Source organism: Apium graveolens, chromosome 9, assembly GCF_009905375.1.
Source record: "Apium graveolens cultivar Ventura chromosome 9, ASM990537v1, whole genome shotgun sequence".
Lineage (NCBI taxonomy): Eukaryota > Viridiplantae > Streptophyta > Magnoliopsida > Apiales > Apiaceae > Apium > Apium graveolens.
The window spans coordinates 277,917,702-277,989,790 of record NC_133655.1 but is presented as its reverse complement, the minus strand read 5'-3'; the positions used below and the strand labels follow the sequence as shown (position 1 = coordinate 277,989,790).

At 35.5% G+C, this 72,089-nt stretch overlaps 2 protein-coding genes across 2 annotated transcripts; one reads left to right on the top strand and one right to left on the bottom strand.

Moving 5' to 3' along the window:
• The first annotated feature begins 19,458 nt into the window (after positions 1-19,458).
• On the top strand, positions 19,459-22,942 carry LOC141687427 (putative ubiquitin-like-specific protease 1B). Its single transcript, XM_074492703.1, has 11 exons — positions 19,459-19,737; positions 19,834-19,896; positions 19,976-20,023; positions 20,118-20,186; positions 20,281-20,349; positions 20,438-20,506; positions 20,600-20,668; positions 20,762-20,824; positions 21,622-22,011; positions 22,113-22,361; positions 22,562-22,942. Exons 9-11 carry the CDS (start codon positions 21,688-21,690, stop codon positions 22,835-22,837), a joined length of 849 nt encoding a protein of 282 aa, XP_074348804.1. The 5' UTR covers positions 19,459-19,737; positions 19,834-19,896; positions 19,976-20,023; positions 20,118-20,186; positions 20,281-20,349; positions 20,438-20,506; positions 20,600-20,668; positions 20,762-20,824; positions 21,622-21,687; the 3' UTR covers positions 22,838-22,942.
• A 1,956-nt stretch (positions 22,943-24,898) lies between these two features.
• On the bottom strand, positions 24,899-67,678 carry LOC141686410 (putative disease resistance RPP13-like protein 3). The gene is made up of 3 exons (XM_074491448.1): positions 65,020-67,678; positions 25,958-26,205; positions 24,899-25,536 (listed from the first exon to the last, which is right to left on the bottom strand). Exons 1-3 carry the CDS (start codon positions 67,530-67,532, stop codon positions 24,899-24,901), a joined length of 3,399 nt encoding a protein of 1,132 aa, XP_074347549.1. The 5' UTR covers positions 67,533-67,678.
• Positions 67,679-72,089: the final 4,411 nt, after the last annotated feature.

The window sequence follows — 72,089 nt, the reverse complement described above, 5'->3', positions numbered from 1 at the left end:
CATAGATTCCTTCTTTTTCCCTGCACACAACAAAATCAAATCAAGTTGATTTTGGTACCCAAGTTTCCTTAGGTACAGCCTTGTTAGTCTTTTTCCTAGACTTCATACCTCCTGCATCTTTTGACTTAGGTAACTTTGGGTCAACCTTGGTCTCAGATGTAGTTAGTTGAAGTGTAGAGTTAGTCACAGAATCATTTAGCACATTTGGTTGAATTTGATAAGGCATAGATTGTGCAAACATATTATTCCACATAGGCATGTTGTATGGCATTTGAGGCATACTGAATGCAGCAAAATAAGGATTATTAACATATGGCATGTTTGCAAAATGTGCATGAGGATTCTGTTGAGACATAACAGGCATAGCATGCAGAGGTGACATAGACATGTTAGGCATGGAAGGAGTTAAAGGCATGAGAGCATTCTTAACAGACTTGCAGTTAACCTATAGATGATTAACACTTTTACAATGCACACAATTTTTTCTAGGAGCATACTTATCAGGTGTGTAATTGTTGTATTTGTTAATCCCTACCTTCCCATTTCTATTAGATTTCCTTTTAGTTTCCTTTTTATTCTCAACCATCTTAAGCCTATTTTTCAACTGATCTAAAGTTATGTGTCCTATATTCACCTTACTGGCATCTTTGGATGTGCTAGCTTCTTCTTTGACAAAGTTCTTGGAAGTTGAACCAAACTTCTTATTGAGATTTTTCAAATTGTTCTTTTTAGAATCACTTGCCTGTTTTAATTGATGAGCCTTCAATGGATGCTCCTTTTCTTCCTTCAATGGATAACTTTCATCATCCGTTGATTCCACATCCGTTGATAATCCATCAATTAATTCTATTTCCTTTTTGTTTTTCTTCCAGGCATTCTCATAGAGTGATTCAATTCTCTGAACCTTGACAATCTGAGCACTAACATCCCTAGATATTTTCCAAGCCTTGATTACATCTTGTTCACATTCTAATTGTTTAGAAAGAATTTCTACTTTCTTAACAGATTCTTCTAGTTCACTCTCAACAGATAAGCATTCGATTTTAATCTTTTCAAGCTCAATTACCTTACCCTCTAACACAACATTCCTATCACTTAAAAACAAATTATTCTCTTTAATTCTTGTGTTTTTTAGCTAGTGATTTGAGGGAAACACGCAAATGATATAATTCATTGGACATATCATTTATAGCTTCATTGCATTCAATCTTAGAAAGCTGAGAGATGTCAGTAGTAATTACCTGGTTGCTTGATGAACTAGTTTCATTTTCATCAGAATTAGCCATCAGGACTAGGTTGACATATTCCATATCATCATCTTCATTGGCTCCATCCGCTGCCCAATCATCCTGAGTCAGAAAAGCTCTTTCCTTTTGTTTGAGCAAATCGAAATATTTCTTTTTGTAATCCACTTGCTCAAATTTCTTCTTATCAGAGGTTGGCTTTCTGCACTCATTTGCAAAGTGTCCACTTATGCCACAGTTATAACATTTGAACTTAGATTTGTCCACCATGTTCTTGTTTGACTTAGTGAGTTTAGCATTTTTCTTGAATTTCATCTTTGCAAACCTTCTGGACAAAAAAGCCAGATGTTCATCAACATCATCAGAGTCATCTTGACTGGAACTATCTTCAACCTCAGCTACTTGCTCCTTTCCCTTGCTTGATTCTGATTTGCTTGTGCCAATTTTGAGACTTGGCATTGTCTTTTCTTCATTCTTGGCTTCAGTCTTCTCATTGTCAGCTACAAGTGCAACTGATCCACCTTTTCTCTTTCCCTTTTCCAATAACTCATCTTGCTCCATCTCAAGTTCATAGGTCTTCAAAATTCCATATAATCTTTCAAGTGTGAAGTCCTTATAATCTTGAGAATTCCTTATTGAAGCAGTCATAGGCTTCCATTCCTTTGGTAGAGACCTCAGAAATTTTAAGTTGAAATCCTTGACTTGGTACACTCTGCCATACAGCTTCAATCCATTCAACAGTTTCTGAAATCTAGTGAAGGTATCATTCAATATTTCTCCTTCTTCAAAATTAAAGTATTCATACTGTTGAATGAGAAGCTGCATTTCGTTTTCTCTGACTTGTTTAGTACCTTCACAGATAAGTTGCACAGTATCCCAAATTTCCTTAGCAGTTTGGCTGTTAATGACATTATCAAACATATCTTGATCTAGGCCATTAAACAGAATGTTTATGGCTTTCTTGTCCTTGTGAACCTCTTCAATATCTTCATCAGTCCATTCTGCTTTTGGCTTGGGAATAGACTGTCCAATAGCAACTGTGGCAGTTGCAGCTGTGGCCACCTTGTGAGGGATGTGAGGACCATTTTCAATGCAGTTGATGTAGCTCTCATCTTGAGAGAGAAGATGTAGATGCATCTTCACTTTCCAGTGATGATAATTATCTCTTTCCAGGATTGGAATCTTTACACCAATATCCTTCTTACTCATGATATTAGTAGAATAGATCTTTAAACTCTTTGTAAGTTAAGAGCTTGCTCTGATACCAATTGTTATTCCCAAGGAACTAACAATGAGATTTACAGAAGGGGGTTGAATGTAAATCTCAAAACTTTTTTAAGTTTTGAGCAGTTTCAAAGGCTAAGTGTTTTGATGAACAGTTGTGTGTGAATTGCTTTGAGCAGGTGCAGACAGATATATATTCAAGACACAAATGTAAAGAATACAAAGGCTTCAAAAACTTTTCTGGTGGATTTGTTGTTCCACCAGAGGTGTGTATTTCAGAAAATCTGTGATTCAAAGAATTGATCACAGCTGCGTCCTAGTACAAACTAGATGATTTTCTCTCTGGATTTTTCTAAACAGCTCTGGAAAAATTCACACTCTAATTACTAGCTGCAACTTGGTTTATATATCACCAAGTTTACAAGTGAAGACAAAAGTACAAATACAATTAAAAAGATTCTTCACATGTTTCTTATTCATTTCTCTATCCAATGCAATCTAGGATAATCTGTGTACTTTGAATACTTCCTTGTTTGCACCAGAATGGAAATGCTGCATTTTCTTGATTCCTCCAAGAGGCTACCACATTCCAATTATCTCTGTCAACCCATGTGCCTCTGTCAACTTATGAATTGTCACTGTCAACTGCTATTGAACTGAGCATCCATTAAACTTTCATCCGTTGATGGCTTTATCCGTTGATGCATTAGCAGTTGAAGCTTTATCCGTTGATGCACTCATCCGTTGATGGATGTTATCCGTTGAAGCTTTGTTTCTCATCCGTTGAAGGCCTTTAATTTATCAGTTGATACTACTTCACTTATACAAAATTACAAGGCATGAAATATTTATAATTAGCCCTCCTATTTGCATATCCACTAGTAGTCAACATGACTTATAATTTCCCACAATCATCTAAGAATTATAACTTAAATATAGAAACTGAAATGTGCTACAATACTAAACTTATTTCTAAGTAAAGCTACTCCATCAACGGATAGCCAGAATGGTCTTATCCGTTGAGGCTACAAACACTAGATTTCTACTTAAGTGTTTTGTTTAACTTATCTCATCAAACTAATACACATATTCCTAACATATGTATACAACTTTTCGAATTTTAGGTTCGGGTTTTGGATATGAATATCCAAACAGAAAAATTCGGGTTTTGGATATACCCGAATCCGATCCGAAATTCAATGGATCGGGTTCGGGTTTTCATTTTCGAGTATTTTTCGGGTTTAGGTTTGGATACAAATTTCGGGTTTGGATATGAATTATGTCATACCCGACCCGATTCAACTCGAATGTCATCCCTACTCTCACTTTCCTTTTTTTTAAATTCGGGAATAAAGGGTAAGAGTATATCCAACGGGGATAGGTAAATTGATTAGTTAAAATAATATAAATAATAGTTATCTAAAATTTAGCTAACTTTCTTCTCATCTCTTTTCTTCACCTTCTTCTCCTTCACTATTCCGTCCACGAACTCCGACACCGCCGCCGCCGCCATCGTCGAATCTTTCTGACGATCTTTCTTGTTGTTCTCTCCATGCTTCCGGCGTTTCCATGAATGGTCCGTTGAGAGAGAACGGTGGTGGCGAGAGCGAGACTGATCGTGAGCGCAAGACCGACTCCGACGACGGTCCCACGAAGGAGTTCTCGACCGGGCATGCCGTGATCTAGATCGGTCCGGCGTGTGCAACCGTTTGCTCCAGTCACGGTCACGATCGCGGTCTCTATCTAGGTCTCATTTTCTTGTGTCTCGGTCCCTATCGCGGTCTTGGTCTCTGTCGCGATAGGTGCCGCGGAGTTAGTCGCGGTTGCCTATTGAAGGCTAAAGAGTGAGAGTAGAGAGAGTTTTGAAGGCGGAAGATGTAAAGATTTATTGGGGGAGTCAATTATATAAACGCGAAATTAAATTTATTTAATTAATTTTTCAGTGAATATTTTTTTAAAAAATTATGAAAAATATTTTAATGCTTCAATCACTGGCACCCAGTCTCGTAACAAACTGTTCCAGAGCCGTTGGATCGCGCTCAGTCTCGCAACAAACTATTCAAGAGTACATGCCGCGGTCACAATTTGGGTCATATTATCTTATTCCTAGAAAATTTCTCTATTGTCCCATATTTCTCAACCACACAAATTACTTCTGAATACCTCTACTTGGAAGTTAGTTTTCAAATCCAATCAACAATTGTAAGACGATCTTGAGTGTTGAAGGTAATTTCCTTTCGTTTTATTATTCCTTCTGACTAATAAAATATTTGCTCATTTTTAAGTAAAAAAATAATGATAAACAAAAAGAAAAGGTAGATCATGAATTGCATGTTAATGATTTTAAATACGAATGAAGTGTTAGATGAAGTTAGTGATGAACCTAACACCCCCAATTGCTTGTATGATGATGAATTCATGGATAATTTTGAAGAACGTAACAAGTATGTTGATATTGATGAAAATATTAGATGAAGCGAACAAATTTTTTAGAGCATACGCTTTTAAAAATGGATTCGCCACTAAAGTTCAAAAACTCCAATCAACAATTGTAAGTTAGTTTTCAAACTCCAATCAACAATTGTAAGGCGATCTTGAGTGTTAAAGGTAATTTCCTTTCGTTTTATTATTCCTTATGACTAATAAAATATTTGCTCATTTTTAAGTAAAAAAATAATGATAAATAAAAAGAAAAGGTAGATCATGAATTGCATGTTAATGATTTTAAATACGAATGATGTATTAGATGAAGTTAGTGATGAACCTAACACCCCCAATTGCTTGTATGATGATGAATTCATGGATAATTTTGAAGAACGTAACAAGTATGTTGATATTGATGAAAACATTAGATGAAGCGAACAAATTTTTCAGAGCATACGCTTTTAAAAATGGATTCGCCACTAAAGTTCAAAAACTCATTGGTGTCCTAATAGTAAAAAGGTTTATGCTCATTTGTATGTTTATAAAGTAGTAAACATAAACGACGTAGAGAAATCCTTTTGAAATGTAATTGCAAAGTAAGGATGTATGTGGATTATAAGAAGAGTGTAGGTCTCTGAAAGATTACTAGTCTTGAATTGAACCACAATCACGAAAATGTAACTCATAGCAAGATGAATTCATACAACGAGAAAGGCGTATGAATATAGCTACCCGCAATTTGATAAAAACTTTTTATGGTTTGGGGATTCACAATTGTCAAGTAATGAATGTTCTCAGTAACATTCATGTGATGGTAATGATAAAGTCGGGTTTTGATACTCAACATATGAGAAATGTCATAAGAGATGAGGGGGAAAAAAGTTTGAAGTAAGTGATTCCCAAGCCACGTTAAACTTGTTATATAGGTTGAATGAAGAAAGTGGTTCAACAATTTTCAATAGAATCCAAGTTGATGAAGATCAATATTTGAAAAATCTTATATGGATTGATCCTGGATGTTTAACGGCATACCAAAAATTTGGTGGTGTTGTTACATTTGACATGACATATCGTACAAATAGATATTCCATGTCATTCGTCCCATTTACCGGGCCAATCATCATTATTAATCAGTGATATTTGGTTTTGCACTAATGCGGGAAGAGTCAACCTTTCATCGGTTTTGAGTACTTGGCTAGAAGCGGTTGGGAATAAAGATTCATCAACTTTTATTACCTCTGTATAACATCTGTATAAAGCATCTTCAACATCTATATCTGAAAAAGGCTCTAACCACTTTTGACCAAAGTGCTCGGTCTGATTTTCTATTAGGCCACACCTCAAAGCAAAATATGTTTCAAGATCAAATATGTTTCCAGAGATTTTTAATTTTTAATATTCCTTTTCGATTTTGATTATGTTAAAAAAATTGAAATGTATATCTAAATATTCAATTTTTTTTCTATTCTGAATATATAATACGATTTGAACAAATATTTTAGAAGAAAAATAAGATAGTGATTTGATATTCAATTAATTGAATGTTTTAAAAATATAAAGTAATTAAGATAATGATTTAATATACGATTTAAGTCTAAAATATAAGGTAATTAGGTATATGATTTGATATACGATGAGTTTAAAAGTCAATCAGAATGATACTCCACACCCTAATTTTACATGTCCATTTTGATTTTTTAAAAGTTAAATTGATCAATTTTTGATTGAAATACGATAAACCAAACACTACTCCACAAATACATTCACACCATAAACCAAACACTGAAACCTGACTACTTGAGTATACAGAATCTCATGTATTCTATAATACTTTTTAACATCAAAGAACTAATCTTTCTATAACCATTAAACCATTGTTCATCTATTACCTGATTCTTTTGCAGACTTGAAACAATTCTCCATACATACCTTGGTATACCTTTACGGTACTCATGAATTACATTATACTTTGAGACAAATGACTTATCAATATTGTTTATAATTTTGTTTTATTGAATTACATTACTTATCATATTGAATTGTTATAGAATTGGATAGTCTTCTAAATGTGGACCAGATTCATGGTCAGACCAGATTGGTGGTCATATTAGGCCAATGTGTGCCTTGAATCCAGTATATAGAGCATAGCTATGTGCCTCGCTCGGGGTTAGGGCGTGAGTGATCAGCAGCATAACCTTGGTTTTTAAAACTAAAAGTGAATATCCAATTCTAAATATTTCTTAACAAGAAACTTGATTCCTCTGAATCATTTCAATTGATCATTTTTTAACCTCCGTGATTGTTATTATGACTTGCTGAGCTAGTTAGCTCACTCTTGTGAATCTGTTTATGATCTTTTCCAGTTAAGAAGAAAATTGTTGGTAGCGAGGATCCCCAATCAAGTGTCCAAACTAGGATTTCCGGTTGAGTTGGATCGAGCTGGCAGGAGCGTTATGTTGTAGTTTGAGTTTTGCAAGTTTGTAAGAATATTTTAATTATCAGTTGTAAGTTAAACTAGTTAGGATTTGGTACGATGTAATATAAGTTAATGGGCTTATTTTCATACTTTAACCTGTTACGATCCGTGGTTGTGTAAAGTAGGGTCATTGCATATAATATTTCATATACAGGTTTAAAGTGTGTATGTGTGTTATGAACCCAAACTTCTAACCCGGGTTTGGAGAGCGTCACACTCTCTCTGTCCCCTTTAATTGTATACGCATTTTTTTCAATGCTCGACACATATTTTACGGTGAATATAAAGTATACTTCCATATTGTCTTTTTGATATTTTATATTTTTATATTAAAAGTTAAATCACTACACCATATATGGCCTCTATCAACACCATGAAAAAAGTGTAAAAATGGCCAAAAAGTGTTACCTAAAGCAAAAAATTGGGCTATGGTTACACTTTTTGAAAAATTAGCGGTGTTGGATTTGCTCGTGCTACAATAGGGGTCTATGGTAACACTTTTAGAACCTTTGTAACATGGATAAAAGTGTAACCATAGACATCCTATGGGTACACTTTCAGTATCTATGGTAACACTACACAGGTGTAACCACAATTCTATTACAACACACCTAAACCTTTGGTAACACCGAAATAAATGTTGCAATAAACTCTTTTGAAACATCATGTTTGCTGTTGTAACACTTTTTTATAAACACTCTTGTCTCTGCTTTAATATTCTTTTATTTATTGTAATACTTTTTACTATTTTTACCAACATAAAAATATCAGTTGGTTATATTTTGCAACAGTAAAATATTAAATACATATTTAACTTGAGAGCTGTTAATCAAAGTTGAAATTCAACAAATACAAAGTCCCAACTCAACCAAAATAAATTAAATTCTAAATTCATCCAAAACTCACAGCTCTTTTATCATGGTTCTAATTAAAACAATGCTATTCTTTTATCTTTGGTTTTCCAGTTTAGTACTAAAAAAAAATTCAATTCGGACCATTTGCAGGCTCTAATTTGGATGCATATTCTTCTTGAGATGTGGATATTGGGGATTTACTCCTATTTGTAACTTCCGCGAGGAAGTTGAAAGGTTTCCAAAGATCAGCTTTACCCTCCCTTGTGCTAGCACCATCATTTGTTCCTTTATAATACATATAATGTTGAAAAAAATATCAAGAGAGAAGCATATGCTAACACTTTTAGAGCTCGCTACAGTAGAAGTCTAAGAGTATAAGAACCAGGAAAAGAAGTCTGACCTCTAACCTGCCTAATGGTCTGATAAATTTGGTTAATTAAGATATATGAGTGGTAGATTTTTCTCTGAAGCTGACTTTAAATACTAAAACAGAACCCGTCTTAGACTTCCAAAGATCACCACATTCTTCGAACCCTTTCTTCAATCTACAAAAATTATATTTACATTACCTTTTCTAGGAAAGCAGAAGTATGGATAAGTATAGCTAGTTTAAAAGGGAAATCTTTTATGACTATTATGTTCCTGTATCCCCAAAATTTTATCAAGCCAAGTGCAATGTATTGCAGGCTTACAAATTTTTAACCAAGAATAAAGAAATTGATCAGTCTGGAAAAGATATTTAAGCAAAATCCCAATCATCAGGATAACTATAGTAAACTAAATCAATCACGAAAAGTCTAAAATTTCTTTAACCAAGTTATCACCCTCACTCCAGGAATAAACTTTGGCAATGGTTCAAGGACTATTTTGATAAAATTATATAATGTACTAGTTAATCAATTAGTTAATGATGTGAAAAATTCAAATTCACACATCAATCATCATGCTAGCTTCTACGAGGAATTCACATACTAACTTCCCTTTTATTAATTCTCTCATTCTATGGTAAAAAAATGGAAGTCAAATACGTTAGATAGATAAAAAACATTCATATCAAGACCGAAGAGGTATTTTTAGAATTTAAAGTTTTTATTACTTACCCCAACTATAGGTTCGTGAAGGAGGACATCGTCTTCTAAGTAGCCAATTTCTTGCAGAAATAATGGAAATGGTTCCTTCGAGAAATGCTTACAGTCTATAAGCTCTTTAAAATTTATGTCTGGTCCTTGCTGGTTTAAACTTTTTTTATGGAGACAGCGATGTATCTACCCACTGTTATGATATGTGTTAGTCGAACCACAAAACTAGCAACTCTAAAGAACCACGGAACGGATTAATTCCATAATATTTATTTTCTGAATATGAATACACAGATATGCTGAATTGGCTAAGACAAAAAATATTGATTAACAAGTAATCATGTATTTTTCCCAGATTCTACTCTGCTTAGCTGTCAAGCATAGTTTTTTCTTCACACATATATTGCTAATAAATATTCCAAATAGTAAATGATTTCATAGGACATACTGGTGCTGCAAAGTGTGATCTTATTCCCAGAATAGAGTTTTGAATAATATTTGCATTTATGCAATGTCCACTAACATTATAAACCGCCTGAAGAAAGATATGAAGATCATTAAACAATCAATGTACTATATGTAGCTAGATAAGGTCAGAAATGATTCAGCACCTTCAGAATTGAGGCACTTTTTTCACATGGTTTGATGTTCCATAGGCTAAATGTGTCTGTAACACAAGGATCCAAAATATTGTGATAGAAGTTTAATATAGCTAGTGTAATTTAAGAGCTGCGTAAAACAAGAGTAAAGTTAACACTAGCAGATGAACTGAACTGCAGTTCTGATACAAGCTTAGAGACTTGAGGTTAACAAAATATAAAAGAAAAAGGACCAGACATACATGCATAACCAAAGCATTGTGAATATTAATCCAAAATACAAGCTTCTCTTCATTTGTCAACTTTATTGGGTCAGCCTTTTCAAGATTGTTGATCAGTAGCCTACACAAAAAAATAAAATAGAGAAGGATGTCTCAGATCTTCTTTATGAACCAGTGTTTAAGATTCCCGGGGTTGTACGGTTCCAGAATGTCAGGTGACCTTACTGTTTTTTTTTATTTTGAGTAAAGATAGGTATTTATACCCAAGTTCAGTTACACTTCCACATATAATATTTTCATAAAATTCGTCTAAGAGCTTACAGTCTATAGGCTTCAGCTCCCAGCACAATACAATTGTTGAAGTCGGGACTAGCTATGAGTATGTATAACTGGAATAAGTAACCTAATTTTAAAGACAACACATTAGTAAATTTAAAATTATTATTAGGCTTCTAAATTATTATACTTTAAGTTACTAGACTTTAAAAGAGTACATTCCAAAGTCTATAAAATAAAAGTTGCAGGATTATAAATCTTTAAATATAGTATTACTAAAAGAAATTTATACATGCACATAGAAAAAGGGATCAGCCTATGCCTTGTGCAAAATAAAGAGAAATATCGCATTTAGTTGTGTCAATATTGAATTAAGAGAAGTCGTGCCAACATGTTAAGAAAGATACTTTATTGAATTCTAACTAAGTACAACCGCTAATCACATTTAACAAAAGATTATTATAAAGTTGAAAGAATAGCCGATGCAGATTTTGTTAGCTGTTAACAGTTCTTGGATTTAGAACTAATTATTCAAACCTTGGATATATCATCTTCCAGCTTCTGTATTAATAATTGTTGTTCACTAAGTTTTGTGGTAGCATCTGTGATTTTCCCTTTAGCTGTCTCCAAATAAAACTTGGTTTCAGATAGCTTGACCTCAGATAGATGGGAAGTAGGAGTTACTATCTAATAAAAATTATTTAATACATAGCTATTGATATACAGTGGCCAAAGATCACATCTTAAATGCGATAGATTGTTAAAAGTTTTTATCCTTAGGGGAGTGTACCTACAGACAGATGTATTGCACTAGTAAATTGTACTCTCCGTAACAAGATAATACAAAAATTAGATAACAGAGTATCACAATAAGTGATTTTTGCAATCTTAGAAGCTTCAAAAAATAGCAGAAAATATGTACAACATATTTGTACTAGTAAATTGTACTCCTTGCAACAAGTATCACAATCCTTATTTCCGTCTACTTTTGCTTGGCATGGTGTATCAATGACAGAAAATATGACAACATAAATACATCTTAATAACAAGCTGGCTAAGCCAAATAATGCAATTCGTGAATAAAATAACATATACGACATAACTTAAATGTAGCCCAGAGTTTTCCTTGAAAATATATCTTTTTAGACAGACAAGTATATGTTAAACATACAATTTCTACGCATTTGACAAACATTAAGCTCTGGAGCAAGCTAATGCATAATTTCTTAAAGCACCTACCTCTATGAAATTAATCACTAGAATTTATCAAGTTATGTAAAATTTAGAGAATATTTTGCAAGATCAGAAGTTTACATGTAACACAGTAAATAGATGCTGATTGTGTAGCTTCTTCTGTGAAGTACTTGTGGGCTGCTTATGTCGAAGACTATAAAGATTACCGCTACTGCAGAACTCCATGAACAAATAATATAATTTATCACTCTCGAAGTAAGCGTATAAAGTAGGAAAAAAATAGATGGTCCAGAAGACTAAGAATTTCCCTTTCCGTTTGAGTTTAGATTAGCTTATTTTTGTAAACTTAATGTTAAAACATAAAAGAAACATATGTCAATGCTCTATCTAAATCGAAATACATAGGCCAATATTATCATAAACAACAAATCAGTAAAACTATTCAATGCAGCATTTGATTTTATCCAAGATTATAACAAATAAGTGACTGGCCGAACGGTGTTGCAAGTATTTGCTATACATTCTAATACTACAAAATCATTAACAAGAAATAAAAACACACAAATCAAACCAACTACAAGAAAATAACAGTATACCCGACTAAATATTGAACCCAACAAGAAGAAAACCCCAAATTACAAGCTCGATTAAGAAGAAACCCCTGGTTATAAGCCCTAATCCATGTTGAGGAAAAAAACCCAATTTTTTGAACCCAAATTCACTTCAAGCCTCTAAATACTGGAACCCTAATTTCTTCCAAGCTTATAGTTACCCAAACCCGACTGAGAAGACTAAAAACACTGAACCCTGAAACTCAATCTTTTCGATTAACTCTTGTTGTGTATGTTTTGTGTGTTTATTTTGACGAGAGAATGAGTTTTGATATATTAGAAAGTTTTGTTAGTGTGTCAGATTTAGTTTTTAGACAAATAATTGAGCGGGCTTTAATTTAGTTTTTGGTCGCCCAAATAATTGGTCCAAAATTGACCACCACAATCAACCGCCTAGATTTTGACCTCTACAGTAACACATATTTCAGTGTCAATCCTAACACTTATTTTTATGTTACAGTAGTAATTTTCTCATGTCTATAGTAACATCGTCTAATCTCTACTGTAACGCTAAAAAATGTGTTAACTCAGATCAAATTTTAGTGATTTAAGGTAACATTTTTGCTTGTAACACCAAAAAAAGTGTTGGTAGAAGCCATATATGGTGTAGTGAATATCAAATTTTTATTAAGAAAAAAAAATTTAAAAACTATTTACGGAACTATATTTTAGAAAATCATTAAAATGCGCGCTGAGAATCCGTCCCCAATGTATACTATGTAGGGGGATAGAGGGAGTAGCATATAGGGATGATCGTGGTTCGGTTTGGTTCGGTTTATATGTTAAACGTGAACCAAACCGTATAATTGCGGTTTTGAAAAAATTCAAACCAACCCCAAGCTCGTAGCCCGATAAAATCAAACCACTTGGTTCAATTTTATTTAGTTCAGTTTAGCGGATTTTAGTGGTTTACGACGCTTATTATTAGTGAACTCGGGAAATAAAGAAATATTTATTCTTTCTTTTTTTCTCTAAGCAACATTTCTTGTATTTAAACTTTCCTTCTTACAAGTATTCTTTCATAATAAAATATACCACTCGTATTAATTTCAAATGACTAACGTCTAATAAAATGTTGATCAATTAGTTGCAATAATAAATGTTCAATGTCAAAGAAATAAAAAAACTTTAACTATATTTTTAAAGGAAAACAATACACAATCTATTGAAATGTATGATAACTTCATGTTTATTTGATGAAATTTAACACGAATTTTGTTATTGATTATAGGATATAATTGTTTTACGTTATATAATCATAAATGTATATATATATATATATAGGCAAGTGCTCAATTACAAACCAATATTAGAAAACAAACTACAAACCAATAAGAGCCACATGTTTAATCCCTTTCTCTCTCTTTCATGTGCATTATGTATTATTTTCCCCTTCGTTTTTTATTTGACTTTTCCCGTTAATCAGTTAATTTTTTTTAAAAAATAATTTTATCATATTTTTCTTCATCTCCCACTCATCGATTTGCATAGTATATTTGTTATATTTTGACGAGAAATCAGTATTTAAGTTTAACTGAATCACTAAGCTGAAATCAATACTATTTCAGGGTCCAGTAAATTTTAGTGATTCTCGTAGGCATAATTACTAATTTATCGCCGAAATATATCAAATATGGTATTCATGCTGATTGTTGGAGGATGTAGGAAAATACAGTGAAGTTAGATTTTAAAAAGAATTCACCAATTAACGGGAAAAATTCAATTAAAAATAGAGGAAATAAGGTGGAGTTGTGTGTGGGATGGTGTAGTTTATAGTTTGTATTTTAATTTAGTTTGTATTGGAGTAAGACTCTCTCTCTCTATATATATATATATATGGGGCCCTATGCACAGCCGTAGTTGGATAGGGACCCCTCACAACCAACAAATCAGGACCGTTAAAGCGGTAAACGAAAGGCTGGGATCCGCTACTGCTGCTATGTTTCATTGCGGCGACCGTAATGAAACATTGCGGCAATGGCCCACATACCCAATTTCCCTTTTTGCCCTTTTTCTATATTAATTCATTTATCAATGCTTTTTTATCTACATAAATATTAATTTAATAAGATATTATTCTTAATATTTCTGATTAAAGATTGTATATTATAAAATAGTATTTTGAAAATACTATAAAATATTTTTATAATATTATTAAATATTATATTTAATATTTAATATTTTAAAAGTATTGAAACATTAAACTGAAATTAATATATTCAAATATTTAATAATAAATATTAAAATAATAAATGAAAATATTTTGATATTTAAATATTTTAATTATTCAATATTTTTAATAATAAATGAAAATATTTGAATATTTGAAAATATTAATAATGTTAAATATTATATCAAATATCAAATAAACATGAATATACCACCGCAATGTTTCATTACGGAGGCCGCAATGCTTCATTGTGGTAGTCGTTTTACACACATACACGCAGAAACTAACCTAAAACTCAAAACATAACAGAGGCGATCATTCTTTAACCGTACAAAATTACTTTAAGAAACTGCTCAGATTTTAAAGAAACACCTTTTAATTGTCACCCACAGAAGATCTGCAGATTTTTCAGGTACTGTGTGGTTTTTTCAAGAATACCCATGTTTTAATTTGTTGATTAATTTGATTTTTAGTGATGTATATGCTTTTTTCTTAGGTTTTCTTGATATTATTTGTAAAAAATTGGATTTTTACTGGGTTTGCATGTTGATTTGCCTTGAGTGTGAAATTGGGATCTGTGAATTTGATAATCAGGTTTGTATTAGTGTTTTTAGGTCTTTTTAGTGTAATTTTGTTAATTTTTAATATGAATTTGTGTTCTTGGGTTTGTGTATGTAGATATGTATTTAAGTATTGCAATATTGATGTTTAAAGATTGAAACTTTATGTGTGTGGTACATGTTTTAAAGGTCAAATTGAGATTGTTCTTTCTCTTTTGTTATTGCTTGCGAGCCCTGAAAACTCTTCTCTTCCGAGATTTTACAGTTGAGAATCCTAAATTTAATGGTTCTCAGATTACATTAGGGCTTGGGAAATTATGCGATTAATTCACTCATTTCTATCTATACTTTGTTTTTTCCTTTTTATCCTGCATCAGTAGGTCCAGTTTGAAGCTTAAGTAAAATGCTAGAAACCATGTTTCAATCACTTAAGGAGTCATTTGAGAAAGTGGTTGCCAAACAAGAAGTCACAGAGGCAAAAGTAGGAGTTTTAGTGGATATCTTGAGCAACACTGTTGCTAGGGCTGGTAGGATAGAAGATGGATTGTCTCAAATGATAAATGTCCAACTAGGACTCTTAGACATCCCTTTCTTACCCCTTATTGCAGAGTTGGTTGAGCCTCCTGTGAGGGAACATGTGATTGAGGAGGTCATTGGGGCTAATGGAGCATCTGATATGGAGACAGACATTGGTGGCACTCAAACTGCTACAAATGGTGGCTTTACAGCCATGAATTAGAAAAGCTTTTGAATCTAATTTTTTTGGAGGAAAAGACTTGGTGGTGTTTAGGTCTTTAGTTGGAGTCTATTTGTGCCTGATTAGAACTGATGTATGCTATTTATGTGTAATTTTCTATTATTGTTTAGTATTTAGAGTTGCTTGTAGTATGTGTATTGACCATATTATCTATTTTTGTGGTCAAGATAGCAATACTATTGCCTCTAGTAATTCTATAGGTTGTGTGCTGGAGACTGTTGGCTGTTGTAGGAGCTGGCTTATTGTATTTCTATTTTCATCTTGTAATGAAATGCATAAGTTTGTTACTCTTCAGTATTTTTGCATAATCTGCACTTGATTTGTAAACATGTATGTGCATATCTGTTCAGTATCTGGTATTGAGTTGTGTATGTTTATATAAGTGAACATATCTGTGCAAATTTCATACGAGTCCATATATATTTGAGTCTCCTGTTTTGATCCATTTGTTGGCTGTTGCTCTGCAAAGTGCTTAATTGCTATTACCCTCATTATGCTCTAATTGCAATATGATTATTTGCTAAAGGAAATTCTCTATAGATTGCTTGTTGACAAGGTTCCCTGTGTTAACTAATGCTTTTATGTGGTTTTGTTGTTAAATAGAGCCTATTCTATTAAACTCTTTGATGCTTATCTTTTCCATCTAATTAAGCCGAGGCCTTAATATAAATGACTTGTTTTTGCTTATGATATAAATGGCATTTTTTTCTTTATTTTTTTTTTTCAACAACTTATGTCTCCTGAAATAGTAACTCTTTTGTGCTGCTATAGTTTGCCATTTGCTAATTAAAGCCTTAATCTCCGGTATGGTTTGATTATATCTGTTGTATAGTTTTCCATTTACTATATATAATTTTTAATATTTTGATTTATTGAGTAAATAACTTGAATAAAAATGAACTAAATGATACTAATTATAATAGTAATTAGGTTTAATTTCCATTATTTAGTAAATAATTTGAATTTAATTGAAAAATATCTCACTTAAGTTTAATTTGATGTAGTTAGTTTTTTCCCTTTGTGTAAATTTAATTTGAATTTGCTATATTTTATATATAATATTTGGATTTATTGAGTGAATAATTTGAATAAAAATGGAAAATATATAATAGTTTTTGTTAATTTTATGTGAATTACGTGCAAAGTAGTACACTTAAAAATTTAGAAAATATGTGTTGTAATCATTTGATTATGTTGAGATGATATTTTTACGCATTTGTTTATTTTCTTTTTCTTAATTACTGTTTGTTTGGAGTTGTACTGATCTGCTTTTTGGTTTAAAATATTGCAGATACTATGGACATGGAGTGTGGAACTCTTGATCTATCCTTGCTGACTACGCAGGACCGCCATATTAGCAGTCTGATCTGGGAGGGCGGGGACAGGAATACCGTAGATGTTAGACAACTGACAGCGAGGATGGGTGAGTGGCATATACTTCTAGATCAGCAGGCTCTGTTGGATGTATATGGTTTTGGGGCGTTCGGCAACCCCCGGGTGGTTCGGCAGAATGACATCAGACTCATTACGGCCTTGATTGAGAGGTGGAGGCCAGAGACTAACACATTCCATCTACCGTGTGGGGAGATGACTATTACTTTGGAGGATGTTTATATGATTCTGGGATTACCGGTTACTGGCCGTTCTTTCACCCACGACGAGTTTGAGCACCCGAAGGCGTGGTTCATGAAAAACTGAGAGGATCCGTCTATGTCAGAGCAGGAGCGTAGGGAGTTTTATAAGGATAGGCTGCATTTTAACCAGTTGAGGAGCCGATACGGGGCGAGAGCTGATACCAGAGATATGGATCCTGCTCAGATTGAGGTGCAGTGCATAGTGCATACACGGGCTTATATGTTATTTATTATTGGAGGCGCGCTTTTCCCTACATCCTCGCGGGACGTGGTGCATCCCCGGTATATACAGCTGCTGATGGAGGAGTCGAAGATTCATGATTATGTATGGGGTTCAGCTGTTTTGGCACACTTGTACAGGTCACTGACTTTGTCGGCTGATAGGTCTGTTCACACCTTTAACAGGTGTAGTCTGCTATTGATGTTGTGGGCTTACGAGAGATTTGCACCCGGGAGGCCAGAGATTGCGCCTCAACAGGAGATTCGGTGGTCGAGGGCGTGTGCGTGGGCCGAGCCAGTGAAGGTTAGTAGAGTAAACCCCCACCACCATACACGTAAATACCGGGGTGATTTGGACAGTTTACAGCTATATTGGGTGATATGGCAGCCGTATGCCAGACTTTACGAGAGAGAGGCTGATCCTGATGATGTTGATGCTACTCATTTTCCGGTGTACCGTCATATGGCTCTTGGTCGTATCCCGCTAGTGGCATTTGAGATCATTGAGTACCAGTATTCTGATAGGGTACTGAGACAGTTTGGGATGTGCCAGCATATACCGGATGATCCGTTTGACCACGCTGTTCTGAGGTTGGAGAGACAGTCTTCTTTTCAGCGGCCTCACCGTCTTACTATGCATAGCCGTATGTTGCCGAGTGGGAGAGTTATGTGGCTACGGGCGGGCCGGAGATTGTTAAGGGCAGGTTTGTATCTCTCGCCGAGTATATGCAGTGGTATAGACGGGTAAGTAAGATGAGGATCGCTCGTTGTGTACCCCCTGAGGGCGATATCATACAACCCCATGAATGGTACCCTCAACAGATGATGGGTGATGCGGTATGGTATTCTTTACTTGTTTCCAATTGCAATCTTTACCTGTTTTCCTATAACTACTTGTAAAATGGATTAAAAATGAAAACAAGGACTTATTTAGGTTAATTATCCGTGAATTATCATTAATTCCCTATAACTACTTGTAAATGGATTAAAAATGAAAATAAGGACTTATTTAGGTTAATTTCCAGTGAATTATCATTAATTCCCTATAACTACTTGTAAATGGATTAAAAATGAAAATAAGGACTTATTTAGGTTAATTTCCTGTGAATTATCATTAATTCCCTATAACTACTTATAAAATGGATTAAAAATGAAAATAAGGACTTATTTAGGTTAATTTTCCGTGAATTATCATTAATTCCTTATAACTACTTATAAATGGATTAAAAATGAAAATAAGGACTTATTTAAGTTAATTTCCCGTGAATTATCATTAATTCCCTATAACTACTTGTAAATGGATTAAAAATGAAAATAAGGACTTATTTAGGTTAATTTCCTGTGAATTATCATTAATTCCCTATAACTACTTGTAAATGGATTAAAAATGAAAATAAGGACTTATTTAGGTTAATTTTCTGTGAATTATCATTAATTCCCTATAACTACTTGAAAATGGATTAAAAATGAAAATAAGGACTTATTTAGGTTAATTTCCCGTGAATTATCATTAATTCCCTATAACTACTTGTAAATGGATTAAAAATGAAAATAATGACTTATTTAGGTTAATTTCCCGTGAATTATCATTAATTCCCTATAACTACTTGTAAATGGATTAAAAATGAAAATAAGGACTTATTTAGGTTAATTTCCTGTGAATTATCATTAATTCCCTATAACTACTTGTAAATGGATTAAAAATGAAAATAAGGACTTATTTAGGTTAATTTCCCGTGAATTATCATTAATTCCCTATAACTACTTGTAAATGGATTACAAATGAAAATAAGGACTTATTTAGGTTAATTTCCCGTGAATTATCATTAATTCTCTATAACTACTTGTAAAATGGATAAAAAATGAAAATAAGGACTTATTTACAGTTTTTACTTATTTATTTATTTGTAGTTAGAGAGTACTATAAAGATGACATATATGATCCACATGTGCGGCCCTCCTAGCTGGTTCTATGATGTCATTCCCGATTTTCTTGCACATTATGATCGGGTAATGACTGATTGGAAGGGTCTTGGATACAGTAGGCCCGCTTTCGTCAGATCGAAAGATATTTAGTAGCCTCATGTTGAGCGTCATCCTCCTATTGGAGATGCACGTGAGGTAGACATTCATGATACAATTCCTAGTACCTCACAACAGACATCGCCCCTATCTCTCAGAAGTGTCCTCGTGAGGTACTAATGGCTATCATTCACGAACTTGTGATCTTTTAAATTTCGTTTATTGAATATGTAAATGACTTGTGTGTCTTTAATTTACATTAATGGCAGGATGAGACTGGTGGTCCTGAGGAGGATACCGTAGTACTTGTCCCCCCTAAACGTCCACGTGAGGTATAAATTTCTAACAAAAACTTTTATTTCATGCATCGTAGAACTTCAATTAATATGTCTGTGTCGGCTGTAATTGCAGGAGGTTCAGCCTACCCATGCTCATACACATGTATCTATTCCCCCTCAGGTACACATATTTTATAAATATTGTCCTCATGTGCACTTACACATTTTCAGCTTCCTGTGTTGAATAATGTTTATATATTGGCTTGTAATTGCAGGTTGAGGTTCAATCTACTGGTGATGTTCCACCCGCCACTGCTCCTACACCTGTATCCATTGCCTCTCAGGTACAAATCTTTGACAAATATTGTCAACCTATGCACTTACACATTTTCATTAATCCTGTGTTGAATATGTTTATGTATCGGCTTCTAATTGCAGGTTGAGGTTCAGTCTCCTGCTGATGTTCCAGCCACCACTGCTCCGACACCTGTATCCATTCCCTCTCAGGTATAAATCTTTGACAAATATTGTCGAGCACTTACACATTTTCAGCTTCCTGTGTTGAATATATTTATGTATCAGCTTTTAATTGCAGGTTGAGGTTCAGTCTGTTGATGTTGTTCCGACCACCCCTACTCCCATAGCTGTATCCATTCCCCCTCATGTACAAATATTTAACAAATATTGTCATTCTATGCACCTACACATTTTTAGCTTCATGTGTTGAATATGTTTATGTATCGGCTTATAATTGCAGGTTGAGGTTCAGTCTACTGATGCTGTTCCAGCCACCCCTGCTCCCACAGCTGTATCCATTCCCCCTCAGGTACAAATCTTTAACAAATATTTCCATTCTATGCACCTACACATTTTTAGCTTCGTGTGTTGAATATGTTTATGTATCGGCTTCTAATTGTAGGTTGATTATACTACTCCAGTACTGTTCCACAGATCTATGACATTTCAAACTATTCCACTAAAGGTATTATATGTTCCCTACTATGTCAACTAAATGGGATTAAAATGGATTAATTCCCTACAACTAGTTATAAATGGATTAAAAGTGAAAATAATGACATTTTTAGGTTAATTTCCCGTGAAATATCATCAATTTCATACAACTAGTTTTAAAATGGACTAATAATGAAAATAATGACTTTTTTAGGTTCATTTCCCGTAAATTATCATATAATTCCCTACAACTAGTTATAAAAGGATTAAAAGTGAAAATAATGATATTTTTAGATTAATTTCCCGTGAAATATCATCAATTTCATACAACTAGTTTTAAAATGGACTAATAATGAAAATAAGGCCTTTTTAGGTTTATTTCCCATGAATTATCATATAATTCCCTACAACTAGTTATAAATGGATTAAAAGTGAAAATAATGACATTTTTAGGTTAATTTCCCGTGAAATATCATCAATTTCATACAACTAGTTTTAAAATGGACTAATAATGAAAATAATGACTTTTTAGGTTCATTTCCCGTGAATTATCATATAATTCCCTACAACTAGTTATAAATGGATTAAACTAAGTGTTAAATGTGTACTTAATTAATTATTTAATTGCAAATGCCTATTACTCCAGAATCTTTAGAGACCTCTTCCTCCCTTGTCACTCCATTTGTACATTTGGGTATGGGTGAGTTTTCTGTTCCTAGTGAGCTACGGGACATGTTTGATGTAATAACTCTTAACTCTTTTTTAAAGTAAATGGCCTTAGATTAACTAGTTCCAAATGTGCTAATTGTGTTTTTGTTTATTTTGTAGATGGACTCGGTTGAAGATTTGGCGGAGGATGCGGTGAAATGAGGTGGTCCTGAGTGGCGTGGTGATATGACAAGGCCACTAAAAAATCGGAAAGTGAGGTGGTTGTATCGGCATTTCTGGAGTTTAGAGGTTGATTACATTTGGCGTGATCACAGTGAGCGGGGCGTTATTTATCCTCTTACATATAGCCAAGTAAAAACTGTGCGACCAGAGTATTGGGTGGATGATGATGTTCTCAATGCCTATGGTGAGCTCTTGAGACTTAGAGAGGATAAACTCTGGGAAAAATGGGAAAAAATTCCCAGAACTGAAAGTTTCAAGCCCAAGCGGTATTTCATTGCTCCAAGCTTTTTCATGGCGATGGCACTTGAGCATTGTCCTAACTTGAAGGTACTCTATATACAAATACCAATGCTCCTACCTGCTTTTCTATAAACAGATATCAATTCTGCTGTATAAATGTTAACCTATTTTTTGACTTGTAATTGTAGGCTTCTCCGAGTACCCTAAAAGGTGATGCCAAGAAGTCAATGGAGAAGTTCTTTAGAGATTATGCTGACAAGGGGGGTAGCTTGCCTCTTCAGTTTTGTGACTTTGCATTTTTCCCCACGTGTGATAACTCTCATTGGTTCTTGTTTGTTGTTAATCTCAACAAAATGAGAGTGCTAAACATTGATCCTATTAGGGACGACAAAGACACACCAGGGAACATCGCTCACCCTTGCCAATATTACATTGTGGTAACTATATCATTCTTTAATTCCCTACCACCAGTTTTAAATAGATTAATAATGAAATAATGACTTGTTAGGTTCATTTCCCGTGAAATATCATTCTTTAATTCCCTACCACTAGTTTTAAATAGATTAATAATGAAATAATGACTTGTTAGGTTCATTTCCCGTTATTTTTTTATCTAAATATGTGTAAAATTTTACAGGAAAAGTTGATCCCATATATGCTCAATTATTTGCATCCATCTCGACTTCCATTGAAATATACGGGGGTTCATGGTCTTGATACGCGACCCAAGCAAGATGGTGGCATTGATTGTGGTGTATATGTCTCCAAGTACATGGCCACTATGCTCAACGGGATCTCTTTGCCATCACCTGTGTGGAACGCTAAAGTTGATGTACAGACTTTTCGCTATCGGACGGCGCACGAGTTATCAAAAGGGGTTGCTAGACACATTTCTGAGTGGGGCATTCGATAAAGAGAGGCGGAACACTAGTTTGTTATTTGATTAGTGACTTGTAGTTACTTTAGTTAGTTGTACATACTTTGCTCGGTTATATTTTATTCAGATTGGTTGTATTTATTTTAGTTGGTTAGATGTATTTATTTTAGTTGATTTGTTTGTAGTTGGCATGTCAAGGCCATTTATTTTTAAGTTTAGTTTAGTTTGTTTTGGTTTTAGTTGGCATGTCAAGGCCTTTTATTTTTAAGTTTAGTTTGGTTTTAGTTTTAGTTGGCATGTCAAGGTCTTTTATTTTTATGTTTAGTTTGGTTTGGTTTTAGTTGGCATGTCAAGGCCATTTATTTTTAAGTTTAGTTTGGTTTGGTTTGAAATTTTACAGGTTTTTGGTTGGATTAAAAATAAATAGGTCATGCCGATTTTTTTATTTTACAGGTTAAGTTTAACTTAAAAACAAAGAGGTCATGCCCATTTTTTATGTTTAGCATTATTGGAATTTGTTAATATGTACTTTGAAATATTAATGAATTTTAATTAAATATTTTCAATGTTGTTAATGTTAGTACTTGTTGCCATTATTAATAATACCAAAAAAAAGAAGTGACTCCAAAAAAAAATTGAAAAAAAGTTAATTTTGAAGATTTTTTTTTCAAAGTTGGGCAGAAAGTTTTCTGTAAAACAAAAAAAGTATTATATAAAAAATAAATCATTTGCAAGTGCAGTGACCAATTAGCAAAATTCTGCAAAACTCTGTTTACCCCCGCAATGATTCATTGCGGCAACCGCAATGTTTCATTACGGGGTAAACTGAGTTTTGCAGATTGGTTACTGCACTTGCAAATGATATATTTTTTATATAATATTTTTTCTGTTTTACAGAAAACTTTCTGCCCAACTTTGGAAAAAAAACTTCAAAAATAACTTTTTTTCAAATTTTTTTTGGAGTCACTTCTTTTTTTTGAATTATTAATAATGCCAACAAGTACTAACATTTACAACATTGAAAATATTTAATTAAAATTTATTAATATTTCAAAGTACATGATAAGAAATTACAATCATTTTTTTCCTTTTTTCCTAATAATCTCGAGGGACAATTTCTTCTATCATGGCCTTCTTTCCCCGCCCCACAAAAACTGCACTTTCGAAATTGTTTATTTGAACTTGACGTCTCGATACCACTTTTGAATCTACCCGCTTTTGGACGTTCTTTTATTTGTGACCGTGGGGGATCTAATAACAGATCATCTTCTTCATCATCACTTTCATAGTCCTCATTTATTTTTCTCTCTCTCTCTCTTCTCCCGGAAAAGACTTAATCACATACTCTTTTTCTCTCTCGATCACGCTCATCAAGTAATTGTACCTCGGAACGGAGCAACTACCAACAACGGACAAACCTTGGAAAGCTTTACACAATCCACTATATCTTGCCGTTTCAGATTCTACAACATTACCAAGCATCTGAGGGGTACACGGTAGAGGTCCCGCAACTTTGTTTCCGTTTATTGTCCACCTCATTATGACAAGATCTGGCGGTATCATCGTATTTTGTTTCTTGTTAAGGTAACGGATTATGTGTCTACAAATCATCGTGGAATGTTCAAATTTTTTACATGTATAAGAATAACTCCCATCGATGGAAACCTTCAAGAAAAAATTCCTTCTATAAATCTCCGACAAGGTGGACTTTCTACCAAATACATCTTTGAAAGATAATCTCCACAACCTTTCATGCTTTCACAACAAAAGATTGACTTTTTTGAAGCTCTTTTTGAAATCGCTTAAACATCTCTTTTGTGTATATCTTGGAGGCATGTATCTCCATTGACGAGTTAGGGAATAGTCTCCTTTCCTTGTACCGGTGTCAAAATCGGCTTGAACCTCCCGTAAATATTATGACTCCAAAGCTTTTTGTGAATTCTCAATGAATTCTTTCAAACCGGTCGACGCTTTCACATACTCATCAAAAAATAAATTCATAGACTCGCTCCTTGAGGTGGTAGTCATATAGGCGGCAAAATGTTGTTTCGTGAAAGCAAAAACCCATTGTCGTCTAATTGCATACATATCATATAGCTAATTGTGATTTTCAAGATCATATTTCTCTTTCAAATCCTCCCACCTACCTTCAAATTCCGTTGGTGACAATGACTTGTAGATATATGCATTAAAATCTGTCTTGAACTCCGAGTATTGAGTATATAAAGTAGATAGTTTCTCGAGAAACTTGCTACTAATATGCCACGTACAATATGTATGGTTGGTGTTAGGCATAACCTCGGCAATGGCATTACTTAAAGCGATGTCTTGATCCGTAATAATGGTAATAGGTGGCTTGTTATCGACCGCTTCCAACCAAGTCTTCAAAACCCATCTATAAGAAGTCTCTTTCTCGTCCCTTACAAGTGCAAATCCAAACAAAATATTTTGGTAGTGGTGATTCACTCCCGTAATTGGAATAAAAGGCATGTCATACCTATTAGTCCGATATGTCGAGTCGAAAGTTACCACATCTCCAAAATTCTTGTACGCGTTAAGCGAATGAGGATCAACCCACACCAAACCCCTAACCCGATTCTCCTCATCCACATCCACTCGGTAGAAAAAATTTCCATCACTTTGTTTTTGCAAGTCTCGTAACAAAACCAATCCACACTCCGCATCACCGGAATAAAAAACCCGTCTTCGAATGTCACATATTACATTTCGTACGTCTTGAGCAAAAAACCAACATTTTCAATACCACTACACGTCTCACTAAGTAAATTCATCACTTTCGGGGTCTCGATACCCGATTTGTTGAATAACTCAATCAAAGATCGGGTAAACGGATCTATGTTGCGTGATCTTTGTATTAATTTTCCTTATCTGATGTAACCATAGCATGATTGTGCTATAGGTTAACCTTGGTTACTTCCCATTTATTTGAGCTTACTTTGTGAGCAACACACATACGAGCACGACAACAAGTTCGAGGAATGACATCTCGAGGTCGTTTCCCTTTAACCCTATCTTCAACTTCCAAGGGTTTTGGGCCCAGTCTTCCACCCTTTCGACATATATACAAACGTGACGATATACCACCATTTCTTGAATGCCTATGACTACTTCAAATAATTATCTTGAACCCTATACTTCGACCATAACCTCGATAAAAACTTTCCGCTTCATCCAACGAATCAAATTTCATACCAACACAAGGAACTACATCATTCATATTTCCAATAAATTTTTTATCATTAATTTTATCATCATCATCGCCATTAAAAGAATCATTACTATCATCGGAATCACCGTAAACATCGTGATTCTTCCAACCGAAACCAACATCATCATCACTATGCATTTTTCCCTTCCCCGGATCATTAACTTTATCTTCAATACTATCAACATCTATTACTTCATCATCATTAAAAAAATTTGTTAGGGCGGAAAACACGCACTAATAATACACGCAAGTATACGCGTTCACAAGTAATATAGAATACTTTCTAGTTCGTTCCCACAGAGACTCAGACTAATTATGTTCAATTACACTCACTCACCAATGTATAATTACTTCTCAATGTCAAGACAATAACACTTAGATTTGATTAACTAATTATTAACTATAATTAACTACGGGAATTAAACACTTAATTGATACTTGAATTAACAATATTAAACAAACATGAGATCATAACTTCATTACTACTTCCTTCAATAGTTATTGTTATTACCCTTAGCATGTAACGGTGATGGCATTAATCGAACAACACGAAACTGATAAAAGCCAACTTTCGTTGTACTAATACCATTCTACCAAACATCCACAATTAAGATAGAAGTTGAATAGGCATCAATTATGTTGAGACCCTATATGTCTACAGAATTTGACAACATAACGATTTAAGCACAAGTTATTCCTTATGATTACACAGGGCAACTAAAATGGTTAGAGTTACCCACTAATCATGTATACACATACATGAACCTATGCTAGCATGGCAAGTTCTAAACCTCAAGATCCACCGTCGTTTCACAAGAGATTAACACCCTATCTTATATGTTCGCGACACACATAAGAAGAATAAGCACAACCAATACTAGAAATCATACAATCATCACACACTAAGGTATTAAACAACTAACTAAAGAATTCCAGAGTAAATCCGTTACGACCCCATGATCACGATTAGCCCATGATTAACTCATCGTCATCATGGGTTCATATGAAAACATGATAATAACACGCGAGAATAACTATAATAAATTACTTATATTAAACCAGAGTACGTCACAAGAGTAAATAGGTTCAAAGTAAAGAAAACTAACATCCACTGTTATAATGAAATAAAGAATCACAAGAAACTATGCTTCCTCTTCGTTGCGATGTGCTAAAACGGTCTTCTTCCTTATCTCCTTGCTCCTCGATTAATACCATGTTAGGTCACACACACTGTAGAGGGGGTAAATACAGTGTAAAATACAATCAAATCGAACTTTAATATCTTAAGTAACAGAAAACAAACTTTATTGAAACAATAAACTCTGTTACAGTATGTAACTGTTACCTCTCAGTGATGAACAAATATCACAAGAGTTGCTAGGGTTACACTGAATAATCTTCTCGAATATGATAACACTTATAGTGTAAACCCTATGTCTGTGTTTATATATTACACAGTTACAAGATAATCGCTAATTGATATGGAATATAATTCTGCTTCCTAAAATATATCAATCAGATATCTTTTCTTCCAAGTATTCCATTCTTCACGGAACTCCTTCTTCATGCATATCTCTTCTTATGTTTATCTCGATCTTCTTTCCTTTAATCAGCTACTATCCTTATCTGATTGTCCTTCAACACTTAAGTTCTGATATCCAACTTCTGATGATTATCTCCTGATAATATAAGTACTGATATCCTTAAGTCATGACTTTCAGTATAAGTACTGATTCCCAGTTAAGTACTGATTTGTCCTGTTAAGTAAGATCTGAAAACTAAACATAAATCATATTAGCCACGACATTATCAAATATATCTAACAATCGCCCCCAACTTGTAAATTAGCATAATATACAAGTTTAACATATATTTGATGATGTCAAAAACATTAAGTACAAATGCATGAGAATTAGACTAGATAGCTACAACTTACAGTCCTTAAAGCTTTACCAATATTTAACTTCTGATAACAACTTCAGTCTGTACAAATATCAGAATTTAAGCAGTTGTAGATCTTCGACTTGGATTCATCTTCTGATCTCTCTGATGTCAGGAGTTGTTCTGAGATAGTTCTTCAACAAACATCTCTCAGCATATCGAAGTTCATCAATCATCCTCCTTTTAGCATCTTTAAGCTCTGCAGTATCTTCACCAATTTGAAAGATTGCAGCCCTGAGATCATTAATCTTTGCTTTTCTTATATCCTGATCCAGTCTGATCAAATAAGCTTTATCAGACTCAAGATTGAATTCCACAGCCCTGTAACCTAGAAAGGTAGTTATAATTTTAGCAGTGTTGGGCTTCATTTCAACTATATCATTCTTGTGATCTCTGTACTTTGGAACACATGTGCTGTTAGATTTAACAGAATAAAGCCTTTTCTGTCTCTGAATCTGATCCTTCAAATAGTTTACAGCAGTTCCTGTCAATCTGTCATCCACTTGAAGTAAGAATAGTACATGCTCCAGTTCTTCAAAATACTTCAATGGAATGGCATTTTGCCTTATATGATAAACCCTACCATCTGTCATGAAGTACAAAAAGATGTGTTCTTTCAAGTAGGTATGGTAAACCATTTGTACAGATTCTAGTTGATTCAATCTCTCAGGAGTTGCTCCAAAACCTGGTTCACTCAAGGAAGTTGGATCATTGGTAGTGTTCTGTATTCTTCTTTCATCAGCACTTCCCAATCCAGTTTTATCTCTTGCTTCCTTTCCAGTAACTACTCTTGCTTCAAAACCACTTGCAGCAGTCTTCAAAGGTTGAGTCTGTTTTGCTTTAGTGAATCCTGGTAGGAGTGTCTTTGGTCTAACTTCTGATATCAAGTTAACTTGAGCTGTGTCCGAGGTTACTTGCTTCTTTGAAATATCAGAACTTACTTTATCTTGACTCTGAACAACTTGAGCCATGTCAGAGGTTGTTTTAAGAACTTTTCTTGAAGTCAGAGCAAGATCATCCTTTTCATCAGTAATTTCTTCATCCTCAGGAGGCACATAAACCTTGATAGGTTCACCAACCTTTTCTTTACCCTTGGATCTTGGATCTATCTGCGGTTGTGATTTAGCCAATGTTGCTTCAGCATTTGTCCTTTCTTTTATCACAATGCCTTTGAGTTTTGGAAGTGGCTTTTTACCAGAAGCTTCAGATTTAGATGTGACTTTTTCTGATTTAAGTCTGGCTTCTTCCTCCATTAAACTCTCCAAGTCCATTCCTGGATTTTCCTGAAGAAATAACTGTCTTGACATTTCCTCATCAAGATCTAAAAGTTCATCAGAACTTATCCTTTTACCAGTAGCAGAACTTATTATTTTCCCAGTATCAGAACTTGTCCTGTGACTTGTGATTTCAGCTTTTCTTGATGTGAAACCTCTACCTTGACTATGACCTCTACCCATTCCAGAGCATCCTTGATCATCCTTTTCATTATCCTTCCCTTTCAGTGTCTTGTCAGTCTTGCATTTGGACTTAATTACTTTCTCCCCCTTTTTGGCATCAGCAGGAAGTGGAAGAGAGACAAGCAATTCCACTGAGGCTTGGATTTCAGTAAGTTGAGATTGCTGAGAAGCTTGATTTGTCAGAATATCATTAATCTGAGCTTGTTATTTCTCTTGAGTCTTCTCAATATAAGCAATCCTGTCAAAGGTAGGTTGGAAGAACTTTTTCTTATCAATCTTTTGAATTTGTTCCTGTTTGATGAATTCTTCCTGAATCTTGTGTAGCTCTGCATGAGTAGTTGAATGAAGACCTTGTAGATGTTTAGTACTCAATGCAGTGACTCTAAGCTGGGTTTTGAAATCATCAGAATTTAATATTTCATCAGCTTTAGTCAAGTGCTCAGCAAGATGCTTTTCAGTTGGAATACAGGAAACTGAGTTCCACTCCTTAGTCCACTCCTGTCCTGCAGGAGTCTCACTCCAAGGCACTGGTGCTTCTCTGGTAACAAACTTCTTAACAAGTTCAGACTTAAGAATAGTTTGTTGAGGAGCATGTCCTGAAGGACCTGCTGCATCAGCATCTGCATTTGGAGCAGCATCACCAGTATCTCCAGCATTTACAGCATCAGAACTTACAGAATCAGTATCTCCGGATAAGACAACAGTGTGAGTAACAATGGAGGCTTCAGCATCCTCTAATTGCTGATCTGGTTCAAAGGTCTGATCAACAGCCATATCCTGATGCTCACCTATATTCTGATCATCAGCATTTAGATGCAGAGAAGGTGTAGTAGATAACTCTGGAGTTTGAACAGCATCAGTAACAGGTGTTGTTGATAGATTATTTGCTGTTGGAGCTTCTAGGAAAATTACTTCAGGCACAACCAAGTTTTGAACATCAATATCGGCACTTGTGCCTGGATCAACAGGAGATACAGATGGTGTGTTGGCCTTTTCAGAAATAGCTTCCTGAGATGGAGTTGATGGAGAAGAAGTGACTTTAGCAAATTCCTTTTCTTGTGAGATCAGAGATTCCTGATCCCCTTCCTTAACTGCTTCCTCTTCATCATCTGAAACTGGCCTATTTGCCCTCTGTTTCTTGTATCTCTTTGTAGATTTGGATTCCTTGGGAGTTTCAGGAACTGTCATTCTTCTAAGCCTCTTGAGAAGCCTAGATCCCCCAATTCCAGAATCCTTCTGAGAAGTCTCTTTCTCAGCTTCATCAATAACAGGTTCTGAAGAAGGAATCTGGTCCTCAGTATCAGATTCATCTCTCAAGGCAATCCTCCTTCTCTTTTGAGGTGTTTGAGGAACAGTCTTTGTCCTCTTTGGCTTGGAAGATGAAGGCTTCACAGTAGGTACTGAGGTTGAGGGTTGAACTTTCTGTGAAGTGGAGAGATAGGATTTGATATATTGCCTGAGGGTTGGTTGAGTAGAATGGGTGGTAGGTGCTGATGGTTGTTGTGGTGTTTGGGAGGTTGTTGTTGGTTGGACATCAGAATAAACAGATCTATAAGTAACAGGATCAGCATTTACTAAGATCTGTTTTACAGATTGAGGAATCTGTAAAGGTCTAACTACTGATTTCTTAGTGTCAGCATTTATCAGGTCATTAAAATAACGTTTTGCAACCTTAAAAGGTGGAGTTGAGGAACTGACTAATTGAGGTTCATCAGTACAAAAAGTATATATAAGTTGACAGAATCTAGCAAAGTAAACAACATTCCTATCCTCTGTCATCCTATCCCCAATAAAACCAATTATAGCAGTTGCAAAATCAAAATGAGTTTGGTTTATAATAGCATACCCGATGTGCTGACTCAGAATTGGGATATCATCAAAATTCGAACACTTGTTCCCAAAAACATAAGTGATGCAGTCGAAGAAGAAGCTCCATTCTCTTATGATATGAGCCCGTTTCAACAACCCAAGCTTTGCCAAACTCTGTTCATACCCCAAATGGGCCATTAAATCCTGAAGAGCTGATTCCTCTGGAATTGAAAAGGTACATCCTTCTGGGAGATGTAGAGCCTTGCGTATTGTACCAGGAGTGACTGCATATGAAGAATCACCCACTTCGAAAACAATACCGGGAGTGCCATGTGTACCACCATTATCAAAGTGCCCAGTCCGCCAAAATGTCAGAACTTGTTGGCTCGAAAAGACTGAAGGCTGGGTCAATGCATACCCAATCTCATTATGTGCAAGAAGATCTTGCACAAAATGCAATTCAGATGGAGCTTCAGCATGATCAAGAATTGCAGCATAGTTATTTGGAACAAACTTAGCTCCATCAATGATTAAATCCTTAGGTGTCATGTGAAAAATTGAGATTTAAGAGTGCCTGTTAGGTGTTTGAGAAAATGTCTGTATGAAAAACCAACGTGAGAAGAAGAAAGAGAGTAAAAGCAAGTAGAGAAAAAGTATGAAAGGAAATAAAAGATTAAAAAATCTTCTCTCTGTCTTACTTATACTCCCCTTTTTTTTTGTTAAAAAAAATGTAACCGTTGGACACCTGTCAGACATGCAGTAATAACGGATAGTTACTAGGCTCGAGAAAACAGTAATCATTACTTACCCACTTGCAGTTTTTCAAAGAAAAACCGTTCCACTTACCCAGATATTCCATTAATCAAGTGAAACAGTTTTAATTCAAAATTGAAACCGTTCCCACTTATTTAATTATTTTTCACTGCAACATTAATATTCTGAAAATAAATCAAGTGAAAATGACCAAAATAAATTAGATGAGTAAGTACTGATAAAGTAAAATTAGAACTTAGAATTTATATGGTCATCAGAATATGAATATTTATCAAGATTTATCAATGCATTACAAAATATCTCAGAGACAAAATCTTGAAACAAAAACAAATTTCATTAATATATCAAGAGAATACATTCATGAAATTGAAAGTACCTCAGAATTTATACAAGATTTCCCTAAGCTGCTAAACCTAACATCAACAGCCTTAGTCCTAGCTCAAGAAGCAGGGCAAGGCTGATGATGAAGAAAAACAGGAAGAAGAAAATAAATCATTTCTTCTTCCTACTCTCGACAAACAGAATGGTGAGTCTAATGATTCGCTCTTGCTGGCGGAGAGCTTCCAACCTTTCCTCCTCCAATCGCTCCAGATGGCGATGGTAATCCATATAGAAGAACAGGAGGTGGGTGAGTACCTCCTGTGGGACGGAGTCCCATATCTCATCAGGAATGGCAGTGACGTGCCATTCCTGCCGCCAATCGGCACAGCTTAGCTCCATATTGAAGGTTTCGTAGTTCAAAAACTTGTTGTATCTGACCATGGTGTTTTTGATAGAAAAAGTATGAAGGTAAGTTTGTGAGAAAAGATTTGATGGGAAGACTGATGTGAAGTGGAAAACAAGGTTTAATGCGCACAAGAAGCAAGTAAAAGTTGACTGTTCAAGTACGAATATCACTAACCCTAACCATAGTGACTATTAATCGTCCACTTTACATATTTTAGTTTGAACCGAGACTGTTATTAAATTTTATCCACAGATAAGTCAAGTAAAGAATTAGACTGTAATATCAGAACTTAGACTTATATCAGAACTTAACAGTCATCAGAACATAATTTCTTAACTCGAAAAAGGAATGCCTATCTTAGGAAGTCCTCACACAAATTCTGATTTATATTCTTCAGAACTTAATCATCAGAATATGTAATCAGAACTTGTCCTCATAATTTGTGCAATGAAACACAATGACTGTTCATCTAAAATAACATAGATCACCACAGTAATTTTTATCATTCATATGGAGTGATTAGTGTGTGCATTAAGCTAAATATCAGACAAAGAGTAAAGTCTGATTCACTTCAGTACATCTTAGAAATAAGGCATAACTAAAACTTTGCTAAAGAGCTGTCATTATCCTGAAACCTACTGATGAATGAGTTCATGCTTGAGTCCACCTCAACTATTTTGTGCTAATTTTATGCATCTTTTTAAAGTCCATTTCATAGTGGCTTCTCAGTGTAAGTGAGTCACGACTGCTTATCAGAATTTATGCTATTATCAGAGTATTTCTCCAGTAATCATAGAGTGTGAAAAGTCACCAAGAAAATATTTTAGTTGCTTTTCTGATGCATATTACTTAATACCAGCAATGCACTTGGGTCGTTCCTTCTTCATTTTTACTCTAGATCTCAAAGGAGTACCTGATTTTATTCTTTGATCTTTTTGCTTTTTCTTTTGATAAGTGAGGTTTATCAGCACTTAGTGCATTCAGCAGATTTACTAGTATCAGAACTTAATAGATGAGTAGCATTATTCTAATTTGTGACTTAGTAATAAGATAGACAAAGTAAACTCAACTAAGCTCAATTATCAGAATTTGCTTGTGTCAATAGATTTCCACAGAAATAATTACTTCTTATATGGGATCCTTTGTTTATTGAAGACTACTAGGTCAGCATCTAGCACAGTTATCCTCATAGGATTGAATAATTACTTAAACAGACATATCACTTATCAGAGTTTAGAAACATATGTCAGACAACAGTCAGTACTTAAACACATTTGTCAATTAAGCGCGGAATGCACAAAGAGATTAAATTCTGTAAATACTGATCATAAAGTCTGATATAACAGAACAAAACTAAGCAGATTTAGAGAAAGAACCTGAAACCATTCCAAGTTCATTTACCAATCTTGTAAAAGTGGCTTCACACAATGGTTTTGTGAAGATATCTGCTAGTTGTTGATCTGTTGGAACAAAGTGCAATTCCACTGTACCTTCATCCACATGTTCCCTGATGAAGTGATACCTGATGCTGATGTACTTTATCATAGAGTGTTGAACTGGATTACCTGTCATAGCAATAGCACTTTGATTATCACAGTAAATAGGGATTTTGAAATATGTTAACCCATAATCCAGTAACTGATTCTTCATCCAAAGAATCTGTGCACAACAGCTTCCTGTAGCAATATACTCTGTTTCTGCAGTTGATGTGGAAATTGACTTTTGTTTCTTGCTGAACCAAGAGACCAATCTGTCTCCAAGAAATTGGCAGCTTCCACTTGGGCTTTTCCTGTCAATTTTACAACCTGCAAAATCTGCATTTGAGTAACCTATTAGTTTAAAATCTGATTTTCTAGGATACCACAATCCCAGATCAGCTGTTCCTTTAAGATACTTGAAAATTCTTTTCACAGCTGTTAAGTGAGGTTCTCTTGGATCTGCTTGAAATCTTGTACAAAGACAAGTAGCATACATGATATCAGGTCTACTAGTAGTTAGATAGAGTAGAGAGCCAATCATACCTCTGTAATCAGTAACATCTACTGATTTACCAGTATCCTTATCTAGTTTTGTTGCAGTGGCCATGGGAGTGGATGCACTTGAACAATCTTGCATTCCAAATTTCTTCAGCAAGTTTCTGGTGTACTAAGTTTGACAAATAAAAGTGCCTTCTTCATTCTGCTTGACTTGAAGGCCCAGAAAATAGCTAAGTTCCCCCATCATACTCATCTGATACCTTGACTGCATCAGTTTGGCAAACTTCTTGCAAAGTCTGTCATTTGTAGACCCAAAAATGATATCATCAACATAAATCTGGACCAGAAGTAAGTCATTTCCATGGTTGAGGTAGAACAGTGTTTTGTCTATTGTTCCTTTGTTGAATCCACTTTCCAGAAGAAACTGAGCTAAAGTCTCATACCATGCTCTAGGAGCTTGCTTAAGTCCATAAAGTGCTTTATCAAGCCTGTATATATAATCTGGATGTTTGGAATCTACAAAGCCTGGAGGTTGTTCAACATATACTTCCTCCTCTAATTCTCCATTGAGAAAAGCACTTTTCACATCCATTTGAAAGACAGTAAACTTTTTGTGAGCAACATAAGCCAAAAAAATCCTTATGGCTTCTAACCTAGCAACTGGTGCAAATGTTTCATCATAATCAATTCCCTCCTGTTGAGAATATCCTTTTGCAACCAGCCTTGCCTTATTCCTTGTAATTATGCCATCACTGTCAGTTTTGTTTCTGAATACCCACTTTGTACCAACAACAGATCTATTCTTTGGTCTTGGCACTAGGGTCCAGACTTTGTTTCTTTTAAATTCATTTAACTCTTCCTGCATTGCTTGCACCCAATCAGCATCTTGAAGAGCTTCTTCCACTTTCTTTGGCTCAGTCTGAGAGAGAAAATAATTGTAAAGACATTCGTTTGAAGTACCTGTTCTAGTTCTGACACCTGCATCAGGATTTCCAATTATCAAATCAGGTGTATGTGATTTTGTCCACTTCCTTGCAGATGGAAGGTTTTCTCTAGAACTGGATGCTCCCCCATGATCCATGCTGTCTTCATTTTCATTTTCTGATGCTCCCCCTGAAACTATGTTCTCTGAGTTGGATTCTTCAGAATTTAGATTTTCAGCACTATCAGAACTTGGCTTATCAGAACTTGACGAATCAGAACTTGAAGAGCCAGATGTATGTTCTGATGTTTCTTGAGATGTGGTATGATCTTGAGTATGCTCCCCCTGCATAGGTGCATCTTCCTTTGGCGTAGTCACCATAGTTTCAATAACATCAGAGTTTAATCCATCAGAGTTTATAGTATCAGGACTTAGACTGTCAGGATTTTCAGTATCAGAATTTGAGTCTTCATTTTCAAATCTCAGCTGATCATGATCAATAAAATCTTCAAGACCAGTAATCTTCTTGTCATCAAAAGAGACATTGATAGATTTTATGACCACTTTTGTTCTCAAATTATAGACTCTGAAGGCTTTTGTGGAAAGTGGATATCCAACAAAAATTCCTTCATCAGCTTTTAGATCAAACTTGGATAGCTGTTCAGGATGAGTCTTGAGAACAAAACACTTGCATCCAAATACATGAAAGTACTTCAGATTTGGCTTCTTTTTCTTCACCAACTCATATGGTGTTTTTCCTTGCTTGTTAATGAGTGTTGCATTTTGAGTAAAACAAGCAGTCTGCACAGCTTCAGCCCAGAAATAGGTTGGAAGCTTTGCTTCTTCAAGCATTGTACGTGCAGCTTCAATGAGAGTTCTATTCTTCCTTTCAACAACTCCATTTTGCTGTGGAGTTCCAGGAGCAGAAAATTCCTGCTTAATTCCATGGTTTTTGCAGAACTCTTCCATTATCAAATTCTTGAACTCAGTGTCACTATCACTCCTTATTATTTTCACAGAATCTTTGACCAATTTATCCAGATATTTGATATGATCAATCAAGATAGATGCAGTTTCACTTTTTATGTGCAAGAAATACACCTATGTGTATCTAGTGAACTCATCCACTATGACCAATGCATATTTCTTCTTTGTAATAGACATGACATTTACTGGACCGAATAGATCAACATGTAGTAGATGATAAGGCTCAAGAATTGATGATTCAGTCTTGCTCTTGAATGAAGATTTTCTTTGTTTGGCCTTCTGACAAGAATCACAAAGGCCATCAGGAGCAAATACTGACTTTGGCAGTCCTCTCACAAGATCTTTCTTGACCAGCTCATTTATATTGTTGAAATTTAAATGAGAGAGTTTCTTGTGCCAATTCCAGCTTTCTTCAATTGATGCTCTACTCATCAGACAGATTGCAGAACCATCAGTACTTGTTGAAAGCTTAGCTTCATAAATGTTACCACGCCTGTATCCTTTTAGAACAACTTTACCTTTAGATTTACTCACAACTTTACAGTGTTCTTCAAAGAAATCAACATGATAACCTCTGTCACAGATTTGACTTATACTCAGCAGATTGTGTTTAAGTCCTGAGACCAGAGCTACTTCTTTAATGATGACATTCCCAAGATTGATATTGCCATATCCCAATGTTTTTCCAATGTTGCCATATCCATAAGAAACACTTGGGCCAGCTTTCTCCACAAAGTCTGATAGCAGGGCTTTATTTCCAGTCATATATCCTGAATATCCACTGTCCAGAACTATAATATTTTTCCTGTTGCCCTGCAATCACAAAGACCACTAATGATTAGTTTTAAGGACCCAGACTTGCTTGGATCCTTTGGCCTTATCAAGTTTGTTAACATTTGCAGCAGATTTAGCATCAGAGTCTATGTTAACATTTTTCTTATCAGAACTTACACTATCAGACTTTGAATCAGAATTTACACTAGAAGGAACAATGGAAACTTTCTTCAAAGAAGGTTTTAATTGATAATAATCATAGTACAAGCTATGATATTCCTTACAAGTATAAATGGAATGCCATAAACTACCACAATGAAAATAAGGATTCTGTGGTTTATATCTAACAGACTGACTCTTAACTCCTGATTTTGAAGGTAAGGAGTTAATGTTCTTATTCTTCCTGCAAAAAGAAACCAGATGGTTAGAACTTCCACAGTTATGACATGTTTTCCTAGGAGCATCAGGAACAGGTTTATAATCATTGCTTTATTCACACCTTCCTTTCCATTCCTATTTTTCCTAGGTGATTTTACCTTGTTTACATTCTTAACATCTTTCAGCTTATGCTTAAGCTGCTTCTTTGTCATTAAGCCTATGTTTACTTTAACTGTCTTTTCCTGTTTTAGTTTGTCAGAAGTTAATCCCTTTCTAACTTCTGATTTATCATTATCAGACTTTATAGTTACAAACTTAACAGGTTTTAACTTTGGCTTTTGCTTAACAATAGGCTTAATGTCTACAGTTCCTTTATCATTCTTATCCTCTCCATAACCTAAGCCCTCTTTCCAATTTTTACTACTTAGCAAATTTTGAGTTGTTCTGCCAGAGTTAGTCCAAGTCCTGATTATCTCTCTTTCCTTTTCTAACTCAGTTTTTAGAGATTCATTCATTTTTAGCACTTCATCCCTAACATAAAAAGCATCATCTCTATCCTTCTGAGTTTGATGGAACATAACTAACTCTTTTTCTAAGAAATCATTTCTTTTCTTAAAAGCAAGATTTTCAGAAGTTAATCTTTCACATGTTAAAGTTTGATCTCTATAATTAACAAACATGGTTTTAAGATATCTTCTCAACTCATTAATATCATCAGTATGAAAAGCATAAGTAGTCTGAGGTACCTTTGTTTCAGCAGCTTCAGAACTGCTCTCAGCACTTTCTTTATCAGCATTTGCCATCAACGCATAGTTCTCCTCACTTTCAGAGTCTGAGGTGTCTGTCCAGCTTTTCTGCTTTGTGACAAGAGCCTTGCCTTTGTCACCCTTTACCTTCTTGCAATCAGGAGATATGTGGCCTTTCTCACCACAGTTATAGCATTTGACATTGGTATAATCTCCTATATCAGACTTTCCTCCTCTGCCTTCAGATCTTCTGAAATTCTTCTTATCAGAACTTATGCCTTTCCTGGAAAACTTCTTTCCCTTCCTGAACTTCCTGTATGCAATCTTTGTGATCCCTTTCACCATAAGAGCACACAGCTTCATCATCTCCTCATCAGCATCAGTCTCAGGTAAGCTTTCGGAATCTGAGTCATCATCACTTTCAGAACTTGATGACTCAGTTTCAGACTTTGTGAACAGAGCTTTACCCTTGTCTTTCCTTGAGGTAGCTGCCTTGGGGGATTCTTCTTCAGCCTTAAGAGCAACTGTCCTTGACTTTCCTCCTTTCCTCTTGCTTCTTTGTTCCATCTCAAGTTCATGAGTCTTGAGCATTCCATAAATTTCATCAAGAGTTGTTTCATCAAGATTGTAATTGTCTCTTATTGTTGTTGCCTTCAAATCCCAACATTCAGAAAGAGCTAACAGGAATTTAAGGTTTGAATCTTCAAGATCATACTCCTTATTAACCAGTGACAGATCATTCAAGAGTTTGACAAATCTATCATATAAATCAGTCAATGATTCATTAGCCTTTGAGTTAAAGTGTTCATACTCTTGAGTGAGTATTGTCTTCCTGTTCTTCTTAATTGTATCAGTTCCCTGACACCTTGTTTCCAGAGCATCCCATATCTCCTTAGCAGTCTTGCAGTTAATTACCCTGTTTGACATTACATTATCAATGGCACTATGCAGTAAGTGTCGTACCTTAGCATCCTTAGCAATTGATGCGATATCTTCAGCAGTATAATCACTCTTTTCCTTTGGTACAGTCTTTGCTGCCTCACCTGCAACTGCAACAGCGAGCTTGGTTGGTTTGTGAGGCCCTTCCTTGATTCTATCAAGATATTCTGGATCTATAGCTTCCAGAAACATGGTCATCCTCACCTTCCATATGGCATATTCAGATGGTCTCAGTATGGGAACTCTGATGGTTTCATACCGACTTTGGATTTGTGTCTTTGGAGGTTCTTCAGTTTTGGTAGGCTTAGTTGGAGTTTCTGTGTCAGACATGATTGTGTTTGGATCTTTAACTGTATGTGTGTTAACAGATAGGCTCTGATACCACTTGTTAGGTCACACACACTGTAGAGGGGGTGGATACAGTGTAAAATACAATCAAATCGAACTTTAATATCTTAAGTAACAGAAAACAAACTTTATTGAAACAATAAACTCTGTTACAGTATGGAACTGTTACCTCTCAGTGATGAACAAATATCACGAGAGCTGCTAGGGTTACAATGAATAATCTTCTCGAATATGATAACACTTATAGTGTAAACCCTATGTCTGTGTTTATATATTACACAGTTACAAGATAATCGCTAATTGATATGGAATATAATTCTGCTTCCTAAAATATATCAATCAGATATCTTTTCTTCCAAGTATTCCATTCTTCACGGAACTCCTTCTTCATGCATATCTCTTCTTATGTTTATCTTGATCTTCTTTCCTTTAATCAGCTACTATCCTTATCTGATTGTCCTTCAGCACTTAAGTTCTGATATCCAACTTCTGATGATTATCTCCTGATAATATAAGTACTGATATCCTTAAGTCATGACTTCCAGTATAAGTACTGATTCCCAGTTAAGTACTGATTTGTCCTGTTAAGTAAGATCTGAAAACTAAACATAAATCATATTAGCCATGACATTATCAAATATATCTAACATACCACGATTCAACCCCTTCTGGAAAATACTCTGTTTTTGCTCCCTTTATTTGCTGCATTCTGCTCCTAACTTCCCACTTGCAATGCCAAGCATACACTAAGGTTTATTCTTGACGAAATCTCTCCACAAATGCAAGTAATACCCTGAAATGCACAAATACTAGAAAAACGCATCAAATACACAAAATACTTGATTTCAAGACATCAATCCAAGCTATTATAAGACGTTCTAAGTGGTATAAAATGCCACTTATCACACCTCCAAACTTAAATCGATGCTTGTCCTCAAGCGTCACAGACTCAAAAATAAACAAAAACATGCATGAATGCAATCTATATGAAATACAGCGATCCCTCTCACTACGACCAAACCAACCAATTCACGACATCTCAACAAATGCAATTAGGCAAATAAAGATCAATCAAATCATGCACACTAATATGCAACCAAAAACGTGGTGTGTGCGGATGCTTAACAGATATGCTTCGAAACTAGATCAATTATCATAACTCAACTATCCTCAAGGCAATCACATGATTATACGAAGAATAAATTTCTAGGCACAAAATGACTTATAACACTTCAAGATTACTGGAGCTTATTACGGAATCATGCTTTTTATTTAACACACAAACAAATGCTTATTTGACCGTGCAATGAGTGAGGTCCACAAAAGACTTATGCAATGGCATCCATTTAGCGAGCGTTAGGTTAGAGGATCTCAGACTATAAAAGCCTTAGGTCACTAGGCACAAAGTCCCCTAAAAACTTAATAACTCGAATACCAAAGAGCCCACTCGTGATCAATTATGCATTAACTCTTTATTTTTTTTCTTTTTTCTTTTTCTTTTTTCTTTTTCCTTTTTTTTTTATTTTCTGAGCAAGTACGTTTCGCTCCATCTTGCTCAACCCTAGACTACTCGTATACAAATACGAGCCGGCTACTAGCCATTTGACGCCTAGCCACACTTAGCAATGAATTCCAATTTTTTTACTCCAATTTTTTTCTTTTCATGCCTTTTATCACTAAGAACCTATTATAAATTCTAAGCATAATCAATAGATTAACCTCAAAAACCATCAAACCATGACAACAATCTAGTCCTTAAGCATTCTCTAAGACTTAGTGAAATTACAAGTGTTTCTAGCATGCATGTCAACCTACAAGACTCAACATCACTCTAACGCTATCACTACACTCGCATCAACATCACAAATCAATTGGTAAAGCAACGCAAATGGGATCATGGTAAATGCATGAGCTACATGACATGATAAATAAAGCTATAAAAATAAAAGCTATAAAAATAAAAAAAACTATATGGCAAAAATATGCAATTATATGGACTAAACTATCATTAATATGCAACTATATGACATACACACAAAATATTCCTTAACTACCACCCCCAAACTTAAAATCTTCACTGTCCCCAGTGAAGGTAGTAGAAAGGAACACAGGGTGTACCTACTCGGAGAAATCATCATCACCCTCAGAGGGTGGAGTATCAGGAGGTGGATACGCAGAGTCCTCACCAAAAATGGGCCACTGGATGTCAGCTCCAAGGCCTCTAAAAGCAGTCCCAAGTGCAAGGGTGAGCTCCTGAGCAAATCTGCTCTGCGTCTCGTGTAATATCCGGGATATATCGTGTAATTATTTTTGATATTATTATGTGTGCCCAGTATCTATTCTGTGAGTTAATTATTAAGTGTTATCTGTACTTGAATATTCAAAAATAATATTAATTGAGTATTTTAATTTTTATATGTCCAAAATAAAATATAGATAATTGTTATATCTTCCTAATTATTTTTATGTTTATTTATGGATTCATAAGAATCATATGAAATTTCTAAAATCTTTTTCCGGGTAATTAAAATCTATTTTATAAAAACGGGAACCAACCGACGTCAACCGTTGTTACGTTTTTGGAACCCGAAACTCTTCCGAGAACTCCTTCCTAACCTAATTGTAATATTCCGAGCATATTCCATGTTTCGACTTTTTCGATCCGGCGTACGGTTTGTCCTTCGCGGGTCCCGACGCAACATTTTCGATACAATATTCCTTTCGGTAAATCAATAAAACCCGTATTTTCGATAAACGGGAGCTTTTTATTAAACTATCCCAATTATCACTTCGTAATACGTGTAACCAGGCGCTGAGACCAAGACCGCAGTACAAATTGTACTGATTTGGATAATTATCCCGAAAACCGATACCGTTTGGATCAGTTTTTACAGATAAACGTACTGTTTTATATCCGGAATGATCCAACGGGATACAAATTTTCTGTAATTATAAATAGCCTTTTACCGTATTTTATTTCGTATCAAAATCATTTGCAGATAGTTAATTATATAATTTTCAGAGAAAAACCCTAATTACATAAACTGTTCTAAGAATCAAACAACAAAACGAAGGCGTTACCGATCTCTGTTTTTAAAGCTTGAGTAACCAAAACGAAGGATTTGAGGTGTTCTATCAGATTCTGAGCTTTGTTTCACTGCAGAAATCAAGGTTATTTTTCTAAAAATTTATTTATTTTCGAATTTATTTTATTAAAAATATGAATTTTTGTTCGGATGATTGTTTGTATGATTTGATGATTGCATGTTGTAGAGCTTATTTTCCTGATGATTTTCATATGTCATACGTCTGATTTGGAGTTCAATAACATGTTCAAATTTGAGTTTAATTTTCGAATTTCAAAATTAGGGTTTATAACCCGTATGAATGTTCTTAATTGAAATTTGGGGGTTTCTTATTCTGTGATAGATTGATGTTGTGTTATAGTGGGTTGTGTTCTCTGTGAAATTTGCAATCTAGTCGTATAAGTTTCATGAACCAACGAGGTCTGTAGAGAAGGGAGTTGTGTTTTGAAGTTTTCCGATGTTCGCCGGAAACTAGAAAATTTCACGGCCAAATTCCGGCCAACTCAGGGATTGTTAGGATGAATTGATTGCATGGTTGTGTTCCTGATGTGGTGTAGATGTGATCTGGAGATGTTGGTGGGGTGAGGACGCCGGGAACGTGTTCTCCGGCGAACCCGACTATTTTCCGGCGACCCCCTGGAAAATTACAGTTTAGTACCTATAGTTTTGAAAACGATGCAGTTTGGTCCCTTTAGTTTCCAGACTTTGCAAAAATTGGATTTATGTTTTAAAAATGTTTAAAAATCATATTTCCTATTTATTTTTATTATAAAAATTCGTTTTTAATTTCTGAAAATTCTAAAAATTATTATTTTAATTCCGAAAATTATTTTTAATTCACAAATAAATCTGAATTAATTAGTTAATTAATTTCAGTTAATTTTTAATTGATTAATTAGTCAATTAATTCGAAAATTAATTGATTAATTGATTTAATTAATTATTAATTGATTTTAATTAGTTATTTAATTAGATTTAATTATTTAAAAATGATTTAAAAATTCTGAAAAATAGTTTCGAGCTTTAAAATATTATTCTAAATTATTTCCAAGGCTCGATAATTATTCTAAAATTATTTCGGAGCCAGAATGGGCCAACCGAACCCTGTTTATTAACCCGAAATTGATCCAACGACCCGTTTTAATTCCGAAAAATGTTTTAAAAATCATTTTAAATACCCGAAAGCATATTTATGACCCGAGACTTCTTTATAGATGATATGTCATTGATTACGTGATGTATTATGTGTTATACGTGACCTGTTGTTTGACTATCGGTCTATATATTCGGTGTTTACTTGGTTATTGCATAGATTTCAATCCGTTAATCGGATTTGGGTAAAACGAAGGGTAGATAGAAGTATGTGTTGAATAGAATCCTGTGAGTTGATGATTGATAGATGCTTATGATATGTGAGCAGAAGAGGCAAGGCGTAGGAAAGGGAAACAGGTAGTTGAGGAGTAAGACGATTGTGATTGAAAGCAAGTGCAGGATAGTAAGCTAATATCAGGCAAGTGTTCTGAACTTTCTCAAGATATTGTAATTCTTGATAGTCTTGTTGACATTGCAAGTGCTTTGAAGCACGGAAACCTAAATCCTGATTTCAGTTATTGTTCTTGAGCTATGAACCATATTCTTTCTAAGCCATTGATTATTGTATACCCAAACATGAACCACAAATCTACGATACTACTCCACAAATACATACAAACTAAATACCAGACACTGAACTGAATTATTATATACTCAATCCATGATATCTTATGCTTTGAAAGACCAAATCCTTGAAACCCTGAAACGTTATTTCCTTTGTTATCCAATTCTTTCATTACCCAGCATTCAAGCTTTGAAAGTACCTTGTTGATCCTTACAAGGATTGAAACCCTTTCATTGTTAAACATTTATTGTTGTTAATGATTGCGGTTATTGTTTATTATTGCATATTCTGTTATTATGTTAGAATTGGATTTTTTTTATAAAATTGTGGACCAGATTCGTGGTCAGACCATATAATGGTCAAGTTAGGCCAATGTGTGCCTTGGATCCAGTAGTTAGAGCAATGCTGTGTGCCTTGCTCGGGATTAGTGCGTGACTGATCAGCAGCCTAACCTTGGTTTTAAATTAAAAGTATAATATCCAATTCTAAATCATAATCCATTGTTCACTTGATATCATAACCATATTCACCTGATGATCATTATTCTCAGTTTTGTCATTGTGACTTGTTGAGCTAGTTAGCTCATTTGTGCGATATTGTTTATATTCTTTCCAGTTAAAAATGAACCAGTTGGTAAAAAGGATCCCCAGTCCAGCGCGAGAGCTAGGGGTTCAGGTTGAGAAAGCTGAGCTAGTAGGCTTCTTTTGGAATAATTCAAGTTTGTAAAAGTTTGTAATAATGTTTAATACTCAGTTTGAATTTGAAATAGTTGGGATTTGAACGGTTTGTAATATATTAGTGTGTTTGGCTTGTGTGCATACTTTAACCTGTTGCGGTCCGTGGTGGTTGGTAAGTAGGGTCATTGCATATATTATTATTATCTTTATTATTGTTATAAGCATGTTATAATTAAGGTGTGTGTGTGGACCCCAAACTTCTGACCCGGGTTTGGAGGGCGCCACAAGTTTGGTATCAGAGCTACATGTTATAAGTCACTGACACAAGCCTAGGTTAACGGGAATGGGTAGAGGGTTAGGATTAGAAGTAAGGCATAGGATGATAGAACGTTGAGAGGTTGAGTGTTTCGGTATATCAGGTATTAGTGTAATTTGCGTTATGGTACGAGATTCTTATATTACGATATGATTTCAGATAGCAGAGATGGCCGACTCTTTTATTCCCGTATCAGCTGATCACTCAGAGCCTTCAGTTGGAGCACCAGCATCGGATCCACGTCCTGTTATTCCACCAGCATTGGCTATTCTACCTCCACCGGTGTTGCAGCCCGTACCATTGTAGGCTATTCCACCTCCAGGCATGAGGCCACCTGTTAGAGGACCCCCACCTGCTGATTCAGGCTTTACTAGTCATTCAGTCACAGGAGTACCTTTCCAGTTCTCTTCCTATCCTGTTCCATATCATCAGTTTGAGGCTTGCCTTATGGAGCAGCGATTCCTATAGGGTCAGATCCAGGAGTTATTGCATATCATGCGTACCAGAGAGATGGGGAGTGGTGATAGGCGATTTAGGGAGAGGCTTCAGGCGTTTCGCAGAACAGCTGCTGTGAGGATTGCTGAGGCTACACATGAGGACATCACCCCTGATTTCCTAGTGGAGTGGGCTAAGTGGATCCTAGAGGAGCTTGAGGAGATAGGAGGTCCAGATTTGCCATGATTTAGAGATTCTGAGATGAAGATGCTGAGTAGTGTTGTTATGATTATGTAGTATGGACAGTAGTGTATAGTGTGTATCAGAAGACTTTTGAGTTGTATTTATAGACTAGCGATGCTGACTAGTGAGTAGGTTGTTGTACCCTTTTTGCTTTTACTTTCGAAGCATCTTTACGCTTGTACTACCCTAAAACTTTTGATCTATATATATTAGTACCTTTTTCCTTTCCAGCATTGTCATTTATTTTATTGCACCTGTTTTACCTTACCTTATTTATTGCACAAGTTATACCCTGTGATACCATGTACCCTGTTTTCTATAACTGTTTATATTCTGTAAAGAAGCATGCAATTTACTTAGTTACAACTATTTTCAAAAAGAGATATTCCTGTTTTACAAAACTTTTCTTTTATGCAAATATTTGATTCAAAAGCTAAATAAATTGATTGATTCTTTACAGAAAATGCCTCCCAAAAGAAATACCCGCACCAACACCCAGAATGAAGAAACCAACAACAATAACAATCAAAATGATATAAACCAGAATGTGAACCCAGGACCCATGGACCCAGCAATAGCCCAGATTCTTCAAATCTTGGCCCAACAAACAGTTCACCTGGCACAACAACAGCAGAGACAGACCAATCCCCAGGTAACTTTCAAAACTTTTCAGGCAGTAAACCCACCAGAATTCAAGGGTTCCTTAGAGCCAATTGAAGCAAATGTGTGGTTAAAGGAAATAGAGAAGGCTTTTGCCTTGGTAAAAGTGAAAGAGGAGCAGAAGGTTGAATTTGCAAGTTACTATCTGAAGAATGAGGCCACCTATTGGTGGGAAATGGTGAAAACATTGGAAAGTACAGATGTTATTACTTGGGAAAGGCTTAAGGAATTGTTTTTAGAAAAGTATTTTCCTCAGTTTGTTCAGGATCAAATGGAGCTGAAGTTTTTAGAATTAAAGCAAGGAAACATGTCGGTAACAGATTATGAGGGGAAGTTTGAGGAATTGTCAAGGTATGTGCCGTCGTATATTGATACTGATAGAAAGAAAGCTAAGAGATTCCAGCAAGGCTTGAAGCCACGGATCAGAGAGAAGGTAGCTATTTTTGAATTGGATACTTATGCTGGGGTTGTACAGAAAGCTATGATTGCAGAGACAGAGAGTGCGATGTTCCAGAAAGAAAAGGAAAGCAAGAAAAGGAAAGTTGAGGGAAGTGAGGGTCAGTCACAAGCAGGGAAGTTTCCAAATTTTAAGAAGGGCAAGTTTCAGCCAGGGAGAAATTTTAATTTCAGGAGACAAAATGTAGGATACGGAGGCCAGGGCAATCGTTCAGCTAATGTGAATCAGCCGAATCAGTTGAGATTAACTTTTCCAGATTGTCAAGTATGTGGAAAGAAGCATGGAGGAGTTTGTAACAAGTTGAATGTGGTATGTTTTAAATGCAACCAGAAAGGGCACTACTCGAGGGAGTGCCGAAATCAGCCAGCAAGAGAGCCAGCAAATAAAGATCAACCTATCCGGAATCCAGCAGTGAAAGTTCCAGTCATTGGATTTACATGCTTTAAATGTGGGAAGCCAGGACATATGGTCAGGGATTGCAAGACACCAACCCAAGTTAGTAATGCATTGAGAATTATGGGATCTACCCTATCAGTAAATGAGACTCCAAGGGCTAGAGTTTTCGACATGTCAGTGAAGGATGTTATCCAGGATACGGATGTCGTGGCAGGTACGCTTAATGTGAATTCTTTATGTGCCAAAGTGTTAATAGACTCGGGAGCAACTCGATCGTTTGTTTCACAAGATTTTGTTAGTAAATTAAACTGTCCAGTTGAGTGCTTAAATGAAATAACGACTGTGGAATTAGCAAATCAAGAACGTGTAACTGTGAACCAAGTTTGTGGAAATTGTGAGATTGAGATTTCTGGTAGTAAGTTTTGTGTAGATTTGATACCATTTAAGTTAGGAGAATTTGATGTGATATTAGGGATGGATTGGTTATCTAAGCATGATGCTCAGATAGATTGTCGAAATAAGAAAGTAATGGTGAAAACGCCAGACGAAAGAATAGTAACGTTCAAAGGTCAGAAACAAGTAAAGAAGTTCTTAACGATGATTCAAGCCAAGAAGTTACTACGGCAAGGATGCGAGCATTTCGTAGCATACATGATTGACAAAAGTCAGGAGCCAGCAAAACTTGAAGATATCCCAGTAGTGAATGAATTTCCAGACGTATTTCCCGACAAATTGCCAGGACTTCCTCCAGATAGAGAAATTGAATTTGCGATCGACTTAGCACCTGGAACAGAACCAGTATCCAAGGCCCCGTACAGAATGGCGCTTGTTGAGATGAAAGAGCTAGCAAAGCAATTACAGGAATTGTTAGAGAAAGGAGTAATTAGACCCAGCGTATCCCCGTGGGGAGCCCCGGTATTGTTTGTCAAGAAGAAAGTTGGAAGCATGAGACTGTGCATCGACTATAGGGAGCTCAACAAGCTGACAATCAAAAACAAGTATCCGTTACCCAGAATTGATGATCTGTTTGACCAATTGAAGGGAGCCAAGTACTTCTCCAAAATTGATTTAAGATCGGGATATCATCAACTAAAGATCAAGCCAGAAGATATACCAAAGACAGCTTTCAGAACAAGGTATGGACATTACGAGTTTTTAGTGATGTCTTTTGGATTGACCAATGCCCCGGCAGCATTTATGGACCTGATGAACAGAATTTTCAAGGAATATTTGGACAAGTTCGTTATAGTATTTATAGACGATATTTTGATCTATTCAAAGACGGAGGAGGATCATGCGGAACATTTAAGGACAGCTTTGGAGATTTTAAGGAAAAAGAAGTTATATGCTAAATTGTCGAAGTGTGAGTTTTGGCTACAGGACGTTCAGTTCTTAGGACACATAGTCAGTAACGAAGGGATCAAAGTGGACCCGGCAAAGATCGAAGCAATTACGAATTGGGAGAGACCGAGAACACCCACTGAGGTAAGAAGTTTCTTGGGATTGGCAGGATATTATCGACGATTCGTTCATAATTTCTCAAGGATTGTCACACCATTAACAAAGCTTACACGAAAGAATGAAAAATTTATATGGAATGACAAGTGCGAAGAAAGTTTTCAGGAATCGAAGCGGAGATTAATCACAACACCTGTTTTGTCACTTCCAGACGATCAAGAGAATTTCATAATTTATAGCGATGCTTCCTACAAAGGATTAGGATATGTTCTTATGCAACACGACAAGGTGATTGCGTATGCGTCAAGGCAATTGAAACCACAAGAACAAAAGTATCCTACTCATGACTTGGAGCTAGCAGCTATAGTTTTTGCTTTGAAGATTTGGAGACATTATTTGTATGGAGAAAAGTGTGAGATTTTCACGGATCACAAAAGTTTGAAATATATATTTACCCAGAAGGAACTTAATATGAGGCAAAGGAGATGGTTAGAATTGATCAAGGATTATGATTGCTCGATTAATTATCATCCCGGTAAGGCGAACGTGGTGGCAGACGCATTAAGTCGGAAGGAAAAGTTAAATGAGTTATCAGTACCTGAAGATATATATAAGGAATTTCAGAAATTGGAATTGGAAATTAGAGTTTGCGAACCTGAGGAAGCGAAAGTGTACAGTATGACTTTCCAGCCGGAGTTGTTGGAGAAAATAAAGAAATGTCAAAAAGATGTAATGGATCAAGATATAAATCGTTTGGTAGGTGAAGAATTATGCACGCAGAAGGATGATCAAGGCATTTTGAGATTTTCATCTAGAATCTGGATTCCACCAGTGACGGAGTTAAAGAATGAAATTTTACAAGAAGCACATAGTTCAAGATATTCCATCCATCCAGGAAGTACCAAAATGTACAGAGATTTAAAGAAGAATTATTGGTGGCCAGATATGAAGAGGGAAATTGCGGAATGGGTTAGCAAATGTTATACCTATCAGAGAGTTAAAGCAGAGCATCAAAGACCAAGCGGATTGCTACAGCCATTGGAGATTCCAGAGTGGAAGTGGGAACATATAACCATGGATTTCATAGTTGGATTACCAAGGACAAGGGCTAATCATGATGCCATTTAGGTTATAGTGGATAGACTTACCAAGTCAGCTCATTTTCTGCCTATAAATGAAAGATTTTCGCTCGACAAGTTGGTCCATATGTACCTAAAAGAAATTGTAGTTCGTCATGGAGCTCCAGTGTCTATCATATCTGATCGAGATCCAAGGTTTAATTCAAGATTCTGGAAGAGTTTTCAAGAATGTTTGGGAACAAGACTGAATATGAGTACAACTTATCACCCCCAAACGGATGGCCAAAGTGAAAGAACGATCCAGACAATCGAGGATATGTTACGTGTTTGTGCTATTGATTTCAAAGGAAGTTGGGACGAACATTTACCCCTGGTAGAGTTTGCTTACAACAACAGTTATCATGCCAGCATTGGAATGCCACCCTATGAAGCCCTTTATGGACGCAAATGTAGATCTCCAATATATTGGGACGAAGTAGGAGAACGCAAGATACTTGGACCTGAACTGGTACAGCAGACAAAGGAAGTTGTTGAACTTATCCAGAAAAGATTAATAGCCGCTCAAAATCATCAGAGGAAATATGCAGACCAATCAAGGAAAGATATGGAATTTGAAGAAGGAAGCTTGGTATTACTGAAAGTGTAACCATGGAAAGGACTAACGAGGTTTGGAAAGAAAGGGAAGCTAATCCCAAGATATGTCGGACCTTTTGAGATCCTAAAGCACGTTGGCAAAGTAGCTTACGAATTGGCGTTACCTCCGCACATGGAGCACATTCACAATGTTTTTCATGTATCGATGCTTAAGAAATATAATCCAGACTCCAGGCATGTAATAGAGTATGAGCCAATAGAGCTTCAGGCAAATTTATCATATGTAGAGAGTCCGATAGAGATTCTAGAGGCAAGAAAGAAAGTATTGAGAAATAAAGTGGTAAAGTTAGTAAGAGTATTGTAGAGAAACCCAAAGGTTGAAGAGTCAACCTGGGAATTAGAAAGTGATATGAGAGAAAAGTACCCTCATTTGTTTTCTTAGGAGATTCTGAGTACAAAATCCTTTTAAGGGGGGAAGGATGTAATATCCGGGATATATCGTGTAATTATTTTTGATATTATTATGTGTGCCCAGTATCTATTCTGTGAGTTAATTGTTAAGTGTTATCTGTACTTGAATATTCAAAAATAATATTAATTGAGTATTTTAATTTTTATATGTCCAAAATAAAATATAGATAATTGTTATATCTTCCTAATTATTTTTATGTTGATTTATGGATTTATAAAAATCATATGAAATTTCTAAAATCTTTTTCCGGGTAATTAAAATCTATTTTATAAAAACGGGAACCAACCGACGTCAACCGTTGTTACGTTTTTGGAACCCGAAACTCTTCCGAGAACTCCTTCCTAACCTAATTGTAATAATCCGAGCATATTCCATGTTTCGACTTTTTCGATCCGGCGTACGGTTTGTCCTGCGCGGGTCCCGGCGCAACATTTTCGATACAATATTCGTTTCGGTAAATCAATAAAACCCGTATTTTCGATAAACGGGAGATTTTTATTAAACTATCCCAATTATCACTTCGTAATACGTATAACCAGGCACTGAGACCAAGACCGCAGTACAAATTGTACTGATTTGGATAATTATCCCGAAAACCGATACCGTTTGGATCAGTTTTTACAGATAAACGTACTGTTTTATATCCGGAATGATCCAACGGGATACAAATTTTCCGTAATTATAAATAGCCTTTTACCGTATTTTATTTCGTATCAAAATCATTTGCAGATAGTTAATTATATAATTTTCAGAGAAAAACCCTAATTACATAAACTGTTCTAAGAATCAAACAGCAAAACGAAGGCGTTACCGATCTCTGTTTTTAAAGCTTGAGTAACAAAACGAAGGATTTGAGGTGTTCTATCAGATTCTGAGCTTTGTTTCACTGCAGAAATCAAGGTTATTTTTCTAAAAAATTATTTATTTTCGAATTTATTTTATTAAAAATATGAATTTTTGTTCGGATGATTGTTTGTATGATTTGATGATTGCATGTTGTAGAGCTTGTTTTCCTGATGATTTTCATATGTCATACGTCTGATTTGGAGTTCAATAACATGTTCAAATTTGAGTTTAATTTTCGAATTTCAAAATTAGGGTTTATAACCCGTATGAATGTTCTTAATTGAAATTTGGGGGTTTCTTATTCTGTGATAGATTGATGTTGTGTTATAGTGGGTTGTGTTCTCTGTGAAATTTGCAATCTAGTCGTATAAGTTTCATGAACCAACGAGGTCTGTAGAGAAGGGAGTTTTGTTTTGAAGTTTTCCGATGTTCGCCGGAAACTAGAAAATTTCACGGCCAAATTCCGGCCAACTCAGGGATTGTTAGGATGAATTGATTGCATGGTTGTGTTCCTGATGTGGTGTAGATGTGATCTGGAGGTGTTGGTGGAGTGAGGACGCCGGGAACGTGTTCTCCGGCGAACCCGACTATTTTCCGGCGACCCCCTGGAAAATTACAGTTTAGTACCTATAGTTTTGAAAACGATGCAGTTTGGTCCCTGTAGTTTCCAGACTTTGCAAAAATTGGATTTATGTTTTAAAAATGTTTAAAAATCATATTTCCTATTTATTTTTATTATAAAAATTCGTTTTTAATTTCTGAAAATTCTAAAAATTATTATTTTAATTCCGAAAATTATTTTTAATTCACAAATAAATCTGAATTAATTAGTTAATTAATTTCAGTTAATTTTTAATTGATTAATTATTCAATTAATTCAAAAATTAATTGATTAATTGATTTAATTAATTATTAATTGATTTTAATTAGTTATTTAATTAGATTTAATTATTTAAAAATGATTTAAAAATTCTGAAAAATAGTTTCGAGCTTTAAAATATTATTGTAAATTATTTTCAAGGCTCGATAATTATTCTAAAATTATTTCGGAGCCAGAATGGGCCAACCGAACCCTGTTTAATAACCCGAAATTGATCCAACGACCCGTTTTAATTCCGAAAAATGTTTTAAAAATCATTTTAAATACCCGAAAGCATATTTATGACCCGTGACTTCTTTATAGATGATATGTCATTGATTACGTAATGTATTATGTGTTATACGTGACCTGTTGTTTGACTATCGGTCTATATATTCGGTGTTTACTTGGTTATTGCATAGATTTCAATCCGTTAATCGGATTTGGGTAAAATGAAGGGTAGATAGAAGTATGTGTTGAATAGAATCCTGTGAGTTGATGATTGATAGATGCTTATGATATGTGAGCAGAAGAGGCAAGGCGTAGGAAAGGGAAACAGGTAGTTGAGGAGTAAGACGATTGTGATTGAAAGCAAGTGCGGGATAGTATGCTAATATCAGGCAAGTGTTCTGAACTTTCTCGAGATATTGTAATTCTTGATAGTCTTGTTGACATTGCAAGTGCTTTGAAGCACGGAAACCTAAATCCTGATTTCAGTTATTGTTCTTGAGCTATGAACCATATTCTTTCTAAGCCATTGATTATTGTATACCCAAACACGAATCACAAATCTACGATACTACTCTACAAATACATACAAACTAAATACCAGACACTGAACTGAATTATTATATACTCAATCCATGATATCTTATGCTTTGAAAGACCAAATCCTTGAAACCCTGAAACGTTGTTTCCTTTGTTATCCAATTCTTTCATTACCCAGCATTCAAGCTTTGAAAGTACCTTGTTGATCCTTACAAGGATTGAAACCCTTTCATTGTTAAACATTTATTGTTGTTAATGATTGCGGTTATTGTTTATTATTGCATATTCTGTTATTATGTTAGAATTGGATTGTTTTTTTTATAAAATTGTGGACCAGATTCGTGGTCAGACCATATAATGGTCAAGTTAGGCCAATGTGTGCCTTGGATCCAGTAGTTAGAGCAATGCTGTATGCCTTGCTCGGGGTTAGTGCGTGACTGATCAGCAGCCTAACCTTGGTTTTAAATTAAAAGTATAATATCCAATTCTAAATCATAATCCATTGTTCACTTGATATCATAACCATATTCACCTGATGATCATTATTCTCAGTTTTGTCATTGTGACTTGCTGAGCTAGTTAGCTCATTTGTGCGATGTTGTTTATATTCTTTCCAGTTAAAAAGGAACCAGTTGGTAAAGAGGATCCCCAGTCCAGCGCGAGAGGTAGGGGTTCAGGTTGAGAAAGCTGAGCTAGTAGGCTTCTTTTGGAATAATTCAAGTTTGTAAAAGTTTGTAATAATGTTTAATATTCAGTTTGAATTTGAAATAGTTGGGATTTGAACGGTTTGTAGTATATTAATGTGTTTGGCTTGTGTGCATACTTTAACCTGTTGCGGTCCGTGGTGGTTGGTAAGTAGGGTCATTGCATATATTATTATTATTATCTTTATTATTATTATAAGCAGGTTATAATTAAGGTGTGTGTGTGGACCCCAAACTTCTGACCCGGGTTTGGAGGGCGCCACATCTCGTACATAGCATCCATCCTCCTCGACAGCCTCTTATATTGGGCATCAGGCATCCTAGCACCCTCCTGAGCTCTAGAAGAGCCTGCCTCATCACACCCCGGTCTAGCCATGGTAGCACCAGCTGCTGAACGTCCTCCTGGAAGATGATAACCCAGCCCATGCTCCTCGGGCTCTCCACCAGTCCACTCCTGCATTGCATTCAGAGTCCCGGAATCAATAGGAGCGGCCGGCAGCTGCAACTGCTCGTGAGAAGGCCACTGAAATCCTATTGCTCGGCAAAGCTTTGTAACAATAGATGCATAAGGGATGTTCATGTGCTTCGCTCCCCTCAAAAACTTCAGAATTCCTTGGTAGATGAACTCACCAAGGTCCACATAGTACTCCTCATTCAAAATACCCCATAACAACTGTGCTCGCTCAACTGTAATCTAATGTGCATGTGAAGTAGGCAGAATATTAGCACAAATAAAGGCATTCCATGCACGGGCATACCTATTCATCGCAATCGCCGGAAAATGACGATACTCATTAGTCTCAGTCTTGAACGTCTAAACCGTGCCCGGCCTACGGAGAGTAGCACAAATCAGGTCCAAATCAAACTCCTCGGAGGGTTTCTCATTCCAATTCTCCTCCGTGTGCTTCCTCTGGCGCTGACCAATCACACGGCGAATCGCCTCAGGATGATAATCCACCGTCAGCCCCCGTACAACAGAAAACCCATTCTTTTCAGCCTTTGCGTTCGCATAGAACTCACGAACCACGCTCATCGGAACCGCCTCCGGTGACTTACAGAAAGAAATCCAACCCTTTTCAGCAATCATTGGCAACAACTCACCATCCCTCCCCGATGGTAAGAATTCCCTCTCCTTCAAAATCGGCTTATCCAGAAGCCTAGTATACTCCTCCTCAGCAGCCTTATCAAACAAACGAGGCCTCGCAGCTGTACCCCTCGAAGAATCAGCAGTAGAAACAGTGCTGCTGCTATTAATCATCCTGGATCTCTTGGGTGCCACTGAAACTGAGAAAAAGTACTTAAGATTTGTGTTTTTGAATATGGGAGAGAGTTTTAAGTTTGAAAGTGTATGGGGGAGTATATGGAATAGTTGTATGTATATATAGGCTAAAGATTAGGGTTAAAATTTGATTAGGAGTGGGGTTGAGGGTTAAAAACGTGGGTATATGGGAAAAGGATTCGTAGGTAGTGGGTTTGTGTTTGTATTTTTATATTTTCTGATTTTTTTGTGTTTTTTATTAGGTTAAAAACAAAATTCAGGCAGTCGGGCCCTGAGCGGTCGCTCAGCAAAGCTGAGTGGGCGCTCAGCTTTCTGAGCGGTCGCTCAGCAGAGCTGAGCGGGCGCTCAGGGACCTTCTAGAAAAAAAATTTCTTGGCCTGGTTTTTAAGATTTTTTTTGTGGTTTTGGATAGGTTACTAACTTCTAAGGGTTCCTATAGTCACAAATCATGGGTTGCCTCCCAAAAAACGCTTCTTTTTCGTCATTAGCTTGACGTAGGGTACTTCGCTCAAGTTGACAATAAAATGGCACTAACCACTTCCCGGTTTGCCGTCTCCCCATAGTAATGCTTCAAACGCTGACCATTAACCTTGAATGCTTGGCCCAGATCATTCTCAAAAATCTCCACCGCTCCATGTGGAAACACAGTTTTGACAATAAAAGGTCCAGACCACCTTGATTTTAACTTTCCAGGAAAAAGTCGGAGACGAGAGTTGAATAAAAGAACTTGCTGCCCTGGCACGAATGACTTAGGATATAACTTCCTGTCGTGCCACCTTTTCACTTTTTCCTTGTACATTTTGTTGTTCTCGTACGCTTGGAGTCGAAATTCATCAAGTTCATTTAACTGAAGCATCCGCTTCATTCCAGCTGCATCTAGATCAAGGTTCAACTTCTTCAATGCCCAATAAGCCTTATGCTCAAGCGAATGACTTAGGATATAACTTCCTGTCATAGGATATAACTTCCATGTGGAGACTACCTTGATTTTCACTTTCCAGGAAAAAGTCGGAGACGAGAGTTGAATAAAAGAACTTGCTGCCCTGGCACGAATGACTTAGGATATAACTTCCTGTCGTGCCACCTTTTCATTTTTTCCTTGTACATTTTGTTGTTCTCGTACGCTTGGAGTCAAAATTCATCAAGTTCATTTAACTGAAGCATCCGCTTCATTCCAGCTGCATCTAGATCAAGGTTCAACTTCTTCAACGCCCAATAAGCCTTATGCTCAAGCTCCGCAGGTAAATGACATCCCTTACCATAAACAAGTTAAAACGGGGACATCCCAAGTGGAGTCTTGTATGCTGTTCTGTAAGCCCAAACAGCTTCATTGAGCTTTAAAGACCAATCCGTCCTTGACGGACAAACAACTTTTTCTAGAATGCGCTTGATCTCTCTATTAGACACTTCTGCTTGACCATTTGTTTGCGGATGATAGGCAGTAGCAACACGATGATTCACATTGTAGCGCTACATCATAGAAGTGAACTTGCGGTTGCAGAAATGTGACCCCTCATCACTTATGATTACTCGTGGCGTTCCAAACCTTATGAAAATCTGCTTATGAAGAAATTCAACACTACCTTTGCATCATTCGTCGGTAGAGCCTTGACTTCTACCCATTTTGAGACATAATCGACTGCCAGCAAGATGTACTGATTATTGCAGGACGAGACAAATAGTCCCATGAAATCGATTCCCCAAACATCAAAGACCTCGAATTCAAGCATCACATTTACCGGCATCTCATCCTTCCTCGTAAGATTCCCCACTCTTTGGCAATGATCACACCTTAAAATGAACTGATGAGCATCCTTAAACAAAGTAGGTCAGGATAAACCTGCTTGCAGAATACGAGCTGCCGTCTTCTCACCACCATAATGTCCACCATAAACTGTGGAGTGGTAGTCTCGTAATATCCCCTCCGTCTCATAGAATGGGATACATCTCCTGATGATCTGGTTAGCTCCTTTTCTAAACAAATACGGTTCATCCCACATATACCACTTCACCTCATGCAAAAACTTCTTCTTTTGAGCTGTATTCATATTAGGAGACATTATATTGCTGACAAGATAGTTTACAATATCTGCGAACCATGGCTCTTCCTCCTGAACTGCGAACAACTGCTCATCCGGAAAAGATTCGTTGATCAATGTCTTTTTATGTGAAGTAGAATCGGGATTCTCCAATCTAGAGAGATGGTCAGCTACTTGATTCTCAGTACCTTTTTGATCCTTGATCTCTAACTCAAATTCCTGTAGCAAGAGCACCCAACGAATAAGTCTAGTCTTCGAATCCTTCTTGGAAACCAAATAGCGAATGGTCCCATGATCAGTGAACACTGTCACCTTTGTCCCAAGCAAATAAAATCGAAAATTTTCGAAACCAAAGACTATAGCCAAGAGATCCTTCTCAGTAGTGGTGTAGTTCATTTGAGCTCTATTTAAAGTCTTACTAGCATAGTAGACCACATGAAAGAGATTATTCTTGTACTGCCCAAGAACTGGCCCACCACATAATTACTCGCATCACACATCATCTCAAAAGGCTCTGTCCAATCAGGTGCCGTAATAACTGGTGCAGTTATCAAACTCTTCTTAAGAGTCTCGAATGCCGTCAAGCATTCATCATCGAATTTGAAAGGCACATCCTTCTCGAGCAAGTTGCACAACGGCTTTGATATCTTCGAGAAGTCCTTGATGAAACGCCGATAAAAACCCGCATGACCAAGAAAACTACGGATTCCTTTCACAGAAATAGGTGGTGGAAGATTTTCAATGACTCCCACCTTGGCTTTGTCCATCTCAAGACCCTTGCTAGAGACCTTATGCCCAAGAATAATGCCTTCACGCACCATAAAGTGACATTTTTTCCCAATTGAGCACCAAATTAGTTTCCACACACCTTTTGAGCACCGCACGAAGATTGTTCAAACATTCATCATACGAATGTCCAAAGACGGAGAAGTCGTCCATGAACACTTTGACATTATTTCCGATCATATCAGGGAATATAGCCATCATACATCTCTGAAAAGTGGCAGGTGCACCACATAAGCCAAACGAAACTCTGCGAAAAGCAAACGTGCCAAATGGACAAGTGAAGGTAGTCTTTTCTTGATCCTCTGGTGCAATACATATCTGATTATACCCCGAATAGCCATCCAGAAGATAATAATTCTCATGACAGGCCAACCTGTCAAGCATCTGATCAATAAATGGAAGAGGGAAGTGATCCTTCCTCGTGACCTTGTTCAACTTTCTATAGTCCATGCATACCCTCCATCCTGTGACTGTTCGAGTGGGGATGAGCTCGTTCTTCTCATTTTCTACCACTGTAATACCTTCTTTCTTAGGTACACATTGCACAGGGCTCACCCAAGAACTGTCAGAAATAGGATATATGATTCCTGCATCCAGCCACTTCAAAATTTCTTTCTTCACCACTTCTTTCATAATAGGATTAAGTCTTCGTTGTTGCTCAACAGTTGGCTTACTACCTTCCTCTAGCAGAATTTTATGCATGCAATACGAAGGGTTGATTCCTTTGATATCTGCTATAGTCCATTCAATAGCCGATTTGAATTCTCTCAAGATCCTCAAGAGCTTGTCCTCCTCACTACCTGAAAGGTCAAATGCAATAATAACTGGTAAAGTAGATGCATCACCTAAAAAAGCATACCTCAAGTGTTCAGGCAATGGTTTAAGCTCCAAAGTAAGTGCTTCCTCAATAGATAGTTTGAGCTTTCCTTTAGCATTTTTGAGGTCAGAAGTACCAAGAGATTCAAATGGCATGTCTAGCTTTCACCTCCAAGGAGAAGCATTTAGATATTGTTGTTGCGCATTGCCATCCTCATCATCACTGTCAAATTCCCCCACTAAGGCTTTCTCTAAGGCATCAGACCTTAACATCTGATCAAGTTCTGAAGTTACCGCAGAATCAATCAAATCCACCTTTAAGCACTCCTCGTCTTCTGTAGGGAATTTCATTGCTTTGAATACATTGAATGTCACATCCTGATCCTGCACCCTCATAGTAAGTTCACCTTTCTGCACATCTATCACAGTACAGCCTGTAGCCAAGAAAGGTCTCCCCAAGATTATGGGAATCTTCTTATCTTCCTCAAAATCCAGAATAACAAAGTCTGCAGGAAAGAAGAGCTTATCCACCTTTACTAGCACATCCTTCACTATGCCTCGTGGGTATGTAATAGAACGATCAACCAATTGTAGAGACATGTAGGTGGGCTTTGGATCAGGCAAATTCAACTTTTTGAAGATAGACAATGGCATCAGATTGATGCTTGCTCCTAAATCGCACAGGCATTTGTCAAAAGACAACTTGCCAATGGTGCAAGGAATGGTGAAGCTACCTGGATCTTTAAGCTTTGGAGGTAATTTTTGTTGCAGCACAGCACTGCACTCTTCCGTTAGAGCAACAGTCTCAAGGTCATCCAGTTTCACCTTTCTTGAAAGAATACTCTTCATAAATTTTGCATAACTAGGCATTTGTTCCAGAGCCTCAGCGAAAGGAATGTTGATGTGAAGTTTCTTGAACACCTCCAGAAACTTACCGAACTGCTTATCCAGCTTTTGTTGTTGCAATCTCTTAGGGAAAGGTGGTAGAGGATAGAGATGTTTCTCCCATGTATTACCCTCAGGCAGAGTGTGTTCAACAGTAGTCTTCCTTGATTCCACCGCTTTCTCCTTTTGCTTAGCTTCTTCATCACCAACTTCAGCTTCTTCGTCTTTTGCTTTTTCTGCATCAGCAACTTTTCCAGACCTTAAGGTAATAGCCTTGACTTGCTTTTTAGCTTCCTTTCTTCCTGGCACTTCAGTATCACTGGGAAGTGTGCCAGGTTGACGATTGAGCACTGCATTGGCTATTTGACCGATTTGATTTTCCAAGGTCTTGATAGAAACAACCTGACTTTTGCACAACAGCTTAAGTTCCTCGAAATCAGCACTAGAAGGTGGAGTTGCACCTCCTTCTTGAGGATATGATTGCCTTTGAGCATAATGATGTGGTTGCTAGAATCCAGGTGGATTAAACTATTTACTTACACCTTGCTGATATGTTTGCTGAATAGCATTCTGATTATTGCTCCAGCTGAAATTGGGATGATTTCTGTTGTTAGGATGATAAGTAGCTGGCACAGGCTGCTGCGGTCGCTGATAATTGTTCACATACTGAACAGATTCATTAACAAGAGAACACTGATCCATAGCATTAGGACCTGCACAAAGCTCACAGACCATAGCTATCTGATTGACTCCATAGGTGGCTAAAGAATCTTCCTTCATAGACAACGCTTGGAGCTGTGCTGCAATAGCTGTAGCTGCATCAACTTCCAGAATACCTGCTACCTTCCCAGGCATCATCCTTTGAGTTGGGTTTTGATGCTCATTTGCAGCCATAGGCTCAATAAGATTATAAGCCTCAGTATAGCTTTTGGCCCACAAAGCGCCTCCAGTTGCTGCATCGAGCATGGGCCGAGATTGGACCCCCAAACCATTATAGAAATCAGTGATCACCATCCAATCAGGCATACCATAATGTGGACACTTTCTCAACATCTCCTTATAACGCTCCCAGGCTTTGCACATGGATTCTGTAGGCTTCTGCGCAAACTGAGTAAGAGCACTCCTCATAGCCGCAGTTTTCGCCATTGGATAGAACTTTACCAGAAACTTTTGCGCAAGATCTTGCCAAGTAGTGATGGACCCAGCTGGTTCAGAATATAACCGGTCCTTAGCTTTATCCCTCAAAGAGAACGGGAAAAGCCTCAACTTGATAGCCTCATCAGTCACACCATTATATTTGAAAGTACTACAGATCTCGACAAAATTCCTGATGTGCATGTTGGGATCTTCAGTAGCAGCACCTCCAAAAGAAACATAATTATGCACCATCTGAATAGTGCCCGGCTTGATTTCAAAAGTGTTAGCCTAAATAGCCGGATGAAGGATGATTGACTGAATGTCATCAATTTTAGGCCGAGAAAAGTCCATAAGAGCTGGATCTGCCGGAACTATACGATCACCCATGATTACTGGTTCTTTCTGCTCACTCTCTGTATCTGAATCTTCAAAATCTATCTTCTCCGGAATACCAAGAACTTCATCTGTCTCCTCAGCCGTATCTAAAGTCCTCTTGCGAGTACGAGAACGTGTTTGCATAAACACTCGCTAAAGTACCTGAAACACAACCGGAAACAATAAGTAACAAGTCTTAATCAATGAGTCATAATGACCACTGATGGTAAGTACATAAACTAAACAAATACGCCGAGTCCCCGGCAGCGGCGCCAAAAACTTGTTAGGGCGGAAAACACGCGCTAATAATACACGCAAGTATACGCATTCACAACTAATATATAATACTTTCTAGTTCGTTCCCACAGAGACTCAGACTAATTATGTTCAATTACACTCACTCACCAATGTATAATTACTTCTCAATGTCAAGACAATAACACTTAGATTTGATTAACTAATCATTAACTACAATTAACTACGAGAATTAAACACTTAATTGATACTTGAATTAACAATATTAAACAAACATGAGATCACAACTTCATTACTACTTCCTTCAATAGTTATTGTTATTACCATTAGCATGTAACGGTGATGACATTATTCGAACAACACGAAACTGATAAAAGCCAACTTTCGTTGTACTAATATCATTCTACCAAACATCCACAATTAAGATAGAAGTTGAATAGACATCAATTATGTTGAGACCCTATATGTCTGCAGAATTTGACAACATAACGATTTAAGCACAAGTTATTCCTTATGATTATACAGGACAACTAAAACGGTTAGAGTTACCCACTAATCATGCATACACATACATGAACCTATGCTAGCATGGCAAGTTCTAAACCTCAAGATCCACCGTCGCTTCACAAGAGATTAACACCCTATCTTATATGTTCACGACGCACATAAGACGAATAAGCACAACCAATACTAGATATCATACAATCATCACACACTAAGGTATTAAACAACTAACTAAAGAATTCCATAGTAAATCCGTACGACCCCATGATCACGATTAGCCCATGATAGAACTCATCGTCATCATGGGTTCATATGAAAACATGATAATAACACGCGAGAATAACTAAATAAACTACATATATTAAACCAGAGTACGTCACAAGAGTAAATAGGTTCAAAGTAAAGAAAACTAGCATCCACTGTTACAACGAAATAAAGAATCACAAGAAACTATGCTTCCTCTTCGTTGCAATATGCTAAAACGGTCTTCTTCCTTATATTTTTGTTACCAAGAAATGTTTAACATTTTGGGGGCTAAGTTGTTTTATATTTTTTTATAGCGAAAATTCGATAAAATTTCATTTTTTTAGTTTTTCACATTTTTAAATTATAGCATTATATTTGTTTATTAAAATTTAAAATTGATAAAATAAATTGGACAAATACAAGAAAAATAAAACATTAAATAATTTTATTCAAATATAAATGGAGTACATTCAAATATTTTTTTAAACAAAATACAAAATAACTTAAATATTTTATTCCGACAAGAATGGTCAAGCTTTAACGGTATTGGAAGAACCGCCTTTATCACCCTTATCGTCGTCTTTCTTTTTCTTCAAATTTCCGCCTTCGCTTACGCCTTTCCTTCTTTTTTTTTTTGCGCTCAAGCGCCATTTGAATACGGCGGAGAGCTATTTCCACGTCTTCTTCTCTTTCGGGCTAGTCGTAAGCCACACCATCGATAATTACCTTGTTATTGTTATTGTCAAAATCATAGTAGAAAACCATTTTTCGGAAAATAGAGAAGAGAATGTTGAAGAGAAAATGTAGAATGAAAATAGAGAAGAGAATGTTGAAAAGAAATGAGACTACAAGAGCTATTTATAGGCTGAAAATCTGAATTTTATAATACAAAAATTAAATTTAGGCATAGAAAAAAAATATTGCGGAAGCTGAGGGTAGGACTGTTGAATAAATTGCCACATTGTTTCATTGCGGCAGGTACAACTGCCGCAATGAAACAATGCGGGGGGTCGGTCAAACTTCTCAACTGCCGCAATGAAACATTGCGGTATGTCGGTCATACTTCCCAACTATTGACCAGTCAATTCTTATTAATATTGGCACATAAATTGATATTAATATTTGCACAAAAATTAAGTTTGAATTCACAAAAAAGTATAAAATTAATAATATAAATTTTATTATTAAAATTGATAATATTATTTTTTAAACTAAAATAACTCATATGATAATTTAAAGAAAAATTACAGAAAAAATAAAATTGATAAATTTTATTATTAAAATTGATAATATTTTAAAATATTACTTTTACTTATATTTTAATGTTAACATATTTTAAAAAATTAATTACTGTTGAATATTAATATTATTTTTATACTTCTAATAGAAATATTAATATTAGCTATTTATAATAGTAAGTTATATTTAATTATAAAAGAATGATATTTAAAACTAAAGGGGCATTAAAAACTAAAGAGAGGGGCAGTTCGGGTATTAAAAACTGTGGGCCGGCCCAACAATGAAACATTGCGGAGGCCTCGATGTTCCCTGTGCATGGCCACCTGACGCAATGAATCATTGCGGAGGTCTATGCCCGCATTGGAACATTGTACCCTCCCGCAATGAAACATTACGGTGGGTTGGCTGCCCGTCCTTCCCAACCCACGTTGACTCCTGATTGGACATATATATATATATATGGCTACTCCAATAGAAACCAATTTAGAATAGAAACTAGAAACCAAATATTTTTTTTTAAAATCCGATTTCACTGTATTTTTCTACATCTCTCAACGATCGATTTGCATAACATATCTTTTATATTTCGAATTAAATTTTTAAAGTAATTGAACCGTAATCGCAAACCATATTTCAGTTTGGGTTTGAGTCGGTTTAATATCGATTTGATTTATGCGAATTATGCGGTTAACCCGAACCGTGATCACCCCTGATATCAAACAAAATTAATCTGCGGACCCTTAGACAACAAAAGAAAATCTCCATTATGACCCTATTCTATACTTGATACCAATAAACAAAGAGGGCCTAAATGTGTATGAAGACTAATATGCAGTTGTTTAACATAAATTTTACAAATTAAAAATAGAAATATAAAATTTTGAAGAAAATTAGAAATTGCAAAGAATTCAAAAAGTGAAGTTCATGGAACCCAGGAGCATACGGTTCTGCCAGTTGTATAGGAAATTTCTTCATTTTTATACAACTAAGTGTTTGAAATTGTTCGAGAGAAGGGAAAGCTCCTTTCCCAATTTCCAATTCTTCGAGATCGTAGAAACATTTTAATCTTAGAATTTGAAGACTTGGAAACCCATTCTCACTGCATACCATTTTGTTTCCGCTGTACACTTCATTAAGCAACTGAAGAGCGGTAAGATTCGACAAACTTCCCAGATCGGGCATTGGATCTTCTCTAAACTCACTGTGGATTAGACTTAAGTCCGTGACTGAATCGGGCAGATGACGTAGTTCCGATGGATCTCTTAGAGTACCCGATAACTCAACGCTCCTGAGACGATTGCAAAACGAGAGTGGTTTGATTGTTGGAATATCACCATATTCAAAACATAGGGTGAATGTTTGGAGACTTGTTAAATTAGTAATGGACTCCAGCGTGTAACTGTATCCTTCTTCTGCATCTCCTTGATCATCATATACATGGAGTGTATGGAGTTTGGTGATATTAACAGTATCAATCTTCATCCATTGTTTAAACTGTATAGTAAAGCCTATGTTCCTTAACTCATGGAGCTCACATATATCTGGAGGAACTGTGTAGGAACTATCCGATGAACCCCGCAAAGTTTGTAGGTTTTTCAGCTTGCCTACACTTGATGGAATTTCTATAGGTTCTTGAGAATAACACGTTAAGCCCAAGTACTTTAAGTGAACTAAATCTCCTATTTCTTCTGGTATTATATCTGAAAGTAGGCTTGTCATATCTAGAACTTTGAGATTTTTGAATCTGGTGCACACCAGCTTAATTTCTTTTATTTCAACTTTACCTCCCAAATACTTTACTAGTGTCAGTGAACGCAAATACGAAGCATCAAATCTACGCTCAAGTAATTTCATGTACTCACCTATTCCATTGTAAATGACATGACGCGCAGCTCCTTCCAACAAATGGATGGCATCTGTTTGTTGTTTACCCGAGTCCAAAATGGCCAACAACTTCTGATCCTTTGCTTTATTTATGGCAAGATCACGGACAAGGTCATGGACCCGGCAACTCTCAACTTGTCGGTTCCATCCCCGAGATTCAACTTGAAGCAAATTGCGATTAATTAGCTCATTCAAATAATCTTCAGCCAATTCCTCCATGACTTCTCCTCCTTCATCAGCTTCTGATATAAATTCCTCGGCCATCCATTGAAGCTTTAACTCTTCTGAGTAAATCTCATGGTCTTCCGGGTACCTTGCAAGGTAGAGAAAACAGTCTCTCATACGAAGAGACAAGTCATTATAACTTAAGCTCAGTATTTCCTCAATCTGGAAAGAGCCTCCTACCTTCAATTGTCTCCATATATGCTCTTTCACCTTTGACCAATAATTATAGCTCCTGTTGTGCAGCAATAGGCCGCTCAGTATCACAATTGCAAGTGGTAAACCTCGGCATTTACCAACCATCTCCCTTCCTAATTTCTTCAAATTCGGGGTTGCTGGTTCTGCTCTCTTACAGAACAATTGCCAGCTCTCATCTTCTGTTAGAAAACGGAGTTGATGGACGTAACAGTTGTCATCCACCATCTCTGCTAATTTTTTGTTTCTTGTAGTAATGATGATTCTACTACCGTTCTTCTGGTTTGGAAATGCAATTTTTATCTGGTCCCATGCCTTAATGTCCCATATATCATCAATCAACGCCAAATAGCGGCCTTCATCTTGAAGTAACTTTGGCAGGTACTGCAGCAAATCATGCTCATCCATGGTTGACATATTTTGTTCGTGCTCAGGCCCCATAAAAGATTTTACTATCCTCTTCAGAGCATCTTTAATGTTATATTCATTGGACACACAAACCTTAACATGAGTGTCGAACTGTCTCAACTCGCTAGAGTTGTACAATTTGGTGGCAAGTGAAGTCTTGCCCAAGCCCCCCATTCCGTGAATTGAAATGACTTTGAGGGAGAGATCCTTGCTATCAAGTTCAGCCTTCAAAGTCTTAAAATCGTCCTCGAAACCAACCACTTCCACCTGGTTATTAATGGCTGTTGTTCTTAATAATGTTCTCTCTTTCTGCTGCTTGTTTGGAGTGGCTAAGATGTTGTCAATACGGTACTCATTTCGCCTATCCTTGACCACTGCAATCCTTCCCTTGAGTGAATCTATCTCCTTGCCGATATCATAAAGCGTAACTTCTTCTTTGATGATGCAGACACAGGCCCGTACACGATCCAAGATACCTTGTTTCGGAGCTGCATGTTTTTGTTGGTGAGCACTGAAATCGCTCAGAATTTTCACCGCATTATTGGCGACATCTCTGACGTCGTCCACCCAGTTGCGGATGAGCTCCTCTTCCAGCCTTGATTCTGCATATCTTACGGAAGACTGGAGGTAGCGCAACTCATCTTTCAGCCACCTTAAATTATCTTTCACTTCTAGTAGAATGTTAACTTCTTGTGCAATAAATGCACCAAGCTTTTCAATTGCTGAAGACACGATTGCATCAACCATTTTTCTGTATCAAGCTTTATGAGGTGATGAAGGTACTGATCTGTTTTAACCGAAAACCGAGGCCAACCTGCCCATGCTCTCCCCTAACTCAGAGAGGTTAGCAGCTGGTCAACTGAAGTGTGTTTATGAGTTGTATGTTTGGTTAGGCCATTTGTATACATTATATACTACACAAACCATGCATGTGAGCAAATGGTTCAGAGATTATTTAAACCATCTGATCGAACAATAAGTAATAATGGTACAAACTTGACTTTCTTATTTGATGCCGGATATGGTGTCCCTGTAACATGCTTTTAATTATACAAATTTTCCACAACAATCAGGATGCTGACTTTTTTGGATGCTAGCAATGTAACAATTAAAAATATACTAAATAGTTGTTAACTTGTACTTGGTTGCTTTAAAAATTTGCAAATTAGATGCAGAAAGACTGAATGGACAATTAAAGTTTAGTAGTTTACTAATCCGATGAATCCAAGTATTAATAAAATAGAAGACAATTAAAGTTGACTTGTTACTTGGAAGCTAATTGTTGTGTTTTTAAAGTTGACAGAGCAACTCCAAGATAATTAAAATGATTAGCTAAATAATGATCATTTAAAGTTTTGTTGAATTTGTGCTGCATCAGTATTAGCTATATTAGTTAGCTATATTCCTTAATATTATTTTATTATTATTTTAAGATATTAAAATAAATTTAGTTTATATTTAGTTAAATATAAGTGAAAAAAAATATTTAACAAAATAGTAATACATTTTTTTTTAATTTTTTTTACAAAAATACGACTTTGCAACCAGATGCAAATTCAAATGCAACCAGATGCAACCTCAATTTTAACCAAAAAAAATCAACATTTTTTAAGAAAAGTTGCACATGTGGTTGATTTTGGTTGCAAATAGTATGTTTGATAATTTCTCTAATTTTAATATATCTATATATGACCAAACACAATTAATAAACATTACTTATATATCTATTATAAAATATATAATTGTATTAAAATATATTTTATTTTTATAAATTTTTATTGTATATTAAAATAAGTATTAAAGTTACAAATATTAAATATAAAATAAGAGCATTTAAAACATATGTTATGTTTTAAATAATATAAATATATGTATGTATCAATGTGTAATGATCTAGGTTTAAATTAGGCAAAAACGGACATGGACTCTTTAGCTAATGGATACTGGATCAACAAATATAGAAGACTAGATAAAAGATACTACAAATATTGTTACTGTTGGAGGGGTACTTTTTTTAGCTAATATGATCCTGCTACCTAAACTTTTTAGCTAACAATTTATAGTGCTCTTAGTCAGGTATGTTTCTAAATTACTGCTAGTACATAATATAGCAAATCCACATTAACTTTATTAATAAGCTAAATCCACTTATAAGTTATAAGTGATACTTTGATTTCACTATTTTTAATTACATTAATTTTTGATTTCACCCTTTTTATAGTTACATTAACTTTTGGTTTCACCTTTTTTAATCTCATTATATTCTAATTAACAACCTTTATTAATAAACGAAACCAACTTTTTAATGTTACTTTGGTTTCATTTTTGTTAGTCCCTCAACTTTGGGTTTCACCCTATTTAGTTGCATCAATATTAGGTTTCACCTTTTTGAATCTCATTATAATTCTAATGATATAATTTTTATTCATCTTTTATTTCAATGTTACTTATAGTTCTATATTTATTATTTTATACATTTTTTGATCTTTAAATATCGTATATTTATATTATTTTTATATAAATGAAATTCTATATATTGCTGTTATAGAGTGGTTATTTGATTTCACCTTTATTCAGTCTCACCAATTTTTGGTTTCACCCCTTTTTGAATCTCATTATAACTCTAAATGTATAATTTTTATTTAATTTTTGATTTATATATGAATTATAATTCTTTATATATTATTTTACCCATTTTTTGTTCTTATATATTTACTAGCCTAAAACCCGTGCTATACACAAATTATTTTTAATATTATATAATTTTTGAATTTAATTTTCAGTGAAAATTTTAATCTCTGAAATTTAATTAGTAGAAATTTTTAATAATATAATTTGATAATAATTTTAAATATACACGTGTATAATTTAGTGATATTTCAGTTTTAAAAAAATAAGACTAATTGAAAGATATAATTTTATTGATATTTATTGGTGTGTATCTGAAATATATTTATATTTTAATTAAAAAGTAAATTTTAGCTTACATTAATAATATACGAATTATCTTATACAGACCACATCCAACTAATTAGATTAATTTGTTTAATTTTAGCGTAGAACAATACTATACATTATTTTATTTTAACAGCAGGCCCGTTATATCAACCAACTAATTATATATAATTTATTTTTAATTATATTTTAGCTCTGGGTGAACAATATTTTGTTTTAAACTGAATAAATAATATATTTTATTTTTGCGTGTTGACATTATTGTTAGTGTTTGTACCCTAGATACAACACTATTATGTTTATGTTATGAAACCTTTGGATTATTAATTATGATTCTATGGATTATTCTTTAGTAATTTATTGCATCTTTATTTTCTGCAATAAAATATTAGATTAATAAATATCCTTGGAATATGATATGTAAATCTATATCTCTAAGTACGTGACTTAGAAATGAGATTATGCGAATAGCATTATTATTTATTAAGGTCCCTAGTCAAGTATTCCTTGTTAAGGGACGATAATAAATACGTTGATACTAGTGTGTTTGTTGACTGATGATCACATCTCATTGATCATAGGTATGGTGATACTAAATTCAAAACACATGTACATGTATTAAATACATGGTGCTGGATTGACCCGTTGTGAGATACTACATGTATAATGTATCATAAGTTGATCTCACAGTGATAATGATGTATTAGTCCTTAGACCTGAAATCATTATATTTCTATATGAGAATTAATATACATTGATACTATTGAAAGTTATCCTTGACCGGGTAATAATAAAAGTACTCATTGGGTATATTATGAATCGTCTGTGAAATATGAATGATTTAGATGAGATTTTGCCCTCCTATATTAAAGGAGTGATATTATTGGCATCTTGATTGAGTAAGACTGTAAAATGCATGACCGTGCTCAAATACTGGTTTGTTTAATAGTTTACTCATTGATCAAGGAAAAAAGGATTAAACGTTTGCAGAGGATGACACAATGCATGCCTCGAGTTTGATCTATAATATAAGGCTAAAGGGATTATATTATATTGTACATTATTCACGAAAGGTTTAACTGAATCACTAATTATTATTATTACTTGGAGAGCAATGATGTATTACTAGATGCCACTCATTATTTATAATTTTATTATCGGAAAATAAAATTATTGCCAACGTAATAATAACCTAAAGGGTCACAGACAAAGAACGTTTAAAATGGAGTGTTATTTAAATTATGAATTTAAATATTTTATTATTATTATTTCAAATTTAATTATTAAATTAATTAAGTGAGAATTGATTAATTGTACTCCCCCAGTCCCTTCCAATTGTTTACATTTCTGAGAAAGTGTCTGACACGCATTTTAAGGTGCATAAAAGTATAGTTATGTAACTTATTTTTACAATTTTCTTTTTTCTGAATAAAAGTTAAATGTTCTAATTTTTATTCAGAAAAACAAAATTTTAAAAAAAAATTTACAGAACTATACGTAATATGCACCTTAAAATGCGTGTCGAACACTCTCTAAAAAATGTAAACAATTGAAAGTGACGGAGGGAGTATATGTATTAGAATTCGAATCTAATAATAATATAAACCCAAAACCAGAATGGGTCCTTTTAGAAGCCCATTTGATTTAGGGTTAGGCCCTTCTCTTCTCTCTACCTATATATGCATTAATATGTATATTTTTAGTATGTGAAGTTGCATCACGTTTTAGAGAAAACCCTAGCAGCTCTACATCTTAGAGAGGCTAGAGAGAGAGGAAGAGACAACCAAATCGGCTAGTACCGGCTCCGGTGATCGTTGGACGATCGGACGTTCGTGTGGATACCTTGGAGAGCAGATCTCTGAAAGGAGGGCTGCTGTGGTTCATCAAGAATCGAAACGTCCATTACAATCAGAATGAAAGCTATATTAAGGTAAACATCTATTCTCTATAATTATCCAGTCATTATACATAGATCTTGCGGTAGGGATTCAAAATTTTTGTTATTCCGCTGCATTTATTGCTCGAATCCCTAACAATTATATCGACCAACTATTACATTTCAAATTTTATTATTATTTTAGCCTGGTTCAGTAAATATTTTTTTAGCTTGATCGGAAATATTTATTATTTTGTTTTAACATGAGTTAATAAATCTTGTTTTTAGCCCCATGCACGTTCTATCAACCAAATATAACTAATTACATTTAGTTTTTTGTTTAATTTTATTTTAGCCAAGGGTAGATAAGTAAATATTATTTTCTCATTGACCGAATGGATAATATATTTAATTTTGTTTTAGCATGATGACTTTAAATGAGCTCAACGAATTTTTTTAAAATATTTATTTTT

Coding starts and splice junctions, on each gene's coding strand:
- LOC141686410 (XM_074491448.1), bottom strand. CDS start 67,532: ATGGTTGATGCAATCGTGTCTTCAGCAATTGAAAAGCTTGGTGCATTT. Junction 26,206..65,019: donor CCTATACAACTGGCAGAACC/GTATGCTCCTGG, acceptor AGATGTTGATAG/TATTGAAGATAAAGTTAATG. Junction 25,537..25,957: donor TTATCGAGGTTATGGTCGAA/GTATAGGGTTCA, acceptor TTTTTGCTCAAG/ACGTACGAAATGTAATATGT.
- LOC141687427 (XM_074492703.1), top strand. CDS start 21,688: ATGACAAGGCCACTAAAAAATCGGAAAGTGAGGTGGTTGTATCGGCAT. Junction 22,012..22,112: donor AGCATTGTCCTAACTTGAAG/GTACTCTATATA, acceptor TTGTAATTGTAG/GCTTCTCCGAGTACCCTAAA. Junction 22,362..22,561: donor CTTGCCAATATTACATTGTG/GTAACTATATCA, acceptor AAAATTTTACAG/GAAAAGTTGATCCCATATAT.